The 72,089-nt window shown below is 40.1% G+C and overlaps 5 protein-coding genes and 1 pseudogene across 5 annotated transcripts; 5 read left to right on the top strand and 1 right to left on the bottom strand.

The window, feature by feature from the left end:
* The first annotated feature begins 5,736 nt into the window (after positions 1-5,736).
* Positions 5,737-6,666, top strand: LOC125151977 (olfactory receptor 1A1). Its single transcript, XM_047833574.1, has one exon. It carries the CDS (start codon positions 5,737-5,739, stop codon positions 6,664-6,666), a length of 930 nt encoding a protein of 309 aa, XP_047689530.1.
* Positions 6,667-19,052: 12,386 nt separating this feature from the next.
* On the top strand, positions 19,053-20,108 carry LOC125151749 (olfactory receptor 1G1). Its single transcript, XM_047833164.1, has one exon. It carries the CDS (start codon positions 19,053-19,055, stop codon positions 20,106-20,108), a length of 1,056 nt encoding a protein of 351 aa, XP_047689120.1.
* An 11,059-nt stretch (positions 20,109-31,167) lies between these two features.
* LOC125151783 (olfactory receptor 1D2-like) lies at positions 31,168-32,148 on the top strand. Its single transcript, XM_047833239.1, has one exon. It carries the CDS (start codon positions 31,207-31,209, stop codon positions 32,146-32,148), a length of 942 nt encoding a protein of 313 aa, XP_047689195.1. The 5' UTR covers positions 31,168-31,206.
* A 3,871-nt stretch (positions 32,149-36,019) lies between these two features.
* On the bottom strand, positions 36,020-36,970 carry LOC125151852 (olfactory receptor-like protein DTMT; annotated as a pseudogene).
* A 16,475-nt stretch (positions 36,971-53,445) lies between these two features.
* LOC125151776 (olfactory receptor 1D2-like) lies at positions 53,446-54,435 on the top strand. The gene has a single exon (XM_047833229.1). It carries the CDS (start codon positions 53,473-53,475, stop codon positions 54,433-54,435), a length of 963 nt encoding a protein of 320 aa, XP_047689185.1. The 5' UTR covers positions 53,446-53,472.
* Positions 54,436-63,270: 8,835 nt separating this feature from the next.
* On the top strand, positions 63,271-64,227 carry LOC125152095 (olfactory receptor 1D2-like). Its single transcript, XM_047833828.1, has one exon. The coding sequence runs from the start codon at positions 63,286-63,288 to the stop codon at positions 64,225-64,227; it is 942 nt and encodes a 313-aa protein (XP_047689784.1). The 5' UTR covers positions 63,271-63,285.
* Positions 64,228-72,089: the final 7,862 nt, after the last annotated feature.

The following is a 72,089-nucleotide window of genomic DNA, read 5'->3' on the forward strand; positions in this document are numbered from 1 at the left end:
GAATAATGAGAACAGATTAAGGGAACTCTGAAGTATCATCAAGCATAATAATATTTACATTACAGGAATCCCAGAAGTAAAAGGGGAGAATAAAATTTATTTTAAAAGTAATAACTGAAAACCTCCCTAATCTGGGGAAGAAAACAAACATCCAGATCCAGGAGGCACAGAGAGGCCCCAACAAAATCAACCAGAATATGCCAAGATACATAATAATAAATATGGCAAAAAGTAGTGATAGAGAGAATTTTAAAAGCAGCAAGAGAAAACAGTTGAATACAAGGGAAACCTTATAAAGCTATAAGCTGATTTCTCAGCAGAAACCTTGCAGGCCAGAAGGAAATGGCATGATACATTTGAAGTGCCAAAAGGAAAAAAAAACATGCAACCAAAAATACTCTACCCAGTAAGGCTATCATTCAGAATAGAAGGAGAGATAGTTTCCAAGGCAAATCAATGTTAAAGGCATTCCTCTCCACCAAATCAGTGTTAAAAGAAATGTTAAAGGGAATTCTTTGAATGATAAGGAAAGGCCATTTTCAACACTAAGAAAATTATGAAAGGAAAAATTTCACAGGTAAAACCAAACATAATGAAAGTATTAGACTGATCACTTATAAAACCAGTATGGAACAAAAATAAACTCAAAGTGGATGTAAGACCTAGATGTAAGACAAGAAACCATCGAAGTCCTAGAGGACAAAACAGGCAACAACATCTTTGACCTCGGATACAGCAACTTCTTACTAGACATGTCTCTGGAGGCAAGGGAAACAAAAACAAAGTGAACTATTGGGACCTCATCAAGAATCTACACAGTGAAGGAAACAATGAACAAAACTAAAAGACAACAGACAGAATGGGCAAAGATACTTGCAAATCACATATCAGATAAAGGGTTAGTATCCAAAATCTATAAAGAATGTACCAAACTTGGGGCACTTGGGTAGCTTAGTTGTTTAAGCATCTGACTTCAGCTCAGATCATGAGCTCATGGTTCATGAGCTCAAGCTGCACATTGGGCTCTGTGCTGACAGCTCAGACCTGGAGCCTGCTTCGGATTCTGTGTTTCCCTCGCTCTCACTCTCTCTCTCTCTCTGCCCCTCTTCCACTCATGCTCTGTCTCTCAGTCTCTCAAAAATAGATGAATATATATATATATATATAGAGAGAGAGAGAGAGAGAGAGAGAGGAACTTATCAAACTCAACACCCCCAAAAAATTAATCCAGTGAAGAACTGGGCAGAAGGGATGAATAGACAACTTTCCAAAGAAGACATCTAGATGACTAACAGACACATGAAAAGATGCTCAATGTCACTCATCATCAAGGAAATAAAAATCAAAACCACAATGAGATACCATCTCACACCTGGCAGAATGACTACAATTGACAACTCAGGAAACAACAGATGTTGGTTAGGATGCAGAGATAGGGGAACCCTTGTGCACTGCTGGTGGGAATGCAAACTTGTGCAACCAGTTTGGAAAACAGTATGGAAGTTCCTCAAAAATTTAAAAACAGAGCTACCCTACAACCCCACAATTGCATTACTAGGTATTTATCCTAAGGATACAATAATGCTGATTCAAAGGGGTACATGCATCCCAATGTTTATAGGAGGACTATCAACAAAAGCCAAATTATGGAAGAAACCCAAGTGTCCACCAAATGATGTATGCATAAAGGAGACGACACACACACACACACACACACACACACATTGAAATTTTATTCACGATCAAAAAAGAATGAAATCTTGCCATTTGCAACAACGTGGATGGAAGTAGATATTTGGTTGGTTTGCAAATATCATATTACACTAAGTGAAATAAGTCAGAGAAATATATGATTCCACTCACATGTGGAATTTAAGAAACAAAACAGATAAGCATAGGGGATGGGAAGGAAAAAACATGATAAAAACACAGAGGAAGGTAAACCTTAAGAGACTCTTAAGTACAGAAAATGAACTGAGGTTTTCTACAAGGGTGTTGGGTGGGGTGATGGACTAAATGGATGATGGACATTAAGGAGGGCACTTGTTGGGATGAGCACTGAGCATTGTATGTAAGTGATGAATCATTAAATTCTATTCCTGAAACCATTATTACACTATATGTTAACTAACTTGGATTTAAATAATTAAAAATAAATTAAATTAAATTAAATTAAATTAAAATAAACATAAGAATGATCTCCCATCAATAGCCTAAATTTACAACCTAAGGAACTTAGAAAAAGAACACGCTAAAACCCAAAACTAGCAGAAGAAAGAAAATATAAAGATTAGAGAAAAATGAAATGGAGAATAGAAAAACATTAGAGGAAATCATAAACCCAAAAGTTAGTTTTTCAAAACCATCAACAAAATTGACAAAAAATTATCTGGATAGACTAAAGATAAAAAAGACTTAAATTACTAAAATCAGAAATTAAAGTGGGGACATTATTACCATTTCAATAGTTAAAAAAGGATAATAAGAGCATTATGAATGGTCATGTGCACAAATTCCTAGAAATGCACAACCTACCAAAACTAAATCATGAAGAAACAAACAATATGAATAGACCTATAACTAGTAAGGACATTAAATCAGTAATGAAAAATTTCCAACAAAGAAAATCCCTGGACCTACGGGCTTCAGGTGAATTTTAACAAACATTTAAAGGGAACCAGTACCAATCCTTCTCAAACTTTTCCAAATATTGAAGAGGAGAGGAATTTCCTAACTCATTCTGTGAGGATATCAAAACAACCAAAGACACTACAAGAAAAAAAAAAGAAAACTTCTTACCAATATCCCTTATGAACAATGATCTAAAAATCCTCAACAAAACAGTAGCAAACAGAGTTCTGCAACATATTAAAAGGTTTAGACACCATGACCAAGTGGAATTTACTCCTAAAATGCCAGGATCATTCCACACAGAAAAATTGATCTCCCTTTCTCCCACACCCCCAAGCCCTGATAAACCATCCTCTACTCTCTGTTACTATGACTGTGACTTTCCTGTAATACACATAGAAGTGAGATCATTCACTATTTGTCTCTGCATCTGGCTAATTTCACTGAGATCCCTTAGCTTCACTATTATTATGTAAATGGAAGAATTGGCTTCTTTCTTGTGACTGAATCATATTCATTAAATGCATTATATATGTGTGTGTATGTATAAGTATGTATACATATATATAATATATATAATAGTCTCATAAAATGAGACTGAAGATATCTTTTCAATATGCTGTTTCATTTCCTTCGGATATATACCCAGAAGTTAATGGAATTGCTATATCATACGGTAATTCCATTTTTAATTGCTTGTGGAATCTCCATACTGTTTTCTATAGTGGCTGCACCAATTTACATTGTCACCAACAGTCCATACAAGTTTCCATTTCTCTACACCTACACCCTTGCCAACTTTATTACCGCACATCTTCTTGATAATAGCCATTCCAACAGGTGTGAAGTGATATCTTATTGTGGTTTTCATTTGCATTTCCCTGGTGATTGATGACACTGATCATCTTTTCCTGTATCTGTTGGCCATTTGGGTGTCTTCTTGGAAAATGTCTATTTAGTTCTGCTGCCTATTTTTTCATTCAATTTGTTTGTATGTGTGTTTGTTTCATGAGTTCTTTAAATATTTTGGTTATAAACCCCCTATCAAATATATGGTTTGCAAATATCTTCTCCCTTTCCATAGGTTATTGTTTCACTTTGTTGATTATTTCTTTTACTCAGTTGTACCACAGTCTTTGCAGCACCCAACAGGATGTTCCAATTGGTGCCAGGAGCCCGTATGCCAACAAAGTGTTTAGAAGAGGTCAGCTCAGAGCTTGGACCCTGGAGACACATTCTCTAGGAAACTCTCTTGCCCATACTTCCTTCTAGAGAATAACTCTGGGAAAGATTACTCTTGAGAACCACTGTCTCCTCAGGGCACAGCCATAGGAGTGTGTAATGAGTCTCAACAATTACTCTGACTACGGCCAGGATGAAGACCTGAGGGAGTCACGTTTCAAGAGATGTTATAACCTGGTAAAGAATTCCTAATTTTCTCTATTCTATGACCACCTTGCTTCCTGAGGAGGAAGCTAGAGTTCCCGTCTTCATGGCCCATCTAGAACAGTCATTCCTTCTGCTCTATCATTAGGAAACTCGAGGCTCTTTTGTCCAAACCATCCAAGTCCTAACTCCTTCACCTCAAGTACAGAGGACCAGAGACCCACTCTTCAAGCCTACTACTGACCCTTTCTGCAGCATGCCTGCCTCCCCAGGGAGGAATGTTCACAAGTGCTTCAGCAGCTGGCTGTGAACTTCCCACTCGTGGAAGAGGAGTGAAGGCCACAGGACCAAAACCCCTTTGACAGCATCTGAGCTGACGCCTCAATAGGAGGTGTGAATGTTGTGGAAAAGGGTCTTTATGACAGTGACAAATCAAGGATAGATAGCCAGCAACTGCACTACCTGCATTAGCTCCTTTGAGCTTCGTAAAACCTCCAAGGTAAGTAGAATTATTTTTGTCACTTTATCAAATGAAGAATGATGAATTGAATACTTAAGTTGACATAGAGTTGTAGTAGCAAAATTAGGACTCAAACCTTGGCTGCAGATCCCAAGTTCTCAAGATCAGCATCAACTATGGCTAACTGTTACTATGACTATGACTTTCCTAAAATACACATCGAAGTGAGGTTATTCACTGTTTGTCTCTGTGTCTGGCTTATTTCATGTAATGAGAAGAGAGAGAGAGAGAATATAATATCTTCTTTATCCCTTCATCTCTTGGTGGACACTTATGTTGTTTCCATAGCTCAGTACGGTGAATAATGCTGCCATAAAAATGAGACTGAAGAAATCTTTTCAATACCCCATTTCATTTCCTTTGGCTATACACCCAGAAGTGAGAAAAATAATAATAAAGGAAGGGAAGTGAAAAGCTTTGTGATTATGGATATTAGAGAGTTTTTCAAAGAGATATACCTTGTAAAAGGACATGGTGAAATTCTTCTCTGAAAATGAGGTGCTTGGGGAGGAAATTCACTAGGCTTGTTTTTGCTAGGACAAAAACCCAGTGATCCTGGTGATTTATAATAATCCAATGTCAGCATAGACACCTGTTACTTCCTGGGTTCTAGGATCTCTATTAGTTTGGTCATTAGAACAATTTCTAATTTCATGGCTGGCCCTTGTAATGACACATCTTTTGTACTGGGGTATTTTATCAAGATTTCTAAGTGCTTTCCATTCCTTGTAGTGTGAAACTTTAAAAATGTGCTATTTTTGGCTTTTCTATTACATTGTAAAGTTCCTGAGAGCACAGACTTTGTCTTACATGTCGAATAAGTGGACTAAAAAATTGTATTTTTCACATATTTGTGCTTTTTTCCATTAGTCTTGCAAAATATCCAGCACATACAGTGTAAAGGCATTTGTGAATTTATTGAATCCTAGGTGTTTGAGTGATGGTTCTGAGATGGGGGAGGATGGCCACTTTTGATTCACAGATTGTTCACTTCTTAGACATGAGTGTCAAGAGTTAATTGTTGATCAGTTTCACTAATCAACAAGGATATTTCCCCAAAATGTTGGCTATCTCTGGATTTAGTAAACACATCGTAGAGATTGATAGTCACTTGAATCAAAACTGATGGATAAAGAAGATCATTACATAAAATCCATTAATAATTCTGGATTCTTCTCCCCTTTCTTAACAAAGGAACCATGAAAGAAGACAACCAATCTTCTACCCTGGAATTCATCCTCCTGGGAGTTACTGGTCAGCAGGTACAGGAAGACTTCTTCTTCATCTTCTTCCTGTTCATTTACCCCATCACATTGACTGGAAACCTGCTCATCATCTTGGCTATTCGCTCTGACATTCGCCTTCACAACCCCATGTATTTTTTCCTTGCCAACCTCTCCTCCGTTGACATCTTATTCTCCTCTGTAACCATCCCCAAGATGCTAGCCAACCATGTCTTGCACAGCAAATCCATCTCCTTTGGGGGATGTCTAACACAAATGTATTTTATGATTGCCTTGGGTAACACAGATAGCTATATCCTGGCTGCGATGGCATATGATCGCGCCGTGGCCATCAGCCGCCCACTTCATTACACAACAATTATGAGCCCACAGACTTGTGTCCTTCTAGTTGTTGGATCTTGGGTGGTTGGAAACGCCAATGCCCTCCCCCATACTCTGCTCACAGCTAGTCTGTCCTTCTGTGGCAACAAGGAGGTAGCCAACTTCTACTGTGACATTACCCCTTTGCTTAAGCTATCCTGTTCTGACATCCACTTCAATGTGAAGATGATGTACCTAGGGGTTGGTATTTTCTCTGTGCCATTACTATGCATCATCATCTCCTATGTCCGGGTCTTTTCCACAGTTTTATGGGTTCCTTCCACTAAGGGCATGCTCAAAGCCTTCTCCACCTGTGGCTCCCACCTCACTGTTGTTTCTCTGTATTATGGGACAGTCATGGGCATGTATTTTCGCCCTCTGGCTAGTTACAGCCTAAAGGATGCAATCATAACTGTTATGTACATGGCAGTGACTCCAATGCTAAATCCTTTCATTTATAGTCTGAGAAACAGAGACATGAAGGCTGCCCTCAGGATACTATTCAGCAAGAGAATTTCCTCATAACCAATGTGAGGTCATATTGAGGAATGCAGTCATCAATTACGATGCACTTGGAAGTCCATCCCTTAATGTTCATCCCCTCCAAGAAGCAACCTTTGATCTTTCCAGCTACAAAATCCCCTTCTCTGAAATCTAGTAAGTTTATGACACACCTTATTGAAATCATCACTTTGTACCCATTATTGTCCTTTTGCCAGCACAGAAATTTTGGGTTCACGTCCTAGATAAGCTACTGATAATCAGAGTAAAGTTGAAAATATCTGACGCTTTGTTTCTATATCAACATATTAGGAATAATAATATCTGCTCCACCATGGTCACAGAGCATGAGGATTGCAAAAGTCCATGACTTGAAGGCTAAACATCACTATTCAAATGTCAGTTTTTCTTGGATATATGTTAATCACCCCTACAATGCTTATAAGCCTCTGAAGGCAAGAACTATCTTAAAACATCACTGTACCTCTCTCCCAGTCTTGTTCATATAAAGTGTATCCAATGATTCTTGGTGGAAAATCAGATGAGCAAATGAAAATATCAGTCTCTGCACTGTAATCTGGTAATGTCAGACATAATTTGGACTAGACATTATTTACCCATCCAGTAAAATCTTTAAAGGCAATGACACAGCAGCTATTTTTGTTCTTGTTGTATTATTGATTAAACTAGACTGTTTCTAAAGAGCAGATGATTCTCCTTAAAATCGTACCAAAATCATACTCATTGATAGTTATTGCATTTTAAAGTAATAAAGATTCTAACTTAATTAATTACATCATGAAATAAAGTTACTGTGACAACAGATTGGAGTGCCAAATAAATGAATAAAAAAGAGCAGTATTGAAATTGATGTGACCTTGTTTCTCCAGTATGGCCCAGGGAAGATAAGACTGATTCTGGTTGATCAGCCCTGATATGTAGGTGATATTTCCTAAACAGAGATAGTTAATCCAACAGGTCCTAAATAACCAATGAGGAACTCCTCTACCTATGATTTGATCCTGTTCATGAGGAAATTATAAAATTTTTTCAAAATATTAATAATTTATAAATGATTGTCCTTAAATATCATATTTCCAAACAGGATAACATTTTGAAGAGGTGAAATGAGTGTATCTTGGAACAGTGTGCAAGTTGCTTTATGGTCTACTATTTTTAACTGCCAGCAAAAATATAAAATTATTGTTTTCTATAGATAATTCACATTGCCAGCTATTTGTCCATGTTGGAAGAATTTGGATGTCAAAAGATGATGTTATTCACCTTTTAATGCTCTCTGGGTCTCTAAAACACCAAGGATGAGAACTATCCCAATTATCTTCTTTTCAACCAAAAAGATTTTGGTTACAAATGTATATGAATCTGTGTGAATGGCTGACCAAATCACAGAGGAAATGGAGGCATTTTATGTAGGGAATTTCAAGGTTGGCCAAGGAAAAGGTTATACAAATGTATTGCTTGTTTCTACCCATGAGAATGTGAAGATTTGGGATCTGTTTTGTTCACTGTTGTATATTCAGAACTTAGACAGTGCTGGCATATAGTAATTACTTAACAAATTTGTGTGAGATGAATAAATGAAACTTGCAATCTTATTTTTAAACAATGACTGCAACAAGGTTAATTTTGTTGTTATGGGTAAGTTCAGATAGCATATGTTTCAAATATTTCCCCTAGTGAAATATTAAGTGCCAAAGAGGAGAGTATAAAAGAAGGCCTGAGAGGGGCGCCTGGGTGGCTCAGTGGGTTGAGCGTCCGGCTTCAGCTCAGGAGCCCTGTGTCGGGCTCTGTGCTAACAGCTCAGAGCCAGGAGCCTGCTTCGGATTCTGTGTCTCCCTCTTGCTGACCCTCCCCCACTCATGCTCTGTCTCTGTCTCAGAAATAAATAAACATTAAAAAAAAAATTTTTTTAATAAAAAAATAAAAAATAAAAGAAGGCCTGAGAATGTAAAGCTCTTAGGAGAACTCCATACCATTTAACTGCTCTGTATCTGTCTCATGTTATTCCTCTGTTTAACTTGGACATGGAAGTTAGCCTCCTCTACTGTATCCTACAGTAATCATAAGAATCTATGTGTATGATTATAATACAAAAAAAATCACTGATTATAATATAAATAAAAATCACTACACTGGTATGTCAAGTCATTGTCTCACTCATTTCCCTTTGATTTGGTCCTGGAATAATTTTAACACAATAATTTAAATTTCTTCACATACCAATGTCCAGGGATTGACTAAGTCTGGAAAAGACTACAGTCTATGACTGGTATTTCAGTTTGGGTCACATCTAGTATTTTTAAACCCAGAAGATTTAATACAGGGAAGTAGATATATAAGTGTGTCCTGAAAAAGACTGTAGGAGAAAGAGATGGATGTGAAGGTAGCCCAGAGATTATTAACCACAAGAATAAATCACTTCCCCTAGGTACAAAAGGGAAAGGTGATGTTACCAGAACCTAGGAACTCAGAAGAGGGATGACCACATGTCTGAGGGATGACCTCAGAAGCTCACATCTCTGAGGGGAGCTGCCAAACAGCTGCCACTAGGTCTTCACCTGCTGAGATGACCTGGACCTTCATTCCTGAGGGGTCTCAGTCCACAATAGTACCGCCTTGATGATGATGATGATGATGATGATGATGATAATGTAATTATTATTACAGCATACATACAGTATATTACAGCAACATAACAATAATATTTAAAAATGTAAATCCCGGGGTGCCAGGATGGCTCAGTCAGCTGAGTGATTAATTCTTAATTTCGGCTCAGGTCATTATCCGAGGGTCATGGGATCAAGCCCCATGTCGGGATCTGTGCTGAACATGGAGCCTGCTTAAGATTCTCTTTTTTGTCCCCTTCTGCCCCTCCCCCACGCTCTCTCTCTCTCTCTCTCTCTCTCAAACAAACAAACAAACAAAAAACAAACAAAAACAAGGCAAAGATAAGTATAGGATTCAGTATGAGAGGAAATTCAAAAGGGGAGAGTCAGGAGAATGTAACTGGAGATACCATGTAGTTAGACATGAGTTATTACTAAAGACCTATCAGGTTGCATGGTGAGTCTAGGAGTGTTTATGGTACTGTGTATACAGATAGATGATTGATAGATAGGTAGATAGATAGATAGATAGATAGATAATAGGAACATAGATGGTAGATGTAGATAGATAATAAAAGCTCTGCATGTAGCAATGGTGAGAGTTTGTGTGGAACTAAGATTGGATAGACAGAGAGCAGTAAGGGAACAGAGAGGATTGGTGAGACCAGGAGGTTAATTAAACAGCTCAGAGCAATCTAAAGAAACAGTGAAGATATAGAAGAGGATCTACAGTTGACCCTTGAACAAACAGGGGTTTAAACTGCACGGGTCCACTTATACACAGATTTTTTATAGTACAGTACTGTCAATGTATTTTCTCTTCCTTATGATTCCCTTAACAAACATTTTCCTTTCTCGAGCTTACTTTATTGTAAGAATACAGTATATAATACATATAGTATACAAGATGTGTGTTAATAGATTATTTATGTTATTGGTAAGGATTCCAGTCAATAGTAGACTATTAATAGTTAAGTTTTAGGGTAATCAAAAGCTATTTGCAGATTTTTGACTGTGTAGGGGGTTGATGCCCCTAACCCCAGTTGTTCAAGGGTCAAGTGCAAATGCAAAGGTAATGGAAATATGAACAATAGAATATGGTAATTATTATGAAAGTAGTAAGATATCTTCAAAGTTTTGAGATTTCCTAAAAAGCCAGTGATATGTTTAATGAAAATTGTTAACAAGAGAGTCATTTAAGAAAAATTAGTTCCACCTAGGTATGTTTTCAAGGGTTCTTTTGGGACATTTTCATGGAAGTATTCAATTAAATAGTAGAATGAAAGATATGAAACATTGAAGTAAAATTAATAGCACATAGACCACTGTAAAGCGATAAGTAAAGTTATGGAAATAGATTAAAGCATCTCAGAGTATAAGATTCCAGCCTGAGTGTCTTATACTATTGTGCCACATATTATCGTGTCTTTTAATTTTCAAGATAGCCCTGTGGCATGAAAGAAAATAGCCCTCCTTTACAGTTAAGAAAGCTGTATCTCCGAAAGGTAAAGTGATTTATTCAATGTCTTTCAATTAGTAAGATGCAGGTCTAGTAAGATGGGATTTGAGCCCAGTTTCCTTATGACAATGCTCTTCCCTCAGCTCCACAGCTGATCCACTTAGGAGCTATACAATTCTGAGGGATGTCTCAGTACATCAGGATGTGTGCACCAGCAGGAGCCATGGCTACAACTTTGACAAGGAGAGAGAACTCTCCACCCTTGGTAGAGCATGAGCTATAGTGCAGAGATGGGAAACATGGGCTCATAGAAGTTATCACTTTGAAACAAAAGAGAGAAATGATCCTTCAATGTTTCTTTCTTTTTTTCTTTCTTTTTTTAATTTGAGAGAGAGAGAGAGCTTGAGTAGGGGAGAAGGGAAGAGGGGCAGAGGAAGAGAGAAAGAAAAATCTCAAGCAGCCTCCATGCTCAGCATGGAGCCCAACACGGGACTCAATCCCACAACCCTGGGACCATGACCTGAGCTGAAATCCAGAGTCAGACACTCAACCAACTGAACCACCCAGGCGCCCCTGATCCTTCACTGTCCCTATCCTCACCACTTTCAGTCAGTCAGTCCAAATGTATCCAGTCCAGACTGAAGATGCCAAAGAACTCCACAAGTAGCACATGACAGTGTTTAAAAAAAAAAAAAAGTCCCAAATGGCGTCCCTTAGAGTTCCCACACTGATGCCTAATACATAATCTAACTACAGTTTCAACCTGCCCACAAATGTAGTCTTAATTGCTCAGTCAGAAATTTTTCAGTCAGCACCAATGAGGCTGCTACATGGGCCCTAGCCATCCCCCAAAGAAAAATGAGGTCATCTGCATGATAAGACCCCTTGCCTTTCTCCCCTAGCAAACAGCCCTGCATCAAACAATCCTTTTCTTTTGCTAATAGCTTTCTTGCCCCATCCTCCTTCTATAAAAACCTTCCATTTTGTACAACTCCTTGGAGTACCTCTTTACTTGCTAGATGGGGTCTTGCAGATTCGTTAATCATTTAGTAAAGCCAGTTATGTCTTCAAATTTACCTGGTTGAATTTTGTTATTTAACACTAGTGACATAAACCACAGCTGTCATACTGCATTCCTCCTCTGGTTTTCCAGGAAGTCATGGGAAAGTTTAAAATATGTGGCATTGGGCTATGGGTTTAGGAAAACTCAAAGCAGATCAAGTATTTCTTCTCTAAAATTACTCCTTCTCTATTCCTGAAGAAAGGAATAGTGAGACCCATGTGTCCTCTGAGGACAGTTGCTCATTGTCTAGAGTTAATGAGCAGCACTGGGGCTGTGGTCTCTGATGGTTGTGGCAAGCCTTGAAAGATCTCCATGTGTTGCTGGCAAGTAAAATGCTAGGATCCTGCTCAGACCACAGAGGTGAATGGCAGGTCCTTAATGCCTTAGCCTCTCCCAGATCAGCTATGGCAAGGACACAACACTGGATTCTTAATCCTTTGGGGTTTGGGGTACTTCACAGAATTAATTATCTTCAACTTAATGGGTCTTGAGATTGGTCCAACCTACAGCTAAGAAAAGCAGAATTTTAATTCCAAGGATGCTAATAAAGTTACTAGAACACATTTCTCATGGGTCCTGTGAACAAGTAAAAGGGACAGACATTAGCAGCAAATTCTGAAATCAATAGAAAAGGGATGTTATGTGGTGGTTATTAGGCTCCATGTGGTGTTCTGTGAATGCAGCATCCCAGGATGACATACGTTGGCATAGTCATAGTCAACCTGGAAATCTTGTCCCTTTTTCTCAGAATGGACAAAAATTAAAAGGTTTCTAATATTGTGAGACAAAAAGGAGAAAATTGAGCAGATGCAGTGATGGCAAGAATCATTCAACACATCCAGAGCATGAAGCAAATTTCCTTTTGGTGCCTCTACCAGATGTTCCTGTCTCCCTCTTCTGACCACCCACAATGGGAAAGATGTATGCAAACCAGATGAAAGCCTGCTGGTAACACCCTCAGAGATTGTCAAGAACAACCAGGTAAGACCTAAGGGACTCCATTCTGCTTCTTTTCTCCCCCTTTCTTCTGCGCCCATCCCACACTGCGGTCAACTGGTTGCGCGTCTCTCACAAACAGCCCTGTAACAACAGTGATGATACTGCATTAGAGGCAGATCCCCAGGTCCTTAGACTCTTACAGACAGTAGGAGTCGTTGTGCTATAAGCAGAACAGAGCACAGGAACCAGCAGTGACTTGTCTCCAAATAATTCCTTGATGATCCCATGCACTCAACCTCTAGCCTCTGCAGGAGACACAAATGCACTCACACAACCACATACATGCACAAATACACAAACATACACATTCATGTCCACACACCACATTAAAGCATTAAACGGATGTGGCTTCAACCAAACAAGTTTCTCTGCTATTTACAGAATCTCTAGCAAAGAGAGGCTGCATTATACTGCATTATCTTTCATTTTATACATTTTGTGAGCCCATTGTTTGGTTTTGGAGAAGGGAAATGTCAATTAATTTATTTTTCAATAAGTAGTACATTCACATGGTTTAAACTTTGAAATGAGCTAAAAATTGTACATGAAAATCTCTCTCCCTCTCCTATGTCTCATCCACCCAATTCCCATACCTCTAATAAGTAATCACTATTATTGGTTTCCTGCTTATTCTTCTGGATTTTTTAATAAACACACTAGCCAACAAAATATAGATTATCCTGGGAGCTGGGATTAAATTGTTATATTTAGGACCAATATGGGAATAGGAGCTGGACATCATAGGAGTTGGATCAGGAGTTGGTGATCAGTCAACTACCATCTGATTCCCTGTTTCTAACCTTGTAACTTTTACTTCTTTCCACCCTGGATGTTCCTTTCCTCACCTGTGGGGAGCACAGATTCTCTAAATTTCATTTCCATTTTCCAATGTGAACTTCTGTCCAGAGGGCTTCCAAGTTAAGTTCAAATTATAATCAATCAATCATAGAAAATTTATGTCTTAAAAAAAGCACACAGTTAAAATGAGCCAATGTGAGAACAAATTTGTTTCGTGTCACAGGAGTTATATTTTATAACAAGCCTGGAGAAATGCCCACTGGCCCCATGTGACAAGGAAAGACTATATTCTGAATGAGTTTTACGTCTGGATGAAGTGTTGGGTCTTACACAGCAAGAGATAGCCCCAAAGTTGGGGGTAAACTATAGCAAACATGGAAAGAAAAGAAAAAGCCCAGTCTCTGATCTGTGACTTAGGGAGCTAAGAGGAAAACTGATGGGGGAGTTAGGGCCTAGGTTTCTGTTTCTGCTGAGGCAGAAATCGTCAAGAGACAAGACTGACAGGAGTGGAGATTCTGAGGCCCTTTGGATCTGCCTTAAGCCAATGAGCAACCTCTGTCCTGAGTGAGGGAGAGGTGAGGTCAGCTCCAAGCAGTGGAAAAAGCAACAGGTATGGGGGCCAGGGGACACAGAAGTTGCTGTGGTTAGAAGGGGCCAACCACTGCTGCTCTGCACAAATACGCACTGAGCCCCACTACTCCCCCCACTACACGGAGAGCTCTGTCTAAGGGTGTGGTGAATAAAGAATCTAGTAAACATAGCCCCTGAGTAGTGTGGGAACTCTCGGGAAAGAGTGGAGGGAACACCACCTGTCAGGATCACATTTTGGCCAATGGCACACAAGCAGACGACCTTGCAGATGTCACCTGTGAGCAGACAAATTATGGTGACTTAAGACCGTGAGTGGAGTGGAAGAACAGGTCTTGGAATTAAACACTGAGGCTAGGTCCAGTCTCTGCCCCTTCTGGATGTGACATAAGGGTTAGTGGTTACTTATTCATTTTTCTTAGGGGGAGGGTGTTGTCTCTTACCTAGTTATTAAAATTAATGATTGTGTTTTTAAGAATATGCTTTCTATAATATATGCTGAAAATAGCTCCCCACGTTTTGCTTGCATTTTTTTACTTGCATGTGACCTTTTTCTTTAATAGGAGAATTTTTAATTTTAATTTGATTCAACCTATTTTCTTTTCCTTTATTGTTGCTTCCATTGCTTTTTATCTAGGCCACCCTTGTCCCAAGATCAAACAACTATAGTGCTGTATGTTCTGCTGGTTGCCTTAAGTTGTATCTCTGTAAAATGCTTTAACAACCTGACATGTTTTCAGTCCACACTGTGAGGTGTGAATCTAAATTCACTGACCCCATAGAGTCAACAAGCCTACCCCCAGTCCATCTGTCCAATCCCCCTTTCCTTTCTTGCCAGTCAGCACTGCCACCTTTAGCAGACCAAAATCTGATCTTTACGGTGCCATTTCTGGGCTTTCTATTTTCCCCTTTGATGGATATTTGTAATGAGGGGGGGAGCAGCATGCAACATGCCCCACAGTACCTGCATAAAAGAGAAAGAGAGTGTGGTGGGGAATATCCATGGTCAGGGAGGTGCCACCAATGCCAGCTGAACAGTAATTCCAGTGGGTGGCGCCAGGGCTGACAAATTCATAGGACAAGCTTCACTTCGGAGGAAAAATGAAGCCTGGTGGGAAACTGTTTCTGTGATGTAATTCCTCTGATAAAACAGTGTTCCATTCCCAGAATTTTACCTAGAAAGAGCGCATTTGCTTTGTTTGACATCTTTATGTTTCTGTAACCATGTTTCCTACATATTCCTATGGCCAAAACTTTATCAACTCAAAGCTATGTATGAAACTACTAATAAAAATATGCAGGCTGTTCCCTCCACCTGATATTACTTCTATCCAATCTCCCTGTCAACTCTTTCCACTCCTTGAAATAGATATAGATATAGATATAGATATAGATATAGATATAGATATAGATATAGATATAGATATAGTTTACAGCATACAGATCTATTATATTACAGATTATATAAGATATATATTTGGTTTATTGTCCAATTGGTTTCCATACAACACCCAGTGCTCATCCCAACAGGTGCCCTCCTCAATGCCCATCAGCCACTTTCCCCTCTCCCCCACCCCCCATCAACCCTCAGTTTGTTCTCAGTATTTAAGAGTCTCTTATGGTTTGCCTCCTTCCCTCTCTGATCCTCTATTGTTCAGGATCCACATATGAGTGAAAACATATGGTATCTGTCTTTCTCTGCCTGGCTTATTTCACTTAGCATAATACTCTCCAGTTCCATCCACATTGTTGCAAATGGCAGGATTTCATTCTTTCTCATTGCCAAGTAGTATCCCATTGTATATATAAACCACATCTTCTTTATCCATTCGTCAGTTGATGGACATTTAGGTTCTTCCCATAATTTGGCCATTGTTGAAAGTGCTGCTATAAACATTGGGGTACAAGTGCTCCTATGCATCAGCACTTCTTTGAGACTTATTCATTCACATGATGGATATTACTGAGTACCTATCTTGTATCAGGCTCAGGGCTAATGCTACATTTCCAAGATGAACAAGATAGACATTTTCTTGGGCTACTCACATAGATACAGTAGAATGGAGAACACAGACAAGTAAATAGTTGGTCACAGTCCAGAGTGACACATGCTGTGATGGGGGAGGCACAGGGCCAGAAGGGGTGTGAACCTGAGTTTGTCGTCAAGAGAATAAGTCAGGAAAGTCTTCCTCAAAAAAGACTAATGAATAGATAAAGAAGGTGTGTTGGGGCGCCTGGGTGGCGCAGTCGGTTAAGCGTCCGACTTCAGCCAGGTCACGATCTCGCGGTCCGTGAGTTCGAGCCCCGCGTCGGGCTCTGGGCTGATGGCTCGGAGCCTGGAGCCTGTTTCCAATTCTGTGTCTCCCTCTCTCTCTGCCCCTCCCCCGTTCATGCTCTGTCTCTCTCTGTCCCAAAAATAAATTAAAAAAAAAAAAAAGAAGGTGTGTGTGTGTGTGTGTGTGTGGCCATCAATAGAATGAAACCTTGCCATTTGCAACAATGTGGATGGAGAGTGTATTACATTAAGTAAAATGAGTCTGAGAAAGACAATATCATAAGATTTCACTCATATGTGGAATTTACGAAACAAAACAGATGAACATATGGGAAGGAAAAAGCGGCGGGGGGGGGGGGGGGGGGGGAGGGAGCAAACCATAAGAGACTTTTAACTATGAGAACAAACTGAGGGTTGATGGAGGGAGGTGGGTGGGGGGTGGGCTAAATGGGTAATGGGTGTTGAGGAGGACACTTGTGAGGATTGCTGGACATTATATGTAAGTGATGAATCACTAAAATATATGCCTGAAACCAAGTTTACCATATATTTTAACTAGAACTTAAATTAAAACTTGAAAAGAAAAAAAAAATGACATCTAAGCTGAAACCCGAGGGAAGACTATTCCAGCACAAGAAAATAAGATGGGCGAAAGCCCAAAGGTGAAAAAGTATCTAGATCTTCTAAATAATTGTAAGTATAAGTGGGCATAGGATGTAGAATGGAGAGGAAGGTCCATGAATCAGGGGAGACATCAAGGGTCTTCAGGCCCTAGGAAGATGTGTAGAGTTTATCCTGAAAGTAATGAGAAACCCCTGAAGGATTTTTCAGGTAGAGTGACAAAATCAGATATGGTTTGTAGAGAGCCCATTCTCTCTGGAGTGAAACCAGAGGGCAGGTGGGTATGCCTGTAGGCAAGAATGACTGCCCATATTTAAGTGATAAATGAGTATTGTGAATGAAGGTAGTGGCAGCTGGGATGGAGGACAGTGGGTAAATAAAGAAAAATGGGTAAATTTTAGTTACATCGACAAAGTAAAATCACCAGGATTTGGTAGTATTGGATGCATGCAAGGAGGAAGAAAAATGGGTCTATAATGGCACCCGGATTTCTCACCAGACCAGCTGGTGGCGATAATGATTTCAGCATTAGGTATGCTTTTCACCAATTCCACATCCTTTTTTCCAATAGCCATGCTTTTCAAAATATTGGGGAAATATGCTAAAGATTTACTTGACCTGTGAAATCTTTGGATGGATTAATGTCACAATGTCCACATGAATACCACAAGAGTTTTGTGAAGAAACAACTCCAACCTAGCTTCAAAGTATATGTATTGGTATACAGTTATGGTATTGTTGCTCAAATTATATGTTTAAATGAATGGTTTTAAGATGCAGCTGTAACACATGACTGATCCTGCTACTGCTACATGCAAACACTTCATAACATACTATGATTTGTGTGTGTGTGTGTGTGTGTGTGTGTGTGTGTGTATGCATGTCATACTTTGGTTGCTCTTCGAATACAGCAAGCTGAAGAAAAAAGATAAATCCCTCATTCACTCAAATAAGAGCTGGTCACATGTCCACACCTAGATGTCAATTTGGCTAGGGAAGTAGTCTTAGCTAGCAAGCCACTTTCGAGAACGACTTCATATTAAGGATTAAAGGGACATACAAATTTTGTCAGTATGATATCTATTTTGCCACAGCCCATGCTCAAGTCTCTTCCCGCAAGGTGCTGGTAATTGCCTCTTCAGAACTCCTTAAATAGCTAGAACATTAGTTCCAGACTTGATATGACTCCTCCATACCAGTGAACACCAAGTAATTTTTCATAAATTCAACAAATTTATTGATCACTTATTATGTGTCAGCAAGCATGTATTAGGCTAAGGGTATAAAGGTGAATAGTGTTTGCATCATGATGTCCAAGAACTTACAGTCTAGCAGAGGGGATAGTAAACTTACTATGAATGGCCAGGTTGTAACGGTTTTAGGTTTTGTGGGGGTCACGTATGGCCTTTGTTGCATCTGCCTCTTTGTTTTAAGGTTTGTGGGGTTTGTGGGGGGGTTTTACCACCCTTAAAAATGTAAACTACATTCTTAGCTTGAGGTCCATACCAAAAAAAAATGTGTGAGGAGGATCTGGCTCTGGTTTTCTGGTTTGCTGACTCCTGGTCTAGTTAACACAGTCGGAGAAAGGCAAGACTGGACAAAGTGCACAGAAATCGGCGACAATGATTGACTAAAAGCTCCTCACTGCTTAAGAACAAGCAAAGGCAAGCTTTTGTTTATATTTGATGAGTTTTGTAAACAGTTCATTATGTAGGTCAAAGCTTTATATCGTGAATTTTAAAAAGTATGTCACTTAAAATAATAAAAAAGTATATGTATTGGATTCGTGCTTATATAATAAAACTTTTTAAAAAGAAACCTCCCCCCCTCCCCCTCCCCCCCCCTCCCCCCCCCCCCCCCCCCCCCCCCCCGTTGCAGACAAATCTTTGGTATCCCATGGCAGAAAGCACAGGCATTTGCAAATATTCAGTTGAAACTGCCATTTTTGTGCATCATAAGCAGTTAAATTTTGGATATTTCATGATTCCATCTCACACTAGAAGATCAACGTTGGAATACTGCATCATTTTCAAAGTCCACAAACCAGGGCTTACCAATTTCATTCAATTAATCCATCTTTCTGCTTACCGACAAATGGAATGGGAAAACCTGACCAGCATCTCAGCATTTGTCCTCCTGGGGCTTTCCAAGCAGCCAGAGCAGCAGGAAGTCCTCTTTTGGCTGTTTCTGCTCATGTACCTGGTCACAGTGGGCGGCAACCTCCTCATCATTCTGGCCATCATTGCTGATGCCCACCTCCACACGCCCATGTACTTCTTCCTGGCCAACCTCTCTCTTGCCGATGCCTGCTTTGTGTCCACCACAGTCCCCAAGATGCTGGAAAACATATGGGTCCAGAATCAGGCCATCTCATATGCAGGGTGTCTATCGCAACTGTATTTTTTCATGCTGTTTGTGATGCTGGAGGCATTCCTCTTGGCCGTCATGGCCTACGACCGCTATGTGGCCATATGCTACCCCCTCCATTACGTCATGGTCATGAGCCCTGGGCTCTGTGTCTTCCTAGTTTCTGCATCCTGGATTATGAATGCCCTCCACTCCCTCCTACACACACTCTTGATGAACAATCTGTCCTTTTGTGCCGAACGCAAGATCCCACACTTCTTCTGTGACATCAACCCACTTCTGAGTCTGTCCTGCACGGATCCCTTCATTAATGAGCTGGTGATTTTCACTGTGGGGGGCCTTGCAGGACTGGTTTGTGTGCTTTGCCTGATAATCTCTTATGCACATATTTTCTTGACCATCCTGAAGATCCCCTCAATTCAGGGGAAGCAGAAAGCCTTTTCCACCTGCAGCTCTCATCTCTCTGTGGTTTCTCTATTCTTTGGGACTTCCTTTTGTGTTTACTTCAGTCCCCCCTCGACCCGCTCAGCACAGAAGGGCACAGTTGCATCAGTGATGTACACAGTAGTAACCCCAGTGCTGAATCCCTTTATCTATAGCTTGAGGAACAGAGACATCAAGTCTTCCTTGAGAAAGCTAATTTGGGTTAGCAAAATCCCTTCCCCTTAGCAGTGGTGACTTCACATCCAATATGGGGATCTCCACTTAATTGCATTCACCATATAAGCACTAAAGAATGAGAGAAAATGGAGACCTCACTTTCAGGACCTGTGATCTGAACTTGAAATCTTCATGCCTAACCTACAGGACTTTCTCCAAACACACCCATCATCAGGCCAATATCATTCATTAACTTAATTTCTTACAATCATAATGCCCTAAAATCACAGCGATTCAGATTTATAATATAATAAAGGATGTACTTGAATACTTTTGAAACAACTCGTGACCAAAATAAGGAAATATTGGTTGCGCTATTGTATGTGTCCAAGAATAAGCTTCAGGGAAAGATAACTTTCCCCCACCATCACTGTGACCTTGGTGACTTGGATTCCTACCAACAGTGTTTTTGACACTGGGAATCCCCATATCTGTGAAGTCCCCATGCTGAGATAATAGAACCCGGGACTGGAAAGGAAGGGTTTGACAGGGTGGAGTCCTTAGGTAGACCTACTGTAACATTTTACCAGGCATCCGAGACCCCATCCCTCTTAACATCTTAAATTATGAAAATTGTTACTTTCATGAAGATTTAATTTTTATCTTTGGGGAAAGTTTTTCCAAGTTAATTTCATCTTTGCAATACCAATGCTTACCATTTGGCACAACGCCTGGCACCATTAATATGTGCTAAACCCCAATGCCATGGTTGCACTCATAAAGTTAGGGACTAGGAAAGAATGATCTTATGGACAGTTCATAGTCTCTTAGCTGAATGATTGAAACCCCCTCCTAGATGTTCCTCAGTCCCTAATCTCTCCCCATTCCATCTATTCTGCACACCACAATCATATTAACCTTCATTGAATATGACTACCACCCTATTAGAAATCTCCAGGGGCCTTATACTGCCTGCAGAATAAAGTTCAAACTTATTTATTGTAGCATTCAGGACCACCTTCACCAGTTCATAACAAATATGGTTTGCAGCCCACACTGTTCTATATTGCTCCCAAGATCAACTCAGGCCAATATTTTCATAACTTACTGATTATTGTTGAAGTTTACCAAAAAGGACTTGGAGAGTTAAGTCACCAAGAGTTTTGACAAATACATGTATAATAAGGTACACCCTAACCAATTAGACGCCATAAGAAAATAAAAAGCTACCATGGGGTACTATTTTTTATTCTTGCCTATTTCCCTTTAGGTATCTGGCTGCATGCTTAATGACATAGGTTGTGTTTACTGTAGATAATATCTCCTCCAGTAGAAGTCAATTTCTGATGGCCAGCTCCCTTGATCCCCATTTGTCTTACAGTAAACTTACATACTATCTTCTGACAATAAAAGTTAGTACAGCAAAGTGGTAAACATTGGCTCTTCAGTTAGATAGATAGACTGCAGCAAGTTCAAATCTTAGCTCTGCTGCTTGTAAGCTGTGTGACCCTGGGAAATTACTTAACCTTTCAAAGCAGATATAAACTACCTTATTGTGTTGTCAGGAAGTTTAAATACGGTAATGTATGTTAAAGCATTGTTTGTGATATTTAAGTGAGATATTCATATAAGTATATAAAGGGTGAATGCCTAGTACATGGTTTTGTTTGTTTGTTTGTTTGTTGTTGTTGCTGTTGTTTTAGTAGGCTCCACGCCCAACATGGGGCTTGAATGTGATGACTGCTGAGATTAAGAGTCACACGCTCTAGTGACTGAGCCAACTGGGTGCCTCTAGGATATATAGTATGTTGTCAATAAATGTTAACCGCCGTGGCAGTAGTCCTTATTAAAATTAAAGCTGAGCAGCAGTAGTTAATGCAAATTCACTCACAAGAACTTAAGGGGTCACCCATGGCCTGCTCTGTGAAACTAGATGGCATCCTGTGTTTCAACCATCCTTTTTAAGAACATTTTGGGTTTAATGTAGAATCACCTACTTGCTGGGATTCATGTGCAGGGATGATTTCAGTCTACCTTTGAAACCATGCTTACCAGCTACTTAAACTTAGAGTAAAACTTTACCAGCTAACTTAAAATACATAAGTTTGTACTATCTCATATGCTCTCCTAATTCATTGACAGACGTGCGTCTTCCACTGCTTAAATATTCACCAATATTTTTAGTTCCAGCTTTTAACTTAAATTATGTTACTCTTCCATATTTATATTTTGTCTGTGAATGTCTTTGTAACAACACAGTTTACACATTTGTCATAATTATACCTTCTGAGATGCATCAATACACCCTCACACCATAGTTTTGTCAAATGTTGCCCTACTATGCTGTTTGAGGATTAATTCAAAATTTTGAATATTAAAAAATATCATTTCCACAAGCATTACTTTCTCATATGATTTACTCGCTTAGCCTACATTCTTAAAAATAAATCCATCCACGTGCACATATGGATAGTTTTAAAGTTCTGTCCTATACTGCCCATTTGCCATGAAACTATAACTGTTTACCCATTGTCTCACCAATAATGTTTCACTATTGTTATTCATTTTACTAGCTTGGTAAATATGTAATAACATAGTATAATTGTGGGTATGGATTATTATTCTTCTGTAAGTATTGAAATCTGAGAATTATTTAATAAAAGGCAATAAACGCTTGGGAATAAATCTAGCAAAGATGTGAAAGACTTCTACTCTGAAGACTACCCCACCTTATTATTTGTTTGAAGTAAATAGGTGTCTCTTAGCCCTCTGTATGTCTTCTTTGGAAAATGTCATCATGTCTTCTGCCCACTTTTTAACTGGATTATTTGTTTTTGGATATTAAGTTTTAAACTTCTTTATATATTTTGATACTAACCCTTTATCAGGTATGTCATTTACAAACATCTTCTCCCATTCATAGATTGTTTCCTTCACTGTGTGGAAGCTTTTTATTTATGTATTGAATATTTTTGATATTCAAATATTGAATATTGAATATTGAACTTATTTTTTTAAGTTTATTGATTTACTTTGAGAGAGACAGAGACAGCATGAGCAGGGGAGGGCCAGGGTGAGGGGGAGAGAGAGAATCCCAAGCAGGCTCCACACTGTCAGCACAGAGCCTGATGGGGGCTCAAACTCACAAAATCGTGAGATCATGACCTGAGCCGAAACTGAGAGTCAGACACTTGATGGACTGAGCCACCCAGGCACCCCAGAAGCTTTTTATTTTGATGAAGTCCCAATAGTTTATTTTGTTTTTGTTTCCCTTGCATCAGGAGACATATCTAGAAAAAAGTTACTATGGTCAATGTCAAAGAGGTTACTGCCTGCATTTTCTTCTAGAATTTGATGGTTTCCTGTCTCCCATTTAGGTCTAATGAACATAGGGCAGAAATAAAAAAGAGGCAAACCAAAAAACAGACTCTTAACTATAGAGAACAAACTGATGGTTGCTGGAGGGGAGGTGGGCAGGGGGATGGGTTAAATAGGTGATGGGTATTAAGGAAGGCACTTGTGATAACCACTGGGTGTTGTGTGTAAGTGATGAATCACTAAATTCTACACTTGAAACAAATATTACACTGTATGTCAACTAACAGGAATTTAAATAAAATTTGGAGAAAGAAAAAAATAATAGTTAAAAGAATAATAAATAAAAATAAAGTGAGCCAAAAAAAAACAAAATGGAGAAACACAGCATGTTTAAGATTCAGTTGGAGGGGCGCCTGGGTGGCTCAGTCGGCTGAGCGTCCGACTTCGGCTCAGGTCATGATCTCACAGTCTGCGAGTTTGAGTCCCGTGTAGGGCTCTGTGCTGAGAGCTCAGAGCCTGGAACCTGCTTCAAATTCTGTCTCCCTCTCTCTCTCTGCCCCTCCCCCACTCGTGCTCTGTCTCTCTCTCCGTGTCAAAAATAAATAAAAACATTTAAAAAAAACTTTTTTTAAAAGATTTAGTTGGATATCCACACTTGTGGGAAAAAATATATCTTGACTTCTACCTCACCAGATATTATAATCCATTCTAGATTATTAACAGATCTAAATGATAAAGTCAAAACAACAAATCACTTCGCATAAAGTATAGATGCCCAGGAAGTATGTGTAGCTGCACTATTCACATTAGCCAGAAATAGAGACTACTAGAACTCAGCAAGGTAGAATGGATTTCTTTCAGTGGCATAGTCACACAACAGAGCATTATACAGCAATGAGCAATCTACAACCACGTGCAGCAATATGGATGAACGGCACATACAATGCTGAGTAAAAGAAACGGACACAAAAGAGTACAACTACGTGCTTTCACTTACATAAAGTACAAATACGGGCAAAACTAAATTATGCTATTAGGAGTGGTTACTGTTTGCAGGAACAGTGACTGCAAGAGAGCATGAGGCGTGCGAAGTGCTGACAATGTGTTTTTTATGCAAGTTCTGGTTACTCATATTTTGTCAGTTTGTCAAAATTCCTACAGAAATTTTCAAATATTGGTAAATAAGGCTCATTTCCCAAGACCCTTCCTAACAGATACAAACATTGGAGCAATTATCCAGGTTCATCTCAACAAGCTGTCATGGGATCGCCTCCCCAAGGCCTCTCCAAAACAGATAGGTAGGCCTGTTGTGCTCCCAGTACACCCCCTTCCTTCATGAACCTGGGACACAGGCTTCAATTCCCAGATGCCGAATTGTCATCAGGGTGTCCACGGCCTTCCATACTGTCTCCTCTTTTACAGGGACTGAAGGTCCAGGCACCAATATCCTCCTTCCCACTTTAGCCAACGGGACAAATTGCCAAGTCCTACTCAGAAAGCAATGTTTTAGGGTCCTTTATGTCTTGATCGAATTGATACCCTATGTGAGAGGAAACGAGACAGCAGAACCAGAAAATTCTGAGAGCAGCACAGGACAGTGGGTAAGGTCTGCATGTCACAGGTTCATGTTCTCTCTTTTTCCCTCCTTTCTTATCTTCCCTCTTCTCTATTTTCCTCTCACAAACAGACTCACAAACTTTGACAGAATCTTCATAGAATCAAACCTCTTAGTGTTTAAAGGTAACTAATAACCCCTCCGATCTTTTCAGTGCTCTCCAGTTTTCAAAGTGCTGTCACAAGCTCTGTTGCATGTCATTCCCGAGCCTGCGAGGAAGGCTTCATGGGTGGGACAGAGAGGCTCGGGGAGGTTGCATGCTCTCCTCAAGGTCCTGCAGCTGGAGAGCAACAGAAGAGGTACCAAAGGCCAGTTTTCCAACATCAAGGAGGGACTACTTTTCCATACCACCCCTACACCCTCCTCCTCCCTGCAGAGCTATCCTGGAAAGGGGTTTCTGTCTCTGAGGCCAGCTGACCATACAAGTGTTCAGAACCCACAGACTCAGAACAGCATTTCTGCACAATCAGAATCACCAGATGATTGCTAAAAAGGACTTGGTTCTCAAACCAGAACCAGTCTTTCCAGGAAGGGGACCGAAAAGCAGCTGTTTGTTTTAAAGTATCACAGGAGATTCTGATGCAGACTAAAGTGTCCGGGGGAACTTTCCTTCAGCGCTAGAAAGCAAAGATAGTATTCCCTCTGGGTGTCCTCTGACTTTCCCCTGCGCTCCTCCCTGCTTCCTTCCTTCCCCTGTGTGGGGCAGATATCTCAGAGGGCCCTGAATCCAGGCAAATAGACTGTGGAGGGACGTTGTTTCTGATGAGGTCTAAGGAGATGGAAGGCCTTTGTCTCCATGGCAGAAACAGAGGGGGTAGTGGTGTGCTCAGGGTTGGGGTCACTCAGGGAGTTACCACTGTGCTCTTTTTCATTTTAGGCCATTTGGGGGTTCTTGGAGGGATCTCTGGAATGAGCCCATCAGTTCCCCATTATCGGTCAACCGTTTTTCTAAGAGGAAAGCAGTCTTTCTTTTGCTAGCCTCAAGTTTCCAGGCTTTCTACCTTCTCCCACTTCTAGGCTAACAAAGCAAACATGTGACTTGAACTCCTGGTCAAAGCCTCGTCCCTGCCACCAAATCACTCCATGACCTTGGGCAGATCTTTTCAGCGAAAACTCTCCCTTAAGTACTAGGAGAACAAACTATCTCATTCATGGTATTGAACCATAGGTGAAGTATATGGTAATAAACCACAGATATGGGAAGTTGTATATAGGGAAAGTCTCTAGAGCCTGTGCTAAGAGTACTTCCATTTTCACGCAAATGCCGAAGGACCACCAATGATTACTCTATGGTTTGGAATCTTGAGTTAAAAGAGATCTTAACCTTCACCTACTTCCACAAAAGCTGAATCAGCTCTGAAACAACCACTCCGCCTGCATGATAATGTCTGAATGCCTTCTGTGATAGGGAATCCACTCCCCCTTCCCCCCCCCCCCAACCCCCGCACCCCACCCCTCTTCACTGGCAGAGCACTAGCTTCTCTGGGAGATAGCCTGGCTCTTCTCTTTGTCTCTGGTTTACTCCCTAGCTGCTGACTTGGACAAATAACACCCCGTGTATGGGAAGCCCAAGACGATACATTCTGGCACTCATTTCTCCCCCATGTAGACAGCACCGAGGGGCTGGCCACTAACAAGTCTGCCTGTGAGTCACTCTCTGCAGACATAGGCGGGCTGAGACTGCTCTGTTTGAGGTGGGGGGAGAGCCAGGCCCAGGATGGGGAAGAGACTAGGGCCCCTGATGCCCCTTTGTCCTGAGAGCAGGGTTTCCTACTGGAGGAGGTAGGAGATAGAAGTTTGAGAAAATTGTTCAGAATAGAGCTCCCTTTACAATCACTTCCAGTTAGGCTGAAGAAGTGCTTCCATGTACAGCATTTCATCTCTTTCTGCAAACCTCTATTCGGGTGGGCATTATTCGCCTTCTTCCAAGTGTGGCAAACTGCTTGGGACATGGGCTTTGGAGACAGAAGAAGGGGGCTCACGTTTCCACTTGATCAGTTCCTGGTTGTAACTTGGTAAACTCATTAACCTAAGTCTTAGCCACCTTATCAAGAAATTGGAATATTAGAGTCAATTTGTGATTTTGTGTGAACTAAATACAAAATTTTACAACACGTTTTCTAGCCAGTGCTCAGTAGGAGGTAGTTGTTGGCTCATATGTGTTAAGCTAGCACTTGGACCCAAACTTCTGACTCAAAATATCCTCCAGCTGTACCACCCACACTGGATATGTGGGGATCGGATTTTGTGAAGATAACAAATCTGTTCATTTGCTAAATGCTGGGCCTTCTCCCTTACCCTTCAACTGGAGCTCCAAGCTATTTTAATCCCCTGGGTTACTCCCTGTCCGCACATCTGCATGTGTTTGTTTAGCTGCTACTTTGAATTCATCGTATTCCAGATTGAAATTCCAGAACAGGCCCACTTACCCTGGCACGCTGGTTGATTTTTCGAACAACTGCATTTTATCTGTAGTGTTACTGAAAAGCTCTTGGCGCCGATCACTGTACTTCATTCATTCATTTCAAATGCATGGAATGCCTAATACTCCATACAGTTCAGTTCCACCTTCATACGTTGAGCCTATGCTGTGTCTGGTGCCATGCAAGGCCCTGGGATACAATGATGAAAATGTCCCTGTTCTTGAGGCACTCACAGTCTTGTGGGAAACAGACATTTAAGCAAAATGTAGGATAGGGCAAGTATAAAAGCACAAAGACCAGAAGGTAATAATGTTTCCTACATGTCTCATGTCTTGTCGTGCCTCTATTCCTCCTTTAACTGATTTCTTTTCCATTAAATGAATAGTGTCTAATGTAGAATTTTAATTGCTGTAATGATTTTGAAGCCATATTCTTTGAGAGTTGGATTTTTTTTTAGTGGCTGCTCTAGGGTCTCCTATATACACCTTAACATATGAGAAGCAGCTTCAGATCTGTACTAGCTTAATTCCAGTGACCTATAGAAACAATTCTTGTGGAAATCTATTCCCTTTCCCCTCTTTTTTGTACTATTATTGTTATAGGTATAGCATCTATTAATGTTAGGTGTTATATCTATATATATATAACATCTATTAATCTATTATAACATCTATTAATGTTAGATGTTATATCTATATACACAGAGAGAGATATGTAACCCAATATATATATAAGCATATATATATACATATTTATATAAGCATATAACCCAACAATATATTGTCATAATTATGACTTTACCTTTCTATAGTCATTTCCTTAGTCAATACAGCTTTGATCCCACTGACATCCCTTGTCCTGTTATTGACAATACGTTATATATCTATGCACTATAAGCTTGACAATATACCATTACCTATTATTTCATATACTTGGTTCATAAATCAGTTAAGGCAAGAAAGGAGAAAATAAGCACTTAAGCTGTATTGTATATTTACCTAACTGCCTTTACCGCTGTTCTTTGTTTCTTGTGTGTGTGCAAATTACCAACTAGGGTCATTTACTTTCAGTTCAAAAAAACTCTTTCAGTGTTTTTTGGAAGGCAGGACTGGCAAGAACAAATTCTCTCAGTTTTGTTGACCTGAGAAATATTTTATACTGTCTTCATTTTGAAAAGGAGCTTCACTGGACATGGGATTCTTGTTTTATGGGATTTGGGGGTTTTATTGTTTTTTTTTAACTTTAAATATATTATCCTAGTGCCTTCTGTCCCCCATTGTTTCTGCTAGGTCAACTGTTAATGTCATCAGCATTTCTGTATAAATAGATATTTGTTTCTTTCAGCTTTCAGGATTTCTCCTTGTCTTCACCTTTCAGATTTTTTATGGTGGTGAGTCTGTTTGTGGGTCTCTCTCTGTTTATCCTACTAGGAATTTGTTGAGCTTCTAGATGTGTAAGTATTTTTCAATAAATTTGGGAAGTTTTCACTAATTATGTCTTCAAACATTTTTCTGCTCCTCTCTTTTGCTCTCTCTCCCCTTTCCAGTACTCCTGCCACATGTATGTTGGTGTGCTTAATGGTGTCCCACATTTCCCTGAGGCTCTCTTCATTTTTCTTCATTTTCTCTCTTTTTTCGGCTTGCATCAATCCATCTATAAGATTACTAATCCTTCTGCCATTCGAACTCACTGTTGAGCCCCTCCAGGGACTTTTTTGTTTTAATTATGACACTTTTCAACTCCACAATTTCCCTGTGATTATGTTTTAAAATTCCTTCCTCCTATTGATAGTCTTGATTTGATAGGCATTGTCATAATACCTTCTTTTACTCCTTTATTGTTTTTAATTTTTTAATCAGTATTTATTTTTGAGAGAGAGAGAGAGAGAGAGAGAGAGAGCGAGCACGAGCAGGGAAGGGGCAGAGAAAGAGGGAGACACAGAATCCGAAGCAGGCTCCAGGGTCTGAGCTGTCAGCACAGAGCCCGACGTGGGGCTGGAACTCAGGAACGGTGTGATCATGACCTAAGATGAGGTTGGACACTTAACTGACTGAGCCACCCAGACGCCCCTTCTTTTACTTCTTTAAACATGTTTTCCTTTAGTTCTATGGACATGTTTTTTTTTTTTTGAAGTTGCCTTTTAATTTTTTTTAAGTTTTATTTTAATTCCATTTAGTAAACATACAGTGTATTATTAGTTTCAGGTATACAATATAGTGATTCAACATTTCCATACCACCCCTGGTGTTCACCACAAGTGCATTCCTTAATCCCCATCACCTATTTCAACCATCGCCCCATCTACCTCCCCTTTGCTTATCAGCAGTTCTCTATAATTAAGGGTCTGTCTTCTAATTTGTCTCTTTCTCTCTCTCTTCTTTTCCTTTTGCTCATTTGTTTGGTTTCTTAAATTCCACATATGAGTGAGATCATATAGTATTTGTCTTTCTCTGACTGACTTATTTCACTTAGCATAATATTCTCTAGCTCCATCCATGTTGTTGCAAATGGCAAGATTTCATTCTTTTTTATGGAGGAATAATATTCCATTGCATATATATATATATGCAATGGAATATATATATATATATCACATCTTCTTTATCTATTCATCAATGACACTATTCATCTTTCATTCTAGCCTTAATACACCTTTTTATTTTTAGAGTCCTGGATATTTCACAGAGCAAGTGTCTCCTCACTCTGTTTTTTCTACATTTTCTTAGCTTATTTTCATGCTTATTTGTAGATGACATTTAGATTATCTTTTATTTCTTAAAAACCGTGTTAGAATTTTATGTTTCAATACATTAAATTTAGATTAATTCAAGGGAATAGGCACCAGTGCCACAAATTTATCTTTCTGCTTGGTACCATGGTATATCTATTCTTAAATGTACACATCATGCCTCACTGGAGATGGTGAAGGTCCAGTCTGATTCCTGTTAACATCTCAATGCATAGATCTGTTTGGTGATAGTGTGGATGCAATTGTTTCACCTCAGCTTCTATCCTACTTCTGATGATTGTCTACATGTAATGACAATAGGCAACGTTTCTTGACTGCTCACTGCAGACAAGCGCTCTGTGTTAAGCACATTATGACTTAATTTTCACATGAAGAAATGGGCTATTAAAGAGCACGAATGATTTACCAGACAACTGACCGGTGGTAGCACTCGGGCTGGAATTCAAGTGTTCTGACAATGCAATCTTACTAACTACATGATATGACTACGCAAGTGCCATTAGTTTGGGGTCCACGTATTGTGTGATTGTCCAGTCCAATGTAAACCCTTTTTATTCCTAATGGCCTATCTGTTGATTGTCTTAGATTTCCCAGATAAATTCTCATTTCAGCAAATAATTATTTTTCTTTCTCTTTTCCAATACTTTTACTTACTCTTTTTTGTTCACTTGTGTAATGCCCATTTTTATAATGTATATAAAATATCACTGAAACACCTATGCAATATGCACTACATATCATCTTTAAGCACTGCAAGAGTATTTAAGACAATAGGATTTCATATATGACACAGACATAATTCCTAGAACATTGAGTATGCCAAATTAGCAGTTGCTGGAATGATTAAGGTTCATAAACATTTTCCATGTTCTGTTTCTGTGTCTGTTATTTCTTTCTTGTTTAAAAAAATATAAAATTGAGTCTATTTTAATGATATTTTTATAAAATTAAGACAATTTTAATGCTAAGAAAATAATTTATTTTGCTCATCTGAATGTACTTATTCAATAGAGGACACTTAGCAGACATTTGGTGGTACTGATATTGTAGACAGTTGGGGAAATGGATGGAGGCAACCAGACTAGAATCTCTGACTTCCTACTCCTGGGGATTTCAGAGAGTCCTGAGCAGCAGCAAGTCCTGTTCTGGATGTTCCTATCCATGTACCTGGTCACAGTTGTGGGAAATGTGCTCATCATCCTGGCCATCAGCTTTGATCCCCGCTTGCACACTCCCATGTACTTCTTCCTGGCCAACCTCTCCTTCACCGACCTTTTCTTTGTCACCAACACAATCCCCAAGATGTTGGTGAACCTTCAGTCCCAGAACAAAGCCATCTCCTATGCGGGGTGTCTGACACAGCTCTACTTCCTGGTCTCCTTGGTGACACTGGACAATCTCATCCTGGCTACAATGGCCTATGACCGCTATGTGGCTATCTGCCGCCCCCTCCACTATGTCACAGCCATGAGCCCTGCACTCTGTATTTTGCTCCTCACCTTGTGTTGGTCACTTTCTCTCCTCTATGGCCTCACCCTCACCCTCTTCATGACCAAGGTGACATTCTGTGGTTCCCGGAAGATCCACTACATCTTCTGTGAGATGTATGTTCTGCTGAGGTTGGCCTGTTCCAACACCCAGATCATTCACATAGTGCTGATTACCACAGGCATCTTTATCTTCCTCACCCCCTTTGGGTTCATGATGATATCCTACATTCGTATCGTCAGAACCATCCTCCAAATACCTTCAGCCTCTAGTAAATACAAAGCCTTCTCCACCTGTGCCTCTCATTTGGCTGTGGTCTCTCTTTTCTATGGGACACTTTGTATGGTATATCTGCAGCCTCTCCAATCCTACTCCATGAAGGATTCAGTAGCCACAGTGATGTATGCTGTGGTGACCCCCATGATGAACCCTTTCATCTACAGCCTGAGGAACAAGGACATGCATGGGGCTCTGGGAAGACTGCTTCTAGGTAAAGCCTTCCAGAAGGTGACATGAGGTAATTTTGGAGACTGAAGTGGAGACTGGGAATTTTCTACCACACGCAAGGCATTATCTTATAGGAGACACAGGAGTGATTAGGACATAGCTCCAGCTCAGAATGAGTTTATGTATCCGTGGTGAAGGAAAGGCATGTATGTGTAACTCAAGATCCCCTGATCAAAAAAGCCTTCAAAATAAATAAGGTAACACTAACACTAATACCAGAATTTTGCAAATAAGAACCTTCAACTTATGTGGCCACGGTATCATATTGCCACCATGCTGTGGAATCCATGTAAATGGATAAACTCACCAGCTAAAAGATATACAATGTCTGAATGGATAAAATAAATATTCCCAACTGTATGCTACCTATAAGACATAACACTAGAAGTTGAAAGATTGTCATAAAAATTCAAATCTATAGTTAATAGTTTAATAATTATGCTTAACAGAATGTCCTCCTAGGAATTGGACAATGCTTTGCTTAATAAATTGGATACACAAAATGTCGGGCATCTATAATAACAGAGGTCAGACATGGGGCCGAACAGCTGGGAGCATTTGTGGTCCTGGGCCTACATTCCCACCCAAAAGCAACCTCCTGTGCTTGGTAGCACTTTGTCCTTTCAGACACGGCATAAACTCTCCAGTTCATCAGCATGTATCATTGCCTTCTTGGCACTGCTTTTCTCAGAAGAAGGTAATATTTTCTGGATTCACTGCAGATACCAAAAATGGAAAAATAATTGTATTTTGGGGGGAAAAACCCGAGTGTTTCTTTCTGGAATATACCGTATCCCAACACGTTTAATTAGCAAGCAAAGAGCACCTGTGTCAAACCTATTTTACATTAAATGAATCTTACAATGATCAGTGTAGAAAAAAAGTTATGATATGAAAAGTTTAAGAAGCAAAAAGAAGACTGAAGTTTTCCATTCATTTTTCAATATGATTATAAAATCAACAATGATATTGTGCAATGCTGTTGTATTCAATGAAATAATTGGGCTTCACACTTTTTACAGATTTTGAATAGTAAATCATGGTCTTTGGGATTTAGCAAAAATTATGTGCCTCAAACAGAAAGCAGCATTCGTGCTTTGCCACATGAGAATATAAACATTAATAATACCACTGAATTCACTATATTTAATTGTGATGTTGATAAAAGGTTTGATCCTTCCAAAGAAACTTTGGAAAAGATTCCCTATTTGACACAATATCAAGAAATTAGTTATATATTTATTAGAGGGAAAAAAACTTCAAAATTGTAATGTTAGCTGGTCAAAATTAGTAAGTCTACTACAAACTGCACTCTGATAGTATTAGTGATAATATCAAACTTGTTTTTAAAAATTAAACCCAGGGTGTCTGGCTGGCTCAGTTGGTAGAGTATGTGACTCTTGGTCTCAGGGTTGTGAGTTTGAGCCTCACGTTGGGTGTAGAGATTACTTAAATAAATAAAATTAAAAAAAAATAAATCTGAAGTGACAATATTTTCCATGACACCTAACGTGAGTCATTTATTATAATATTTTTCAATGCTAAAATTTCAAAACTAAAAGACTTAATAGAATAGTAATTATATCATAAACTGAATACGTTCCCATGAATTGAACCAGCTGGCCAGTGCTCCACTTTAAAAATTGAATAAACAATATGGTAGCCTTTGGCACTATGTGGAGGTCAGACATGGGACCAAAAAAGGTTTTGGAAATGTTTAAAAAAATGAGTTACTCATGTTATACAATAAGTTTTTAAAAACCTCCCCTATCACTTGTGAAGATTGGATTCAATACATGGGGTCATCTTGATATGCAAATCATGTCTGAATACATTGTGAATACTTCTCTGCAAATACAGTCACAAATAATTGCACAAATATATCATTCAATTGACTGATTCCTTTTGAAAAAACTGTACTTTGAAAACATAATTTGGCAAAGAATAATGCAAACTACTCATCATAGTTAAAATACATTTACAGGAATGAAAATAATGACCGCTCTACATACACAAAATTAAGGAGCTGAATGATGAGTTCTTGTAAAATGTTCATTTATTCCCAATTTTATGACAATAAAATAACATTATATGTTATATTAACATATTAGTTTACCTTTCCCAATTAATACACTAAATGAAGAGCAAAAATTCAAGTTAATGGAACACTGTGCGATATAATACTGAAAAATATTATGACAACATTGGAATATTAGAGTTCTACTTATGCCTCCAGAAAAGTGATCCTAATTATATAAATGTTTGTGCAAAGATTTGATCCATATTCAAAGTGCATGTGGTTGTGAACAGAACTTGTATTATTAAACAGGAAAAAAAAAATCTAAATATCACTCCCAGTTAATGGATCCAATCCTAAATTCTCCACTAAACAATTCAAGATAAAACAAAGGACTTCACACTGACATCTTGGTCAGAAGAAAAGATGCCAGGTTTTGCTTCCAAATCAAAGGAGTTACAAAATACAATAGTGTATTTAATAATTAAGTATTTCTATTTTCATTTATAATTTATTCAATATCAAAGTTAAAATATCATCCTCAGTGGCATATATTTTTGAGCTATGATAGAGGCATATTCCATATATTAATAAAATAAAAAATCTTTGATCATATTTCTGCAGTTGATTATTTATTTATTTATTTATTTGAGAGAGTGTGTGTGTACGTGTGAGAGGGTGAGAGAGAGAGAGGGAGAGAGAGAGAAACCCAAGCAGGCTCTGCATTGTCAGCACGGAGCCTGATGCAGGGCCCAAACTCACAAACCATGAGATCATGACCTGAGCCAAAATCAAGAGTCGGATGCTTAACCAACTGAGCCACCCAAGCATCCTTGCGGTAAGCGTCTGGCTTACTTAACACTCATGTACATTACTTGCTTGGCCACTGGAATATGGGCTTACAATTCTTGTTCTATACTTTATGATTATGTATTAGCGAAATTCAATGAGAAAAATGAAGACATGAAAGAAATATGTGAAAGCCTGATCTACTGACAAATGACTAGAACTGGACAGAATGCACCACTACAATGGAGGGAGTACAGTTTGGCAGTTTCAAGATGCAGTATAGTGTAGTCATGAGGATCTTGGGCTACACACCAAACTGCCTGGGTTCCAATCTCAACTTCTTATGTGATGTTGGGCAGTAAATTAACCTTTCTATCATTTTACCTATAGAATGAGGATGACCATAGGACCAGCATCATAGAGGTGGTAGGCTAATAGATTGGAAAAGTGCCTGACACATTCAAAAGCACCCAACAAGTGTTTGCTACTTATTCTCTTTTGTAAAGAACAATTTTTCTGATCTGGCTCAAAAAATAAAATTAAAATCAAAGGATAGAATGAGGTGAGCATATGGATGGAGAGAAGGAAATAAGAAGTGCTTTTATTCATAGTGGAGAGTGAGGTGTATAGAGAAGTTGAGAACTCCAGGATTCTCTGTGTTCTGTGAGAAAGAAAGGTTGGATTTTATTCTTTCTTCACTTGAGTGCATCACTGAGGATTTTTGAGCAGGAAGAAAAGCAATGATGACAGTGATGTTGGAAGAAGACAATTTCTGAATTGAAATCAATAACAGATGTTTTGCACAAAGGTATATAAGTCTTATTTTCAAACTTCAATTCCACCTGGCAAAAGGGAAATATGGATTCACATCAAACTGGTTTCCTGCCCCCAACTCTACCTGAAAGCAGCTAAGTAGTTACCATATTTTCATATTTGCCTTTAGCATAGGGTTTTTATCTGGACAGAAAATTTGATAGCTTTAAAATTAATGGAGAAAAAACACTGATTTAGACTCATATTCCATTATCAACATTACTATACCCACTGAATTAAATAATGTAAAAATCCAAATTGTTACCATTTTAGAGAGAAAGATACTTCCTTTTTCCAAAAGACTCTTCCCAGGGCTCCCTTCATGTCTCTGTTCCTCAGACTTTGGATGAAGGGATTCAGCACGGGGGTGACCACAGTGTACATCATGGCCAAGACAGTCTCCTTAACAGCAGAATTATTAGCTGATGGACACAAGTAGAGACAGATAACTGTCCCATAGAAGAGAGACAGCATGGAGAGGTGGGAGCCACAGGTGGAGAAGGCCTTGAGGACGCCCCTGGCAGAAGGGACCCTGAGGATGGAGGACACAATCCGTGCATAAGACATGACGATGAGTAGGAATGGGATGACGAGAACAAGCCCTCCCATGATAAATATCACCAACTCATTGACTCGAGTGTCAGAGCAGGCCAGCTTCAGCAGAGCAGACATATCACAGAAAAAGTAGAGGATTATGTTGTCGGCACAGAAGGACAGCTTGGCCATGAGCAGGGTGTGCAACATCATGGGCAGTAGTCAGCACCCAGGACAGCACCACCAAGGAGAGACAGAGGTTGGGGCTCATGATGGTGGTGTAGTGCAGAGGAAAACAGATGGCCACATAGCGACCATAGGCCATAACAACAATGAGGAAGCTCTCAAGAACTCCAAAAAACAAGTAACAATACATCTGGGCCAGGCAGCTGGCATAGGGGAGGGGCGGGGCCTGGCTCTGCATGTTCTGCAGCAGTTTGGGCATTGTGGCAGAGGAGGTCAGAGGAGGTCAGAGAAGGATTAATTGCTAAGAAACAAATACATGGGCATGTGGAGGTGGGAGTCCAGGCGAATGAGGACGACGATGAGAAGGTTCCCCAGGACGGTGGTAACATACACAGCCAGGAACAGAGCACCGAACAGATTCCACTGCTCTGGTTCGATGGGCAGGCCCAGAAGGAGGAACTCTGAGACGACAGTTTGGTTCCTCTCTATCATTCTGTGACTCTATTATATTTATGAAGAAAATAACAGACCCTAAAATCCAAGTATAAGAAATAAATATATTTCCATTGCAAGTGGCCTATTGTCAAATGGTGGATGAGTGAGAATATAGAAACAGGTGGCAGCTGACTCTATTGAAAATACAAGTCTCCAATGGCCTCCAAGTCTCTAAATCAGATAACATATCACATTTAACACTAATAGTCACTTCTTCCTTTTTAAAACTCTCCCATCTCTTGGCTGTGGTGACACCTCAGTTTCAAATTTCCCCTATCTCCCTTGGAATGCCTCCACAGAGTCCTTAGAGAACGTCTCCTGTTCAGTCATCGTTTGAATATTGGTGATCCTCAGAATCCTCCTACACTTCCCCTAAATATGACAGTGAATCCCAAGTGTATTTATCCAGCCCACATAGCTCATCTGGGCTATAGACCTGGGTGTTCAGCTCTCTGATGGCCATCTTCCTGCATGGCTCATTGTTACTCTGAAACCAATCTTTGTGAAATTTAGTTTATTGTCTTCCTTGACCCAGAGGGGCTCCACTCCCAGTAGCTCTATTTCGGTGACTGACAGTACTGCCTAGAAGGTATTCGAGTCAAACCTGAGAGCCGTCCTTGACTCCTTCCTCTCTTCGTGCTCCTCACGCATTTACTGTATGTTACCAGTCTCCCTTTCTTCTCACTTCTCGTATACATATCCCACGTACATACACTTCTCGTATGTGGGCTACATATCCCACAGCCACCATTCAGGTCATTTTCCTCAACTGAACCATCACAACAAGTCTGGTCTCTCCACATTTACCTTCACTCCTTTCCATCCCATTGACATTATCCAGAATCATTCTTTTTATAAGTCAAACCTGCTTGTGTCACTATTCTAATTGAAGAGTTTCCTCTTTCCATTAACATAAAGTCCAAACCAGTTTACATGACCCACAAGACCCTATTTCATCAGATCAATTAGCTCATGCCTAGCCCTCTCTCCACTCCAGCTATACCAAGTATTTCTCATTTTCTCAAAGGCATCCTGCTGTCACCCACCATATGACACCACATTTTCCATTTCCTGACACATGCTGTCTCCACCTCATTCCATCCTGTCACCTAGTAATTCACCCTCCAGACCATTAAATAGTGATTATTTTCTCTTTGCTAGACTTTAAGGATAGGGGGAAGTTCTATCTTGTTCACTAGCATCTAGAACAATGTGACGAAAGAGAGAGACAGACAGAGACAGAGACAGAGACAGAGAGAGACAGAGACAGAGACAGACAGAAAGGAAAGAAGGAAGGGAGGAAGGGAAGAAGGAAGGAAGGGAAAGAAATTTATGACAACCCAAGGGATTTCTTATTTGTTTCAGCATTCACCGAAAATAGTGGAGGTTGAAACATTCACTGACACTGAGGCCTTCCAAATCATAGCTTCCTTATCTAAATCTATTGTATTGATTTTCAGATACGGCACTACAGACTGTCCAGAATTCCTTCCCCGGGTCACAATATTACCCCATCTCAAGATATCCTGTTATATGGCTTACACTCATCTACCCAAACAACCGTGCTATCATTTTTTTCCTTAAGATTTACCCCACACAGAAAAATAAGATATTTGCCCCACAAAATATCAGTATTGATGCAGGAAGAAATGAGATGGAAGTGGAAGTTGAGAGATCATGGAAAAGCAAAAAGAATTAGGATAATTTTCAATCTCTTGGCTCTAGTTTCTGATCTCCTCCAGACACCCTTCTCACAGTGTGAGTCAGGATTGACAAGAAAAACCAAGAGCATTTCAGGATGAGAAAAACATCTCCTAACCCTGAAGAGAGAGAAGAGTGCACTCACTGCAGGCTGTTCACCAAGGTCATGGGGCTAAAACAGGCATATGCATGTGTTTCCACACTTGGACACAGGAAAGATCTGTTACTACATATTAGTGGGGGGAGGATCCATCTCTGACTCTTCAGGAATTCCTTTCTCTGAGAAACAAGTAGGGTCCATCTATTCTATAAAATACCTGATTAGGAGCCCAACTCAGTCAGATATTACTTACAAATGCTGCCATTGAAGAGCCATATGAACTTTACCTACGCCTCACATCCTACTTGCTTCACCTTTAAAATGCCAATACCGCCTTCTCCCTGACTGACCTCACAAAGCTACTGTAAAATGAAATCTCTTTTGAGGAAACTCTTTGCGAAACATAGAGGACTCTGTTGTGAAATACTTATGGATACTATTTTAAATAAAGAGATGGAATCTGGTGATACGAATCAAGCTATTTCTAGAATGTTGAGCAGGTTTTCTTAATTTTTAGACTGCCTGAAGAACAATCCCATAGAGTCACATCATAAAACCTCAGTAATATGAATGCTAAGGTTAGAAGAAGCCTAAGACATATACCCTCCAGCCTAACTTATCACGTATGTCTCAAGGAGACTTCAGGGCTTTGGCCCAAGACCCCTCGCTCTTTTATTCCTTATAAACTCATAGAGATTCAGATTGTAGCCATCGCCTGAGTCTACGCTGTCCTTTCTCACTTCTCTCATTCTGACTTCCTGGGCCTGCGGGACAATGGGTCCCAGTGGAACCTACATGGTGGGGGAGGACAGTAATAACAAACAAAGCAAATTTCAAACCTCCCTGGGACAAATCCCCTAGGAAGTATGAAGCAGGGACTTCTTAATTACTAGCCATCTTTGGGTAGGGGAATAGGCAACAAAGAAAACAGTTCATGCCCTGGTCCCACCAGGACCTCTGCCTTAGCTACCAGAGCCCAGAAGACCTCTTCTTTCTTTGACCTCATTATTTTCACTCTTGAAGTATTTGTCTCCAGAAGTGCTTAAGAGTGATAACTTTTTTTTTTTGTTTTGGATTATTGCTTCAGAAATATTACCTTTAAAACAGGAAAAGAAATGTTCTTTATTGATCAACTTATTCAATAATTGAGTCCCATAATTTCTGCCTGCTACCTTTAGGAAAAGTGACCGTGAGCTATTTTCACACATCACTTGTCACTTAATGATGAAATCTAACCATCGTCTGTAAACACAGACAGTCACTCCCTCCTTAGTTTCCCAGCCATACCTAGCCACATTTGACAACTGTCTTGGATCTTGGATCTCTGTGAGGCAACTGGATGACAAGGATAGATAGAAAGAAAATGGTGCCGTCAGCAAACTAAATAACATGTGTTATTTAAGATTGAAGAGTTAAAGAAAACATGGCATACCCAGGAAACTCAAGGAAGTTCAGTGTGACTGTCACATATTATTGGCGGAGAGAATGCAAGGGCTCGGGTGAGAGTCAGGCAGAGTCCTGGTCAGGCAAATCTTATAGAATGTGGCAAGCAAGGCCACCTTCATCCTCAGCAAAACATCTCTAAATGGCTTTAAAATGAGAGGTTCAAATTTCATTTTTAGGACAGTAACTCGGATTGAAGGAGAGCACATTAGCATTAAAATTAAGGAAGGCATAGAAATCATTAGAAGGCTATTTCCATATCCCAAGGTGAGAAATAATGGTTATAAATGGTTTCAAAGTGGATATATTAGAGAAATGTGTCACCTATAAATATCAACTAAATGTTTCAACCAAACCAACATTTCTTGACACCAGTGTCTTTGGAAATAAAATAAACAAACCTGCCCCATGTAGTGGGTTGCAACCCACTACTGTCCATGTAATGGGTTGCAGCAAGCAATGTTCCTGGTGCACAGTCATTTAAAAACACACACATACATACACATACGGGGCATGTGTGGCTCAGTCGCTCAAGCATCTGACTCTTGGTTTCAGCTCAGATCATGATCTCATGGGTTTGTGAGTTCGAGCCCTGGTTCAGGATCCACACTGACAGCATGGAGCCTGCTTGGGATTCTCTCTCTGCCCCTCCCCATGTGCATGCATGGGCGCTCTTTCTCTCTTTCAAAAATAAATAAATAAACTTCAAAAACAAGTAAATTTTTTAATATTTTTATTTTATTTTATTTTATTTTATTTTATTTTATTTTATTTTTGAGAGGGAGGGAGACAGGGCATGAGCAGGAGAGGGAAGAGAGAGAGGGAGATGCAGTATCTGACGCAGGCTCCAGGCTCTGAGTTGTCAGCACAGAGCCTAACGCAGGGCTAGAACTCACAATCTGTGAGATCATCACCTGAGTCAAAGTTGGTTGCTTAACCAACTCAGCCATCCAGGCACCCCAAAAACAAATAAACTTTTAAATCATAAAAGCTATCATAGAGTTGCAGACGCAACAAGAACTACATAAATTAAAGCTTCAGAGAGAGACAGACTGTTCTGAGATGAGTTGAGTACAACTGGCTAATTTTATGTTAGAGGCTATTTGCTGAGTCTGGGCACAGGCTGAGGCAGAGGATATCTGCTAGGGAAATAGGAAGCATCAAAGCTGGTAGCAGTTGTACAGTACTGGAGTAATAAGTTGGAAATTTGAGGATACATAAACACATGGGTGGTTTTCCTCAGGGGACATTTGATGAGTCTGGTGCAGTGAAACTGGGAGTGAGGCCAAGTTTTCAAAAAGGCAGCATAACGTGTCCTACAGTCTTTCAGGACTCGAAACCAAAGTCTCATCACAGGAAGAGGCCTTCTCCAAACACATGTCTGGTCTTTCTCTCAAGATTGTTTGCCAAAGCTTGACGTTTTGTGGGGCAAGAAGCTAAAAAGCTAGGCAAAAGAAAAAGTCTCTAATCTTCCATTATCTTTTAGAATTCAGAAACTCATCATGTTCTCAATCAAAAACCAGAGACTACACACCCTAGCAGTAGTAAACTTAGTCTTTCTAAGTTTCCAACCCAGCCCTAAGTCAAAATCAATCTCTGGTTGTACTGAGTGATCAAACCACTCACCATACCTGCATAGCAAGAAAAGGAGAACTACCCCTGTTAGAAGATAACATCATCCAAAGCCACAGCAATCTTAATGGCAATAATGTCCAGCATACAATTAAAAAGACCAGAAATATGGAAGAGGCAAAATCCTGTGGCCAATAAGAGAGAGAAAAACAAAATTAAAGAGAAGGAGGAAGATAAAGGGAAAAACAGCAGGAAAGACAAGCTGATTTTATTGGTGGCAGACAAGGAATTTAAAATACAACAATTAAGGAGCAGCTGGGTGGCTCAGTTGGTTAAGTGTCTGACTATTGACTTTGGCTCAGGCCATGATCTCATCATGCATGATAAATAAGTATTTTCCAAACCAGTACAAGACATAAAGCTACAAGTTTAGGTTGCTCGGCTAACCTATTGTATAAATTCAAACACAACTAAATCTACACATATAAGAACTTCTTAAAACCAAATACAAAGGAAAACCTTAAAGCAATTGGGGTTGAGAACAAGGGCACTTCCTTCATAGGAGTAACAATTAGAATGGCACCTAACTTCCTAACAGAAATCATGAAGAACAAGTGCCACACCGTCTTGGAATTGTTGCAATAATAGAGACTATATACAGCAAAAACATTCTTCAAAAATGAGTGGCATTTTCTGACAAACAAAATTGCAGGAATCTCTCACTACAGCCTCCACAAAGAAAAATTTTAAATACTAAATGAGGTGCTTGCAGACAAGATGGAAATAATCACAGACAAAAACTTAGAAATGCTACATTGTAATAAGTCAGTTGTAATAAGTCAAGGATGCATGTTGTAATCTCTAGAGTAAAAAGAAAAATAAAACAATATATAAGTAAGAGGTTTATATAAGGATAAATAGATTTAAAATATTAGACATGTGACTTTCAAAAGAAGACAAGAAAGGGAAAAAAAAGAATATAAAACAGATGGTCAACACAAACGTTTGGCCAACTAATCTTTGACAAAGCTGGAAAGAATATCCAGTGGAAAAAAAGCAGTCTCTTCAGCAAATGGTGCTGGAAAAACTGGACAGCGACATGCAGAAGAATGAAACTGGACCACTTTCTCACACCATTCACAAAATAAATTCAAAATGGATGAAAGACCGAAATGTGAGACAGGAAACCATCAAAATCCTACAGGAGAAAAAAAAACAGGCAGCAACCTCTTTGACCTTGGCCACAGTAACCTCTTATGAGACACGTCTCCAGCGGCAAGGGAAATAAAAGCAAAAATGAACTATTGGGACCTTATCAAGATAAAAAGCTTCTGCACAGCAAAGGAAACAATCCACAAAACTAAAAAGCAATGGACAGAATGGGAGAAGATATTTGCAAATAGCATATCGGATAAAGTGTCAGTGTTCAAAATCTATAAGAACTTATCAAACTCAACAGCCAAAAACCAAATAGTCCAGTGAAGAAATGGCAAAAGACATGAATAGACACTTTTCCAAAGAAAACATCCAGATGGCTAACAGACACATGAAAAGATGCTCAACATCACTCATCATCAGAGACATACACATCAAAACTACAACGAGATACCACCTCATACCTGTCAGAATGTCTAAAATTAACAACTCAGGAAACAACAAATGTTGGTGAGGATGTGGAGAAAGGGGAACCCTCTTGCCCTGTTGGCATGAATGCAAACTGGTGCAGCCACTCTGGAAAACAATATGGAGCTTCCTCAAAAAATTAAAAATAAAACTACCCTACGACCCAGCAATTGCACTACTAGGTATTTATCCAAAGGATACAAAGAGCTGATTCGAAGGGGCACATGTACCCCAACATTTATAGCAGTGCTATCAACAGTAACCAAAATACACACACATACATACACATACTCACACACACACACGCACAATGGTATACTACTCAGCAATCAAAAAGAATGAAATCTTGCCATTTGCAACAATGTGGATAGAATTAGAGTGTACTGTTTTTAAGTGAAATAAGTCAGGCAGAGAAACACAAATGTCCTATGATTTCACCCATATATGAATTTAAGAAACACAACAGATGAACACAGTGGGAGGGAAGGAAAAATAAGATAAAACAAAGAGAGAGGCAAACCATAAGAGACTCTTAAATACCGACAACAGGCTGAGGGTTGATAAAGGGGAGGTAGGTGGAGGTTGGGCTAAATGGGTGATGGGCCTTAAGAAGGGCATTTGTTGAGACGAGCACTGGGTATTATGTGCAAGTGATGAATCCCTGGGTTCTACTCCTGAAACCAACAGTACACAGTATGTTAACTAAAATAAATAAATTCTTAAAAAATAAAAAATAAAACAGATGGGTCAAACAAATTTCTGAAGTAAGATGGTGGATATAAATTCAAATATATCAGTAATTACATAAAACCTATGCGGTTAAATACTTCAAATGACAATTAAATTTTTCAAACAGAATAAAAAAATCAAAACGCAGCCATATGCTATTTACACCCTGCACACAATAATCAAAAGAAAATATATACCGTGGAGATATTTTTAAGGCAAGAAGTATTACTAGAGATAAAGAGTGATATTTTATAATTAAAAATAGGTTAACCTAGCAAGATGGTATCACTATTCTAAATCTGTATATGCCTAAAAGGATAGCTTCAGAATATAGGAAGCAAAAAAAAAATGGTAGAACTAAAGTTAAAATTAATAAAAGATACATAAAAATGTTAAATAAACACATGCACAATCATTCCATTCTAGCATGAAAGCGATCATAGGCAATATGTAAATGAATACACCTGACTATGCTTCAATAAAATTTATTTACAAAAACAAGTGGCAGGTAGATTTGACTCATGAGCTATGGTCTGTTGACCCCCTAATGCAAAGCAAACATACACAAGATTTTTAAAGCTTTCCTCAAAGTTCAGTGATGAAACAAAAGTCCCCTATCACCACATTTATTCATCATTGTACTGGAAAACCCATTTTCAATAAATGGCACTGAACCCGTTGGATACCCATACTTTGGAGAGAAAAATATACCTTGATCTCTCCCTCACCTGACAAAAAAAAAAAAAAACAAGTCTAGATTGATAGGAGATCTAAATGTGAAATGGAAAACCATATATCCTTTAAAGGAAAATATAGAAGTATATTGGCAAAGATCCTTTTTAAAAAATTTTTTTAACATTTATTCATTTTTGACAGACAGAGACAGAGCGTGAGTGCAAGAGGGTCAGAGAGAGGGGGAGACACAGAATCCAAAGCAGGTTCCAGGCTCTGAGCTGTCAGCCCAGCTGAGTTGGTTTCTTCCTTGTAAACCAGATTTGGTTCCCAAGATCCTTGCATATAAACATTGGAGAGATTATCCAGGTTCATCTCAACAAACTGTCTTGGGACTGCCTCCCCTGTGTCTTTCCAAACCTGATAAATAGCCCTGATATGGCTCCAGTTCAGCCCCTTTTTTCACAACCCTTGTATCCAGGGTTCAGTTCTCAGAGGGTTCACAACCTCACTTTCTTCTCCTTTTGTGCAGGCACTGAAAATCCAGGCACCAATTCCCACCCTATTCAGAAATAATGCCTTACTGTCCTTTGTGTCCTGACAGAATTTTCATCCTGTAGAAGGAAACTGGAGGCAACGTACTACATAACTCTGAGACCAGCACAGAACAGTGGGTAAGGTCTGGCCATCTCAAACATTCCCTCTCTCTCTGTGTCCCTGTCTCTCTCTCTCTCTCTCTCTCTCTCTCTCTCTCTCTCTCTCTCACACACACACACACACACCTTTCTTCTCTTCTCCATTTACCTCTCATGACCATACCCTCATACTTTAAAAGTCTTCATATAATCTAACCCCTTAGTATTTAAAGGTAATACAACAATCCCTCCAACCTCTTACCACTCCACAGTTTTCAAAGTGCTATCACATGCTGTCACATGTAATCCTCAAGCCTGCAAAAAGGGCTTAAGGGGTGGGATGAGGAGGTTCACAGCTCAAGCAGCTAGGGAGCAACCCAGGAGGTAAGAGAAGACAGTTTTCTTTTTTTGTTTTTAAACATTTATTTATTTTGGAGACAGAGAGAGCATGAACAGGGGAGGGTCAGAGAAAGAGGGAGACACAGAATCTGAAACAGGCTCCAGGCTCTGAGCTGTCAGCACAGAGCCCGACGCGGGGCTCGAACCCACGGACCGTGAGATCATGACCTGAGCCGAAGTCGGACGCTTAACCGACTGAGCCACCCAGGCGACCCGAGAAGACAGTTTTCTAATGCTGAGTCTGGAGCCCTTGCCGGTACGGCCTCCCACCACCCATTCTCTCCCCTCTCCACCCAGCCACACTGCAGAGAGCCTTATGTTCTAAGGCCAACTGGCCACACAAGCGTTCAGAAACCACGGACTCTTACAGACTCAGAACAGGATTCCCCAAAGTGCACGATCAGAATCACCAGGTGATTGTTAAAAATGGCTTGGTTCTCAAAACATAACGGGCCTTTCCAGGAAGGGGGCCAGAAAGCAGCTTTTTGTTTTAAAGTATCACAGGTGATTCTGATGCACACTAAAATGTGGGGGACACTTGCCTTGAGGGCTCGAAAGCAGAGCCATCATGGCCTCTGGGTGTCCTCTGACTTTGGGAGGCAGTAGTTTCTGATGAGGTCTCGGGAGGTGGAAAACCTTGGTCTCCATGACAGAAACAGAGATGGTAGCCAGTGCTCAGAATGGAGACACTCAGGCCATTGCCATGGTGCTCGTTTTCATCCTGAGGTCACTTCGGGGGTCTTGGAGTGGTCTCTGGGATGAGCCCATCAGTTCCCATTTTCATTGAAACTCTTTGCTTTCCTGAGAGGCAAGCAGTCCCTTCGACTTGAAGCCTCACTTACACACTCTGAGAAACAAATGAGCTCAGTCACAGTGTAGAGACTTAACAGAACTGTATGAGTAATGAACAGATGTGGACACACAAAAAAGCATGTCCTAAGGATCACTCCTATTTTAACTCAAATGCCCAAAGACCAGCACATGATTGCTCTGTAATTTGGAATCCTAGGGTTAAAAGAGAATTAACCATCGTCTACCTCCACTAAGTGCTTGAGTAGACTGTGAAATCACAACTCAACCCGCTGTATTGTGAGCTTGTTTGAATGTCTTCCATGGCGGGGAATGACTTCCCGCCACCGGCCCCCTTTGCAGGTATGGCACTTAAGTCATCTGGCAGACGGCCTGACTTGTCCTTCTGTCTCTCTTTTATTTGCTAGCTACTGACTTCACCAATCCACACCCCTTCGCATGTGAAGGCCATAATAATACAGTTCCTCACTGTTCTCTCCTCTGTGTACACAACACCAAGGGGCCAGCCACAAATAAGTCCCCCCTCAACAACCTGGGTCACTCCCTGCAGACACAGGCGTGCTAAAGTTGCTCCTATGTGAGTGGGGTGAAGAGCCACGTCCAGGATGGAGACAAGAATGGGGCCACCTATCCCTCTTGGTTCTAAGAGCAGGATTTGCTACTGGAGCAGAGACGGGAGGCAGTCAGAACATAGGGAAATGATAAGGGGACTCCTTTTGAGATCCTCATTACAGCACTTCCTGTCTACACAGGCCTTTAAGTTGGGGAAGTGCTTCCACATCCAGTATTTGTGGGGTAGTCTCTAAACCCACAGTGAGGTAGGCATGTCTGCAGCACAGCATTTAGGATGTGGACTTTAGAAACACAAAAGGAGAGTCAAATCCCAATTCCATCGGTTACTAGTCAAGGAAATTGGGGACATTCATTAATCAACTGAATCTCAGTCATCTCATCCAGAAAATGGGATAATGGAAACAAACAGTGCTATTTGCTGTGTGGACTAAATGCAGGGGTGGGGTGGGGGGGGTCAGGGGAGAGAGGTGTCATTCAACATAATGTCTGGCCAGATATTCAGTAAACGTTTGTTAAAAAACCACTTGTGGGTGTTAAATTGAGCTTTGGACCTAAATATATGACCCAGAATGTCCTTCCACTGCACTGTGGGTGCTAAACATCTGGGAATTCAAATGTTTTCACTGAGATAACAAATCTACTCACATGCTAAAATGCTGGGCCTCTCTGGGCTGGCCTCACCTGCATCCGGGCACTCCAAATTACCTTACTCTCCTGGGTCACTCAGTTCCCACAGCTACATTTGCTCCTTCTACTGCTACTACAAACTTATCATGTTCAGCCTGAACCTGCAAAACAGACCCGACACGCCCATGGCACACTGGCTCATTACCCAAATGGCTACATTTTTATCCATAGTGTTGCTTATTCATTGAGGCTCTTGGGCTTATGACTCTTCCCTATTCGTTAAGCTCAAATGCACAGAATGCCTAATATTCTATAGAGTTCAGCTCAACCCTCACTTCCTAATCCTTATGCCATACCTGACCCTGTGAGAGGTCCTTTAGATACAGGAAAGAAAACGATACTGCCCCTGCTCTGATGGCTCTCACAAGTCTCCCAGGAGAACAGACAACTAAGCAAAATGTGGGATAGGGTGTCCTAAAAAAAATGTAAAGACCAGGAAATGATAGAGAGTTTAGAATGGTATCTCTGTGGCAGGAGAAGATGCCACCAGCAGGAGATGCTTGAGTGAGAGCTATAATGGATCTTGCCAGAAGAGCAATGGAATCACAGAATAGAGAAAACGTTCACTTAAAATTCAGTGAAACAAAAGAACAGCTGGTGCGAAGGACAAAAGCAAAGCATTGTGAGTACTTAGAAAATACAAGCCATGAGCCATCACTGGAGTAGGGAGAGCGGGAGATCCAGGAGGGATGAGGGATCCTGGCACTTTGATCACCTGGCCATAATCACGGGCTATTCCAGAGGAAATGGGGGAGCTCTGCTACTGTAGAGAAGCCACATGGTAAGATCCGTAATTTAGAAAGTGCACATTGTGCAGCAGGGAGGGTGCTCGGCCAGTGCAATGTACTTTACCTGCATTTCCTCGTTTCCTCCTCCCATGAACACTTAGGACTAGATACAACCAATATCACCTAAGCATAATTGATCATTTTCTATATTACCAAGTAGGAATAAATTATATTTTAATTTAACAATTATCATAAACATACATATATGTGGAATACACACTTATCTATGAAGGCTTAATTGTGTGCCTTTAAATGTATGGATCGTGTAGTTTCTTTAAATGTGTCTCTAATGATGAGAGTTTCAATTGCTTCTTTTTTCTTTTTTACTACTTAAAAATTTTTAGTGTTTACTTATTTTGAGAGGGAGATCACACGCACTTGGGGGTGGGGATAGGGGCAGAAAGAGAGGGAGAGAGAGAATCCCAAGCAGGCTCTGTGCTATTAGTGCAGAGCCCAATGTGGGGCCCGATCATGACCTGAGTTGAAATCAAAAGTTGGTCACTTTACTGACTGAGCTGCCCTTTTTTTTATTATATTTAACAAGGTCCTGATAAACATTTTATACATACACGTCTATGTTTCTATCGGATTATATTTTAAGATACATTCCTAAAACTGAGATTGCTCAGAGGAATCTCCCTTTTAAGAGCTTAAGACATGGAATGTCAGGTTTCCCTCTAGAAAGTTATAATCATTCATTTCATCAGATATAAAACTGCCTGTTCATCCCATCTTTTGATAAGTAGCAAAGTTATGTTTGTTCCTATGTTTATTGACTCTGACCTTTTTCTTTTGTGAGTCTTCTTTTGTTCATGTCTGTTGCTATTTTCCAATGAGGGTTGGTAATTTTATTATTGACTTAAAACAGTTCTTCCGCAGGATGCCTGGGTGGCTCAGTTGGTTTAGCATCCAACTCTCAATTTCAGCTCAGGTCTGGATTTCAGGGTAGAGAGTTCAAACCCCATGTTGGACTCCACTTTGGACCCCGCACTGGGTGTGAAGCCTACTGAAAAAAAAAACTTATTTCTCTATAAAGCCTATTAAGCCTTTGTCTATCACATATGTGGCAAGCATTTTTCCCTTTTGGCATTTTTTGTTTATTTGTATTTTATTGCTGTATTATGGTGATGTGGAAAGTATTTTACTTTTATGAAAGTAAAATATGGCATAGTTTTTCATAATTTTTGTTTCATAATTTTCACAATTTTTCATTGTTTTCTGCTATCAATGCCATTCTGATGAATGTGGTTTTTCTCTTGTTGCTCATGCTTTTGATGTCATATCTTAGAACCCTTCCCTAAATCCAAGATCACAAAATTTCTCTAGGTTTTCTCCTAAGAGTTTTATAGTTTTAACTCTTACGTTCAATTTCAAATTGATCCATTTCAAAGTAATTTTTATATATGGCATGTGAGAAGAATACAACTTTGGCATGTGCCCGGTGGCCCAGCACTATTTGTTAAAAATATCTTTTCCCTTCTGTGTAATCTGCATTCCTTTGTCAAAAATCAGTTGACCATGGATACGTGGTTTTATTTCTGGACTCTCAATTCTCTTCCATTGATCTATACTTCTATCCTTATGCCAGTACCCCACTGTCTTCATTACTGTTGCTTTGTAGTAAGTCTTGAAACTGGGGAGTGTGAATTCTCCAAATTTGCTCTTGGTTTTCAAGTTTGTTTTGGCTATCCTGAGTCCCTTGAAATTCAATCTGAATTTTGAATCAATTTGTACAATTCTGCAAAGAAGTCAGCTGGGATTCCAACAGGAATTGCATTGAATCTGTAGGTCTATTGGGGGACTATCACCATGTTAACCATATAAGGGTAGGTTATTGCTTTGAGATCTTCCTTCTTTCTTAATATAGGTATTTACAACAAAAGTATTCCTTCTAAGCACTACTTTAATGGCATCCCATAAATTTTGGTATGTTGTATCTTCATTTTCATTCATCTCAAGTTATTTTCTGATTTTGTTATTTTTTCTTTGACCTATTGGCTGTTTTGGAGCGTGTTCTTTAATTTCCATAAATATGTGAATTTTCTCAACTTTCTTCAATTTATTCATCTCTAATTTCATTCCATTGCACTTAGAGGACATACTTGGTGTCATTTTTATCCTTTTAAAATTATTGAGGTTTATTGTATGGCCTAGCATATGGTCTATCCTGGAGAGTGTCCCAATGGCACTTGAAATGAACCTTGTTCTGTTGTTGTTGGGCACTGTGTTCTACGTTTATTGTTAGGTATAGTTGATGCAGAGTATTGTTCAAGTCCTCTACTTCCTTGTTGAAATTCTGCTTAGTTGCTCAAACCACTACTGAAAGTGTAATGTTGAAATCTCCACTTACTCTTTTTGAATTATTTATTTCTCCTTTCATGTGTTTGTTTTCTAGTATATATTTCAGTGCATATGTGTTTATCGTTGTTTTCTTACTGATCAATTTACCCTGTTAACCTTATAAAGTATCCCCCTTTGTCCTTAATAAACTTTAAAAAAAAATTTTTTTAATGTTTATTTATCTTTGGAAGAGAGAGAGAGACAGAGTGCGAGCAGGAGAGGGGAAGAGAGAGAAGGAGACACAGAATCTGAAGCAGACTTCCAGGCTGTGAAATGTCAGCACAGGGCCCGACAGGGAGCTCAAACTCACAAACCGTGAGATCATGACCTGAGCCGAAGTTGGACACTTAACCAACTGAGCCACCCAGGTGCCCCTCTAATTACCTTTTTAAATTAAAGCCTACTTTGAATCTCTAAAATCTACTTTTATATTTAAAGATTAATGTATAGCCAGTCTATAGTTTTTCAGTGGTTGCTGCTTTCCCATCTTTTTATTTTCCACATTTCTTACTGAGTTTTCAAAGATGTTCCTGAATGTTTCTTCATTTGCTGTTTGCCCTTAGGACCATTCCCATTGGTTTTAAATCCTTCTATTTAATATTCTCACATGTGTCATTTAGAAGTGGGTCAGTGGACCTCCTCATATTGTCATGGCAAAAGTCAATTGCCCACCATTATATTTTTAAATTTCATGATCTTATTTTTCACCCAAAAGGAAAATCTCTTAAAAGAGGGTCACTCTCTTTGACAGATGCAATATCCACCTGCAATTGGTACCATGAATTCGTTTTTTTAACTTTTCTTAATAAGTCTTTTGCATAAAAGGATTATTCACCTGAATACTTGGAATGACACAAAGCACTATTTTAATCAGTCTATTCATTTTCAAAGAGGCAGGTTGGGGTTTGCTACAGGTATTTTTAGAGGCGATGGAGTAGTGTCACCAAAATGAAATATTAATTTATGATTAATGTATAGTTATGAGTTCCAAGAAATGTCACAGAAAAATAAGGAGAGCATTAAAGAAGATTCTCATAAAATGAAGGGAGACATAATTTTAAGATTGGAAAGGACATTCTAAGTCAGATAAATCAGTGAAGGAAAAACATCCCTCACATCTCAAATAATAAGAACATCAAAATGTGAACAGTTATCTATCTCCAAACAGTGGAATTCAGTGTAATTACTGAATAGAAGTTGGTAAATTTTAATTTTAAGATCAAAGAAAATCATGCAGGCAGCAATATAAAGTTTTTCAACAAGAAAAATATATAAGAAATGACAATGTTGACTTGGAGAAAGTCACCCATCAGGTGCCCAAGATCAAACCCCACATCAGTACAGAGCTTGCTTGAGATTCTCTCTCTTCCTCCCTCTCTCTGCCCCCTCCCCTCCCAAAGTAAATAAACTTAAAAAAAAAAAAAACAAAAAACCTTCATGCTCTTCAATCTGAGCCAGCCAGGCAACCCTTTCACACCATATTTTAAACTTATTATTCCTGATTATTGCTTACCAATAACAATAATAATAATAACAATAAATATTTGTTGAGTCCTTACGGCAAGCCAGCTCTTTATTGCTTCATTTTCTTCTCACCCACTTTTCACATAAAGAAATGGAGACTTAAAAAGCTCAAGTAGGGGCGCCTGGGTGGCGCAGTCGGTTAAGCGTCCGACTTCAGCCAGGTCACGATCTCGCGGTCCGTGAGTTCGAGCCCCGCGTCAGGCTCTGGGCTGATGGCTCAGAGCCTGGAGCCTGTTTCCGATTCTGTGTCTCCCTCTCTCTCTGCCCCTCCCCCATTCATGCTCTGTCTCTCTCTGTCCCAAAAATAAATAAACGTTGGAAAAAAAAAAAAAAAGCTCAAGTAACTTGCTGGAAGTTTCACAGATAAAAGTGTTAGAGCTCAGATTTGAAGTGTTTTCAAATTCGTTTTTATTTCTGAGGCATTTTCATATTTTGGTCATTTGTTTTCGGTTTCCCAAGTACATCATCCTATCAGCAAATAATGATAATTTTTCCATTTCCTTTCCAATATTTTTACTTTTTGCCCTAGTCCAATTGTATAACAGCAATTTCTTCTACTGCATACATGTTTTAAATATCATGTAAGTCTATACAATATCATAATGTATCATACTAATCTTAAGCACTTCAAGAAAGTTGTAAGATGATATGATTTAAAATAAGACATGGACATTATTCCTACAGTATGGAGTATGCTAGATTAGAAGTTGCTGGAATGACTAAGTTGCATGAAAATTTTCCATGTTATTAACAGCTTTCGTATGCCACTGCATTCTCTCTTAATCCAAAAACAAGTTATAAAATTTAACCTAAGGTATTTTTGAGGCTAAGAAAACAGTTTATTTTGCTTATTTAAATGTCCTTATTCAACTGAGGACATTAAGTAAACATTTGTTGGTGCCTATGTTGCAGACAGTTGGGAAAATGCATGGAAGCAACCAGAGTAGAGTCTCCGAGTTCCTGCTCCTGGGGATCTCGGAGAGTCCTGAGCAGCAGCGGATCCTATTCTGGATGTTCCTGTCCATGTACCTGGTCACAGTGGTGGGAAATGTGCTCATCATCCTGGCCATCAGCTTTGATCCCCGCTTGCACACTCCCATGTACTTCTTCCTGGCCAACCTCTCCTTCACTGACCTCTTCTTCGTCACCAACACAATCCCCAAGATGCTGGTGAGCCTTCAGTCTCAGAACAAAGCCATCTCCTATGCGGGGTGTCTGACGCAGCTCTACTTCCTCGTCTCCTTGGTGGCCCTGGACAACCTCATCCTGGCCACAATGGCATATGACCGCTATGTGGCCATCTGCCGCCCCCTCCATTACACCACGGCCATGAGCCCTGGACTCTGCATTTTGCTCCTCACCTTGTGTTGGGCACTTTCTGTCCTCTATGGCCTCACCCACACCCTCCTCATGACCAGGGTGACCTTCTGTGGTTCCCGGAAGATCCACTACATCTTCTGTGAGATGTATGTCCTGCTGAGGCTCGCGTGTTCTAACACCCAAGTCAATCACATGATGCTGATTGCCACAGGATCCTTCATCTTCCTTGCCCCACTAGGATTCATGATCATGTCCTATGTCTGCATTGTCAGAGCCATCCTCCGAATACCCTCAGCCTCTAGTAAATACAAAGCCTTCTCCACCTGTGCTTCACATTTGGCTGTGGTCTCCCTCTTCTATGGGACGCTTTGTATGGTATATCTGCAGCCTCTCCAATCCTACTCCATGAAGGACTCAGTAGCCACAGTGATGTATGCTGTGGTGACCCCTATGATGAACCCTTTCATCTACAGCCTGAGGAACAAGGACATGCATGGGGCTCTGGGAAGACTGCTCCTAGGGAAAGCCTTCCAGAGGTTGACATGAGGTAATTTTGGAAAGGGCATTAAAGTAGAAATTGGGAGGGGGGGCCTGGGTGGCCCAGTCGATTAAGTGGCTTATCCTTGATTTCAACTCAGGTCATGATCTCATGGTTCATGAGATAGCGCCCCATGTTGGCTTTCGTGCTGACAGCATGGCGCCTTCTTGGGATTCTCTCTCTCTCTTCCCCTCCCTAAATCTTACACACATGCACACAATGTGCACTCTCTCAGTCTCTCTCTCTCTCTGAATAAATAGATAAATAAACATTAAAAAAATAGAAACTGGGACTTTCCTTCACCATGTGCAAGACATTATCCTATGGGGGATACAGGAGTGTTTAGTACATAGATCCAGCTCAGAATGAGCTCATGTATCTACGATGAAGAAAAGAATTGTATATGTAACCCAATGTTCACCAAACCACTGAAGCCTTGGAAACAAATAAGGTCAGTGATACTAATACTGGAAGTTTGCAAAATCAGATCCTTCAACTTGCCTGACACAGGACCACAGTCCCAGCCTTATCCACATATAGCCAGTTATGGCCCAATGGAGACTCTTGTGTTCTCTAGAAACACCCAGACATTGTCTCTGAACTCTGAACTTCTCTAAGGAGCCTGCTGCCTGCAAACTATTTACAGAAAACAACTGGCACCACTCCCGCTGCTGGTGTCCTGGCTGAGGCCACCCCATACCTGATGCTCTGTTGTGCACAGCTCCCACTACTTCAGTTCCGACTCACATTTCCTCTGGACATAACCACCGATGTGCACACAGAAATGACAAGAGATTCCTCTCTGTTGCTCTGGGGAGATTTTTGATTTTGGGGCATCAAACAAAACTACCTCTCTTGCCTTTTCCCTGCATTTCTTTTCTGTGCAAGAAGTCAGACTCTATCTTTGGAAAACTCCATCCTGTCCTTTGTCCCTGTGGTTCCTTACCTCTCATCTCTTCTTCATTCTCTCACAACAAAAGCCTCAAGCATATTAACACGTTCATAAACAGGAGTGGCAGTGATGGCAGCAGAAGGGAGGAGGTAATTGTAAGACCTATGATTCTGACAGCAATTTTTTTTTCAATACCATCAAGCAATTATTTGACACTAGCTGGATGGGTATCCTTTAATTCAACTCATTTTTGACACTATCTACATGGAGATAGCCTCAAATCTCACAGGTTAAGGGCTCAGTCCTATAAGACTTCCTTCCCCCCACTTCAGACACCAATCGCAAGTTTGCCACCCATGCTTCTGACAGACCAGCTATAAATCGGAGGTTCCAACAATCCCCTCCTTGGGATCCATTAACTTGCCAAAGTATCTTTAACTCAGAGAAATATTTTACTGATTAGATTACTGGTTATTTATTCAGGAGCAATCAGATGAAACAGATGAATAGGACAAGATATGTGGGAAGGAGCATGGAGCTTCTATGCCCTCACTGCATATCACACTCTCCCCAAACCTCCATGTGTCACCAACCCGGAAGTTCTTGAACTCCATCCTTTTGGGTTGTTATTGAAGCCTCATTACATAGGCATGGTTGATCAAATCATTGGTCACCTGGTGATTCAATCTCCAGCCCACTGCCCCTCTCCAGAGGTAGGGTGTGGGGAACAGCGGTGATGAGACTGAAAGTTTCAACACTCCAATCACACATGACTGGTTCCCCTGGATATTTGCACTGCAGTGTAGCAGGGAGAAGATCAACATTTCAATAAGTGGTACCAGACAAACTGGATATCCAATTGTATATCCAACTTTTGGAAGAAAACACATCTTGATGTCTCCCTCACCTGATATGAAAATCAAGTCCACATTGACAGCACATTTAAATGTGAAAGGTGAAAGCTGCCCCCCTTGAGAGGGGAGATCCGAGCCCCAGAGGGTGCCAGGCAACTGCCCACTGCGGAGGAAAATATAAGAGAATAGTGGCAAAGATCAGCAAAGATTCTTAAGTAAGATACAAACAACACTACCTATAATATAAAAATTGATAGAGTATTTTAAAATTAAAATCTCCTATTTCTCAGTACCCACCATCAGTTGAATGAAAGACAACTTCAAAGTTAAAGATATTATTGCACACACCTGACAAAGGACTCCTAAACAGAATATATAACTCCTACAATCAACATAAAAGAGACAGGCAACCCAATAGAAAAATGGGCACAAGACTTGAACAGATAATCTACACAAGAGAATATACCTGTGGAGAATAACTACATGAAAAGGAGTCTAACCTCCTCAGTCAGCAGGAACATGCAAATTAAAACCACAATAAAATACCACCACACACCCACCCAAAACCTCCAATGAAAAGGATGGAAAACACCAAGTCAAGTTAAGAATGCAGAGCAGGGGTGCCTGCATGGTTCAGTTGGTTGAGATTCTGACTCTTGATTTGGGCTCAGATCATGATCTCATGATTCATGGGATCAAGCCCTGTATAGGGCTCTGTGCTGACAGTACGGAGCCTGCTTGGGATTCTCTCTCTCCTTCTCTCTCTGCAGGGGAGGCCATGCTTGCTTGAGCATGCACGAAAGAAAGAAAGAAAGAAAGAAAGAAAGAAAGAGAGAGAGAAAGGGAGGAAGAACATGGAGCAGGGGCGTCTTAGTGGGTTATGCTCCAGACTCTTGATTCCAGCTCAGGTCATGATCTCACGGTTTGTGAATTCAAGCTCAAGTTGGGCTCTGCACTTGACAACACAGAGTCTGCTTGGGATTCTATCTCTCCCTCCCTCTCTCTATCTCTATCTCTCTTTGCCCCTCCCCTGCTCACATGCCCTCTCTCTATCAAAATAAATAAATATTAGAAAAAAAAAGGAATGTGGAGCAACTGGAACTCACTGCTAGAGGGAACATAGAAACACTATGTTACAAACACCAGAGGAAGCTGTATAGCACTGTCTTCTAAACTTAATTAGCACCTGCCCTATCATCCAGAAATTGCCCTTACATAAATAAATGCCTAAAAGGAATGTGTAGCTGCACTATTCTTAACAGCCAAACACTGGAAACCACAAGTGCCCATCAATGGTAAAATGTATTTTAATGTCACAGTCACACAATAGAACTCTACACAGCAATGCAAATGAACAATCTACAACCATATACAACAATGTTGAGTGAAAGAAACAGACACAAAAGAGAGTGTAAAAGATGTACTTCCACTTCAGTAAAGTACAAAAATGGGTAAACTAATTCATGCTATTCGGAGTCAGGGTCTGTTGCCTGACTCACAGGAACTAGAAGAGTGACTAAAAGAAAACACGACAGGATTTCTGCAGGGCTAGTAAAGTGTTTTTTATCTGACTGCTGGTTACTCATGTTGGTTCAGTTTGTAAAAAGTCCTGCCAACATTTCACGATTGATTCTATACCCCAAAACACCACAAACATCATTGTTTTTCTTTCTGTGTCCAATTGGTCTATTATCTGGAGTCCCTATATGCCTTTCAGCTGTTGGTTCTTGCTTTCAGTATCTTATTTCCTTGCGTGTCTGCTATCCTTGGCTTTGTGCTCAAAATTGTACCTGAAAATGTGATTGACAAAAACAGTTGGAAGTTTACTTGACGTTGTTTTCCTAAAAATAAGACTTTGTAAATTTTTTTGACTTAGTACTCAGAGTCGCTAGCAATCTGGGATCATCCAAGTTCAGTGCTCGAGATTTTCTGGAGCTCTGATGACTCAAAGCCAAGCTGTCGCATGTGTGTGTAGTTCTTTATTTCTGGATGAATCTAACTCCTAGGGCACCTTTTAGGATTGCTGCCTAAAGTGGAGTTGGTTTATTCCTTGTCAACAAGATTCATTTCCCAAGATCTTTGCATATAAACATTGGAGCAATTATCCAGTTCGTCTCAACAAACTGTCTTGGGACTGCCTCCCCTGTGTCTTTCCAAAACTGATAAATAGCCCTGATGTGGTCCCAGTTCAGTCCCTCCTTATTTGATCTTAGGATCCAACCATCAGTTTTCAGATCCCCCATCCTCATCACAGCATCCACAGCCTGCCATTCTGTCTCCTCTTTTGCATGGACTGCTTATCCAGAGGCCAATTCTTCTGCCTCCCACCTTTAGCCAAAAGGAGAAATCAAGTCCCATCCAGAAAGCAATGTTTTAGGGTCCTTTATGCTCTGCTTGAATTTTCATCCTATGTAGGAAAAATCTGGAGACAGCAGAACCAGGCAACTCAGAGCAGCACAGAACAGCGGGTAAGGTCTACCCACCACAGGCTCACTTTCTTTCTCCCTTTTCTCCTTTCTCATCTTTTCTCTACCTTTTATCTCACAAATATACTCGCAACCTTTGACAGTCTTCATATAATCTAATCCTTTCATATTTGAAGGTAATTAGCAATCCCTCCAATATTTTCAGTGCTCTACAAAGTGCTGTCACATGCTCTGTCGCACGTGGTTCCCAAGCTTGCAAGAAAGGCTTCACAGGTGGGACGGAGAGGCTCAGGGAGGTTGCATGCCCTCCTCAAGGTCCTGCAGCTGGGGAGCAACAGAGGGAAGTTTTCCAACATCAAGTTGGACTACTTTTCCATACCATGCCTACATTCCCCACCCCCCTCCCTGCAGAGCTACACTGCAGAGGGGTTTGTGTCTCTGAGGCCATCTGACCACACAAGTGTTCAGAACCCATTGAGTCTTACAGACTCAGAAAAGCATTTCTGTATAATCAGAATCACCAGGTGATTGCTAAAAAGGACTTGGTTCTCAAACCAGAACCAGTCTTTCCAGGAAGGGGACCAGAAAAGCAGCTTTTTGTTTTAAAGTATCACAGGTGATTCTGATGCACACTAAAATGTGGGGGACACTTGCCTTGAGGGCTAGAAACCAAAGATATTATTCCCTCTGGGTGTCCTCTGCCTTTCCCCAGCGCTCTTCCCTGCTTCCTTCCTTCCTCTGTGTGGGGCAGATATCCCAGAGGGCCCTGAATCCAGGCAAATAGGCTGTGGAAGGACGTTGTTTCTGATGAGGTCTAAGGAGATGGGAGGCCTTTGTCTCCATGGCAGAAACAGAGGTGATAGCTGATGTGCTCAGGGTTGGGGTCACTCAGAGTCACCATGATGTTCTTTTCTATTCTTAGGCCATTTGGGAATGGGGAGTGGGGGTTGACTTGAAGTGATCGCTGGAATGAGTCTATCAGTTCTCATTCTCACCGAAACTCTGCTTTCCTAAGAGGCAAGGAGCCCACCCCGTGCTGACTTCTTGTTTCCAGGTTTTCTACTTCCTCCCAGTTCTAGGCTAACAAAGCAAACATGTGGCTTAGAATTCCTAGTCAAAGCCTCATCCTGTCACCAAACCATTCCATGACCTTAGACAGATCTCTTAGCTAAAACCCTCCCTTAAGTACTGGGAGAATAGATGATCTCATTCATGATGCTGGACCATAGGTGAATTTTATGGTAATAAACAACAAATATGGGAAGCTGTATATACAAAAAGTCTCTAGAGCCTGTGCTAAGGGTTACTCTCATTTTCACTCAACCGCCAAAGGACCACCACATGATTACTCTACAGTTTGGAATCTTAGAGTGAAAAGAGATCTTAACCATCACCTACTTCCACTAAATGTTTGCATCAGCTCCGAAATGATCACTGAGCCTAGTGTATTGGGCAGCCTGTTCAAATACCTCCTGGGTTGAGGAATCACTTCCCCTGCTAGCTCTCTTCATTGGCACAGCACTCAAGTCTTCCGGGAAATAGCCTGGTTATCTTTCTGTCTCTCTTTTGAAATTTTCTAGATCCTGACCTGACCAAGTATGGGAATTCCATAATGATACATTCTCTCTCTCTCTCTCTCTCTCTCTCTCTCTCCCACGTACACTGCACCAAGGGGCCAGCAACAAATGGATCTTTCCTAGGACATCCTGGGTCATTCCCTGCAGGCACGGTCATTCCCTGCTCCCATCTATGTGGTAGGCAGAGCCAGGCACAGAATGGAAGACCAACTAGGGCCCTGATACCTCTTTGTCCTGAGAGCAGGATTTCCTACTTTAGGGGATTAAGAGATAGAAAGAAGCTTGAAAACTGGTTAAGAATAAGACTCCCTTTGTGACCCCATAACAGCTCCTCCATTTACATATGGATTTGAGGTTGGAAACATTCTTTCTCCTCCAGCATTTGAGTTCTTCTCTAAACCCATAGTGAGGTAAGAATCATTACTCTTGCTTAATGCCTGGCAGAGCAGTTAAGGCATGGGATTTAGAGACAGAAAAGCGTCATCAAATTCCAGCTCCATGAGGTACTTCTTGAGCAACATTGGGAAACTCATTAAACTTCTAAGTCTTGGTCATCTCACCTATAAAATGGAGAAATAGAAACAAACAGTGCTGTTCATAGAATAAATATAAGATCTTAATATATATATAAAGCTTTCAATGCTTGTTTAACCAACTGTGCAGTATAGGGGAGTTGTTTGCTCACAAAACAGTCATCTGGGGGTGCCTGGATGGCTCAGTCAGTTAAGCGTCAGACTCGATTTCAGCTCAGGTCATGATCTCACAGTTTGTGGGTTCGAGCCCTGCAGTGGGCTCTGCGCTGACAGCGTGGAGCCTGCTTGGGATTCCCTCTCTCCCTCCCTCTCTCTCTGCCAATGTTCTGCTCTTTCTCTCTCAAATAAATAAACTTAAAAAAAAAAATAAAAACAGTTGTATATGTTAACCTGGGACACGGACTCAAACTTGTGACTCAAAATCTCCTCCCACTGTACCAGTGACAGTGGGTATCTGGGAATTCAACTCTGTTCATTGAGATAACACATCCACTCATTTGCTAAAGGCCAGGTTGGCCTCTCCCCTAAAACCTAGAACTCCAAATTACTTTTACCTCATAGATTATGCACTGTCCCCACACCTACATTTGTTTGTCCTGCTAGTACTTCAGAATCATCATGTTCCAGGCTGAATTTGCAAAACAGCTCTACTTTCTTTGACACACTGACTGATTTTCAACACAACTGCCTTTTTATCTGTACCTTCATTTATTCATTTAGTCTCTTGGGCTTATGACTCTTCCCCATTCCTTCATCTCAAATGCACGAAATGCCTACTATTCTATGGAGTTCAGTTCAACCTTCATTTCTTTTTTTTAATTGAAGTGTAATTGACACACAAAATCTTACTGACTGATTTAACTCTCCCCAAAAATAATTAGACAGTCATCCCAATGCCATTTATGGAATAATGCAACTTTGACCTGTGATAATAACTCATTTAATCCCACATGTACTCAGCAGTTTCTAAAGTTTCTGTCCCATGCTATTGATCTGTCAGCCCAGCATCAGTACCAGAATCCTTTATAGTTGGTAGAGGAACTTAGTCTCTTTTTCAACTTTTCCCTAGCTTATTTTCATGCCTATTTTTAGATGAAATTTAGATTCGTTTTTATTTCTTAAAAACCCAGTTAGGGGCACCAGGGAGGCTCAGGTTAAGTGTCTGACTTCAGAGCAGGTCATGATCTCCTAGTTCTTGAGTTCAAGTCCTGCATCAGGCTCTCTGTTGTCAGCACAGAGCCTGCCTCAGATCCCCCTCCCTCTCTCTTCCTACCCCTTCCCCACTCACGTTCCCGCTCTCAAAAATAAATAAACAGCTTTTAAAAACTCCGAACTTTGACTTTGAATAGGTTAATAGTAGACTTTGTTCCCTTGCAATATTTCAATTTTCCATTTGGAATCTGGTGTATCTATCCATTTATTAAGTTTTTACTTCATACCTCTCGAGAATTTTAAGATCATGCCTGTTTCTTGTTAGCATTTTAATGCACAGATCTATTTGTTGATAATGTAGCTGGTATTATTTCACATTAGATTTTAGCCTTATTATTCCTTATTATTGTTTACATATAATAATAATAGACGATATTTGCTGAGAGCTCACTGCATGCAAGCTCTCTGTGTTAAGCAATTTATTACTTAATTTTCTTCATTCCTGATGCATTTTTCAAATAAGAAATTGGATTCTTAAGGAGCGCAGATAAGTAGCCTCAGATTTCACACTTAGTAAGAGGCAGCACTTACCCTTCAATTCCAATGTCTGACAACAGTCTTAATCACTGCAGTGTATGCTTATGAGAGCACCATTAGCTTTGGGTCTATTCATTGTGTGATTGGCCACTTTCTTTTTTTTTTTAATTTTTTTTTTCAACGTTTATTTATTTTTGGGACAGAGAGAGACAAAGCATGAACGGGGGAGGGGCAGAGAGAGAGGGAGACACAGAATCGGAAACAGGCTCCAGGCTCTGAGCCACCAGCCCAGAGCCTGACGCGGGGCTCGAACTCACGGACTGCGAGATCGTGACCTGGCTGAAGTCGGACGCTTAACCGACTGCGCCACCCAGGCGCCCCCACTTTCTATTTCTAATGGCACTTCAGTTGATTGTCTTTGGTTTGCCAGCTAGATCATTCTCTCAGCAAAAATGATAATTTTTCTTTTCCCTTACAATTTTGTCCTTATCTCCCTCTTTTGTCCAATTGTACAATATCCACTTCCTATAATGCATACACCTATTTTCAATATCACTCTAAATCTATGAAATATCAAAACTATAACATAGTAATCTTTAAGTACTTCGAGAATATTGTAAGCTGATAGGATTTAAAATAAGACATGTACATTACTTCTATAATATTGAGTATGTCAAATTAAAAGTCCCTGGGAAGACTAAGCTGCATAAAGATTTTCCATGTTACGCTTTCTTTGTTGTTACTTCATTGCTCCCATTTTTAAAAATTATAAAAGTTAGTCTATTTTTAATGCCAAGAGAATAATTGCTTTTGAATGTCTGAATGTCCTTACTCAATACTCAATTAGTAAATGTTTGTTGGTGCTAATATTGCAGACAATTGGGGAAATGCATGGAGGCAACCAGAGTGAGACCTCAGAGTTCCTACTCCTGGGGCTCTCGGAGAGTCCTAAAGAGCAGCGGATCTTGTTCTGGATGTTCCTGTCCATGTACCTGGTCACAGTGGTGGGAAATGTGCTGATCATCCTGGCCATCAGCATTGATCCCCACTTGCACACTCCCATGTATTTACTCTTGGCCAACCTCTCCCTCACTGACCTCTTCTTTGTCACCAACACAATCCCCAACACATTAGTGAACCTTCAGTCTCAGAACAAAGCCATCTCCTATGCAGGGTGTCTGACACAGCTCTACTTCCTGGTCTCCTTGGTGACTCTGGACAACTTCATCCTGGCCACAATGGCATATGACCGCTATGTGGCCATCTGCCGCCCCCTCCACTATGTCACAGCCATGAACCCTGGGCTCTGTATTTTGCTCCTCACCCTGAGCTGGGGACTTTCTGTCCTCTATGGCCTCTTCCTCACCCTCTTCATGACCAAAGTGACATTCTGTGGTTCCCGGAAGATCCACTACATCTTCTGTGAGATGTATGTCCTGCTGAGGCTTGCATGCTCCAATACCCAGGTCATTCACACAGTGCAGATTACTACAGGCTGCTTCATTTTCTTCACCCCCCTAGGGATCATGATCATGTCTTATGTCTGGATTGCCAGAGCCATCCTCCAAATACCCTCAGCTTCTAGCAAGTACAAAGCCTTCTCCACCTGTGCCTCACATTTGGCTGTGGTCTCCCTCTTCTATGGGACACTTGGTATGGTATATCTGCAGCCCCTCAAAACTTATTCCATGAAGGACTCAGTAGCCACAGTGATGTATGCTGTGGTGACCCCCATGATGAACCCTTTCATCTACAGCCTGAGGAACAAAGACATGCATGGGGCTCTGGGAAGACTGCTCCTAGGGAAAGCCTTCCAGAGGTTTACATGAGGTACTTTGGGGCAATGAAGGGGACACTGTATAACTTTAGGCCCCCAAATCTTGTATTTACCTCACCTCTACTTAGGTCACTAAGATAAACCAATTTTAAGTGTGTTTCTTTAAAAAAAAATCTCTAAATATATAAATTAATTCTGATCTAATTGCAGGGAAAATTTTGTAGGATCAACATCATGAAGAAAATCTTGGCAGACCTTTCTTGATTACAGGTGGGTTAGGTGAACAGAAGAATGATGAAAATATGGAGGATCTTAACAGCGTGGTTGATGTTCTTGATCTGGACTTATGTGGCATTTACATTCAATGATTAGAAATAGAGTATTTTTCTTAGGCACATATGGAATAGTTGTAGGAATTATTAGGTACTAGGCCACACACAGACACACACACACAGGCACACACAGCCTCAACAAATATAAAGGAATACAATCTGATCATAACTCAGCTGGTTTGGATGTTAATGACAGAAAGGTAAATAATCCCAAATTTTTGACATTGGGAGGCAAAATGCTGGCTAAATCGAGGTTACAAATGAAATTAAAATGGAAATTTGAAAATATCTATTATTGAATAGTAATAGAGACATTGCATGTCAAAACTTTTAGGACATGGCAAGCATGAAGCTTTGAGGGATTATTACAGTCTCAAGTGATTATATAGAAAAAAGGAAAGCTCCATGTTTGTTTAACTATGTGTCCTCTTAGGATTCTGGAACAAATGAACAATGTAATAAATGCAGGGAAAACAGAAGATAAAGAAATTGAGAATAGAAACAATAATACAAAATATAAGGGGATCAAAAAAGTTTAGTTCTTTAAAAAAATGAAGTGGACAAGGGAAGAAGAGAGAAAACACAAATAAACACTATACTGGGAGGAAAAAAAGAGGGATAAAACTAAAGATAAAATTGAGATTAGAATGGCTAAGGGGGAGGAATTAAAATGGCAGAGCAGCATGGAGACCCTGAGCTTGATTGTCCCTGAAACAGCCAGACTAGCATCAACCCATTTTGAACACCTAGGAAATTGATCCGAGGATTAACACAACAATCTGCATAACTTGAGCCACAGAACTTGGCATATAAAAGGTGTGGAGAGGTGAACTGGGGGAGAGAAAAGTCAGAGGGTAGGGAGCTGTATGAAGAAAGGACAGAAAAAGAGAGAGGGGACAATGAGGCACACTGGGATCATGCAAGAAAAGCACTCCCCCAAAAGTAGCAGGAGAGAAAGAGAGAGAAACAGTGAAAACACTTGCAGGTACTGAACAAGAAATCTATCGCCAAAACCATTGACGGGAAGAAAGGAGAAGGTTTCAATACCACCAGGATTGTATAAACAGTGGAGTCCAGAGTCTGAAGTTTCAGAGCTCAGTGCCTGGCAGTGCTCTACTGAGGAATCAGGGCAAATCCCCAGGAGCAGGCAGCAGGGTCTGAGGGGTCTGTGTGCCACATGGGGAGAAGCAGTTCCTATGCTTCCAGTGCATTTGGTAGAGGCCATACAGCCTCCCTGCAGGCAAAGTTCCCAGCAGACCCTGGAGTGCAGCCACGTTTGCTGCTACTGGCACAAAGATGCCAGAGTGTGGTGAAACCTGACACTGGCTGTATGTTGCAATTTGCTGTAATCTCTGAACCTCTGCCTCTGCTCCATCACACAAACGTTTTCTGGGTGCAAACTAGCACCCAGCCTTTGCTCAGTGAGACCCTCCGCCATAGAGTTGGCACTGGGCCAAGCTGTGGGAAACTCTGAAGCCTGGGGTTTTGAAACACAACCCCATCTGAGACAAAACTCTGGACAGAGGTGCTGCCTGGCAGGTGGACAGCTTGGAAATGGACAGAGGCAAGGTGGACAGAGTCCAGAGACAAAGGAGGGGTGATGATTGCAGGTCAGTGAGAGCTCAAAGTTCCTGTGCGAGAGACTAGGTGAAGCCATTTCCACCTCTCCCACACACACACATGCATGCCACAGTGATCCACCTCAGTAAGCTAAGCACCACTTAGTGGAGAACAGAGCCATTACACCAAGCCCCGCCCAACTGTGCCCTCCAAGCACATTCCTCTAGAAAACAAGCACAAGTCAATCCAACTGCTTAGTACTATAACAACTATAGAAGGCTTCATAGTTTCAATTCTAGGGGAAACTGGTTGTAACTTCATTCCAGTTTCATTCTGTTTGTTGGTTCATTGACTCATTTTCTTTGCTTTTGTTTTTGCTTAAGTTGTTTTCTGTTTTTTCATTTTCTTTCTTTTCTTCTTCATTCTTGGATACAGAAAGAGAAAATTTTATTTATTTATTTATTTATTTTTACTTTATTTTTTATTTTTTAAATTTTTTATTCTAGTTCACTTTATTTCATTTTATTCTAATATATAATTATTTTTTAATTTTTTTCTTGCTTTTTTTTTCTTTTATTTCCCTTTTTTCTCTACTCTATCAAGCTTCTTTCAACAAGAATACCAAAACACACCTAGGATCTACCTTCTTTTTTTTTTTTATTTTTTTGTTTGGTTTTTAATATTTAACTTTGTATTTTTTACTTTATTAATTTTTTCTTCCTCCAAAATGACAAAATGAAGGAATTCATGCCAAAACAAAGAACAGGAAGAAATGACAGCCAGAGGCTTAATCAACACAGATAAAGCAAGATATCTGAACTAGAATTTAGAACCACGATAATAAGAATACTTATTCTTATTATCAGGACGAAATTAAAAATGCTAAAACCGAGATGCGATCTTGAATGGAGCCACAACGGCAAGTATGGATGAAGCAAAGTAGCAAATAAGAAATTTAGAAGATAAAATTATGAAGAATAATGAAGCAGGAAAAAAGAGAGGGACACAAAAGCAAAAGATATCGATACAAGACTTAGAGAACTTAGAGGGACTTATTAAAAAGGAATACATTCAGAATTATAGGAGTCCCAGAAGATGAAGAAAGAGAAAAGGGGGAAGAAGGTTTTTATCAGCAAATTATAGTGGAAAACTTTCTTAATCTGGGGAAGGACACAGACATCAAAATCCAAGAAGCACAGAGAACTCCCATTAGATTCAACAAAAAACAACCATCACCAAAACATATCATAGTCAAATTCACAAAATACACAGACAAGGAAAGAATTATGAAAGCAGCAGGGGGAAAAAAAGTCCTTAACCTATAAAGGAAGACAGATCAGACTTTCAACAGACCTATCCACAGGAACGTGGCAGGCCAGAAAGGAGTGGTAGGATATATACAACATGCTGAATTGGAAAAATATGCAGCCAAGAATTCTTTATCCAGTAAGGCTGCCATTCAAAATAGAAGGAGAGACAAAGACTTTCCCAGACAAACAAAAAATAAAGGAGTTCATGACCGCTAAACCAGTCCTGAAAGAAATTTTAATGGGGACCCTTTGAGTGTAGAAAAGACAAAACAAAACCAAAAAGACCAAAAGCAACAAAAACTAGAAAGTACCAGAGAATGTCACTAAAAACACCAACTCAACAGGCAACACAATGGCACTAAATTCATCTTTCAGTACTCATCCTAAATATCAATGGACTAAACACTCCAATCAAAACATAGGGTATCAGAATGGATAAGAAAACAAAACCCAATGGGGCACCTGGGTGGCTCAGTTGGTTAAGCGTCTGACTTCGGCTCAGGGCATGATCTCAAGGTTCATAAGTTCCAGCTCCACATAGGGCTCTGTGCTGACAGCTCAGAGCCTGGAACCTGCTTCAGATTCTGTGTCTCCCTCTCTCTCTGCCCCTGCCCCACTCACATTCTTTCTGTCTCTCTCTCTCTCAAAAAATAAACATTAAAAAAATTTTTTTTAAATATGTCCATCTTAAGATATGCAGAGAAAGTTTTTGGTAAAACTCTAGACAAATTTTATTTTAGATAAAATTCTAGATAAAAGAATATCCCTGATAAAGTAGTAAAATTATTTTATTAAATCTCAAGCTTTAAGTATGTATCTTTTTAATATTCTGTGTGATGAAATGGGAAGCACAAGATGAAGCACTCCTGCATCTCAAAGTACAATGGTTATCTTGAGAGGAAGTATTTGTGTGATTGTTTTGAATCTGAGCTGAACTAGCCATTTCATGGAACACCATTTTAATTTGAAAGAATAAACTGAAACTGGTTATTCAGACTTGGGTATTTGGCATGTATTGTCTCAAAAACAAATGAAGTGAGCCTCTCCCTATAAGGAAAACAACTGATGGAGCTCATTACCAGTATTAATATTTGAGCTTTCAAGCAAATGTAAGAATTTTGGAAAATTTGTGTCTGTTATGGTGAGCTCAACAGCTTTCCAATATGTTAAGCCTTTTATGATGAGACCAGTGATGAGATAGAGACAGACAGACAGACAGACATAATGAGAATGTGTCAACAACATATAATGAAGTGCCTGAACTTCATTGTTAAATATACATAACTCAGAAAACGTATTGAGCTAATATTTTCCAAATAACCAATGCATTATGTGACAAAGTCACATGTAAGTAAAAGATAATTTCAAACAAGATAAAATCAATGTCATAGAGGATAAAAAGTTCATTATATGGTATCAGATTCCACAGTGCCACGGATCTTTAAGAACCCACCATTTATCAAGTTTTGCTACAGTATCAAAGAGGAATATCCACAATTAACTGGAAATATGATTAAAATACTCCTCCTTTTACAATTACATATTTGTATAAGGCTGATGGATCATCTTCATATACTTCAACCAAAATTACTTATCAGCGCACAATGAATGCAGAAGCAGATATGAGCTATCCTCTATTAAGCCAGGTAGGAAAAAACTTAGAAAAAAATGTAAAACAATGCCATTCTTCTCACTAATTTTTTATTTTGAAAAATATATTACTTTTCATTTAAAATCCTACTTACGATAACATGTAATGGGCACATTACTTTTTTATTTTTATTTAAGTTACTATTTTAATTTACAACCAAGTTAGTTAGCATTTAATGCAACCGTGCTTTCAGGAGTAGATTCCTTAATTCTCCTTACCCATTTAGTCCATTCTCCCTCCCACACCTCCTCTGTTTGTTCTCAATATTTAAGAGTCTCTTATGTTTTTGTCCCCCTCCCTGTTTTTATTTATTTATTTATTTTTGCTTCCCTTCCCATATGTTCAACTATTTTGTATCTTAAAGTCCTCATATGAGTAAGGTCATATGATATTTGTCTTTCTCTGACTGACTAATTTTGCTTAGCATAATGCCTTCTAGTTCCATCCATGTAGTTGCGAATGGACAATGGGCACATTCTTTTTTAAAAGAATTAATGAATATTTTCCAATTCAAATGCAGAGCTCAATCCCACGACTCTGATCATGACCTGAGCTGAAATCAAGAGTCACTCAACTAACTTAGCCACCCAAGCGCCCCAGCATTCTACTTTTCGTTTGGTTATTGCTTGTTCATTTGCCTCATTTGGCACCACACTTTTATTTTTTCACTAAAATTTCTTCCTTCATTAAGACAGGGATCAGTTTCCAAATATTAAGATGCATATTTGCATTGCATTTTGAAAACCTTCTACACTGTTGTTCTTGGTATGCTGTCATACATCCATTGGTAGACACTGCAAAGCTCTATGGAAAAAGTGAATTCAAAACTCTTCATGGTTGTGTAGACCATTATGAGAACTAAGATTTACATAATATAAAAATGAGAGAATATGACTCAGCGATCAAAAAGAATGAAATCTTGCCATTTGCAATAACGTTGATGGAACTAGAGTGTATTATGTTAAGAGAAATAAGTCAGTCGGAGAAAGACAAACATATGATTTCACTCATATGTGGAATTTAAGAAATGAAACAGATGAACATACGGAAAGTGAAGGAAAAATAAGATAAAAAGAGAGTGGGAGGCAAACCGTAAGAAACTCTTAAATACAGAGAACAAACTGAGGGCTGCTGGAGAGGTGGGGGGATGGGCTAAATGGGTGATGGGCATTAAGGAGGGCACTTGTTGGGATGAGCACTGGGCATTATATGTAAGCAATGAATCACCAAAGTCTACTCCTGAAATCATTATTATATGTTAACTAACTTGGATTTAAATAAAATTTAAAAATTTTTTTAAATAAATACTAAAAAAAAAAAAATTGAGAGAACTGCATCAATGGAAAAATGAAACCCAGCTATCCACCAGTTATTTTTTGTCTTCCATAGCAAAACTGCCATACAGTCAATTAGTTATATTGCAAAAATGTTTGCAACAAAAATGCTTGTGGCAGATGTCTACAGCAAAGAGGCTTACAGCAAAAATACTGGACAAGGGATGGTCTACCAGCTGTATTTCTCTGAAGATATTATTATATTTATACAAAAGTTCCATTCTTGTGCTTAATTAGGTCTATTTCATTGGGTGTAGGTTCTTTTTGTTTATCATTACATTTTCATGAATTTTGTGCTTTTGAAATGGTTGGTGATACTTGATGTATGAACTTGTGCTTATAGCTTGAGATTCCCTATTTACCTGTGCTTTGTCTCCTTGTATATCACCAACTTGAGTGGGGGTGGAGGTCAAAATGGAGGCTTGCATTCTGCACCATTTTCACTAAGAGTTGGATCAAATAAGAATTTAGGGGTCAGCTCAGGTCATGATTTCATGGTTTGTGAATTTGTGCCTCTCTTTGGGCTCTGTGATGACAGTGTGGAGCCTGCTTGGGATTCTCTTCCTCTCTCTCTGCCCCTCCCCACTTGCATGCACACACACGTATGCTCGCTCTCCCTCTCTCCCTCTCTCTCTCTCTCTCTCTCTCTCTCTCTCTCTCCCTCTCTGTTAAAATACATAAAACATTTAAAAAATAAATGAGAATTTAGCTGGGATAAAGAACCTCAGCAGCTGGTCTTCTGGGCATGAGTATTCCCTGTTTTCCCCAGATTTCACTAGCTACTCAGGGCACCTCTCTATCTCCAACCCAATCTTCTATATTCTCTCCCTCCCACCTGCAGTCAAATAGCCCCATCACTGTTGCTTCACCCAAGGGAGTTATGCTTTTGCTGCTCCCACTGCAAAAACACAATTGATCATTGTGTCAGGAGTCTTGGATGCCTTCTCACACTATAGTCTATCACTTAAGTGAAAAACACACTGCACAATGCACCCACAAAGTACATCAGTATTCTCAAACACAGGGAGGTGGGAGAGCACAGAGAATCAAACCAAGCCAAAGGTCAGGGGCCAGGGAGGAGACATTCTCTGAGGTGGGTCTGGGAAGACAGGAAAAAGGAGCTATGGTCATAAAAAAGGAAGTAAAAGGGGAAATTAGGCAAGGGAAATGGCATCAATAAAATCACAGTCTCCTTAAATAGCAGGGCATATACAGTCGTAGGCAGTTTGGAATAATTAGAGCATTGGGTGATGAAGCTATTAAAGCAATGTCTTATGTTGGGTTCTCCAGGTGCTGACATGGAGTTTGGAGTGGAAAGTGTTTACTAGGGATCAACACCTATGAACGAACAAGGGAGGAAACTTGATTGGGTAGATGATGTCAAATTTTCAAGCAAGTCCAACAAAGCATTAGCCAACCCAGCAGGGAGACCTAGAGTGAATACTGACCATCAGAGTTGTCCCACATCACTCCAAAATGGACACTCTTTATATCCCCACCTGTCTTGGTCACCAGGGTGGACTACCCTGGGAAAGATATGCCCTCAGTCCAGGAGGCTCTGTGCAGCTGAGGCAAAGCTTCAAGGAGCTGACAGCTGGAGGCTCTCTGCTGACTGCTGCGGTCCCCACAGCTGGACAGCAAGTTGCCCTTAAAGGGGATCTGGGCAGTGCATCCCCATTTTTTCATAGACATGTACAGGCAATGTCATCCATGGTCCCCTATCACTA

The sequence above is a fragment of the Prionailurus viverrinus genome, chromosome E1, assembly GCF_022837055.1.
Source record: "Prionailurus viverrinus isolate Anna chromosome E1, UM_Priviv_1.0, whole genome shotgun sequence".
Lineage (NCBI taxonomy): Eukaryota > Metazoa > Chordata > Mammalia > Carnivora > Felidae > Prionailurus > Prionailurus viverrinus.

Coding starts and splice junctions, on each gene's coding strand:
- LOC125151977 (XM_047833574.1), top strand. CDS start 5,737: ATGAAAGAAGACAACCAATCTTCTACCCTGGAATTCATCCTCCTGGGA.
- LOC125151783 (XM_047833239.1), top strand. CDS start 31,207: ATGGATGGAGGCAACCAGACTAGAATCTCTGACTTCCTACTCCTGGGG.
- LOC125151749 (XM_047833164.1), top strand. CDS start 19,053: ATGATTCCATCTCACACTAGAAGATCAACGTTGGAATACTGCATCATT.
- LOC125152095 (XM_047833828.1), top strand. CDS start 63,286: ATGCATGGAGGCAACCAGAGTGAGACCTCAGAGTTCCTACTCCTGGGG.
- LOC125151776 (XM_047833229.1), top strand. CDS start 53,473: ATGTTGCAGACAGTTGGGAAAATGCATGGAAGCAACCAGAGTAGAGTC.